This window comes from Phaethon aethereus (genome assembly GCF_964289735.1).
Source record: "Phaethon aethereus genome assembly, chromosome: Z".
NCBI classification, from domain to species: domain Eukaryota; kingdom Metazoa; phylum Chordata; class Aves; order Phaethontiformes; family Phaethontidae; genus Phaethon; species Phaethon aethereus.
The window spans coordinates 12,039,960-12,092,830 of NC_138577.1; the positions used below are offsets into that span (position 1 = coordinate 12,039,960).

Genomic DNA, 52,871 nt, shown 5'->3' on the forward strand with positions numbered 1-52,871 from the left:
TTCCAGTGTGAAAACTGAGCACGCGAAGAGAAGTGGTGGCTGCAGGACCTTCCCTCTGCTATCTACCTGCCTTCCCCTCCTTGGCAGGCCCCTTCCCCCAAGTCACTGTCTCTGCACAGGCAAGATGACAACTTTGCCAGCCACTGAAGCCACCCAGCTGCACAGTGGGGACAGTTGTCAGGCAAGTAGCAGCAAGACCCCCGGTTGGTGTTTCTCCAGAGGAGCACTTCAGGACTCTTGCTTCTTGGGCTCCTGCAGCAGACTCCTCCTGCTGCCAACAGGCGCCCAGCAAGAGCTCTGACCTCCACCGCTGAGAAATACCATCACAACAAGCAGGGAACAGTTGGCTCCGGTCCTTTTGTGCAGTGCTGAGGCAGGGGGCTGGGGACAATCCCTGACTGCTGTTGGCAGGCACTCATTGCTGGTGGCTGGTGTAACCTTCCTGGCACCCAGGGGGCCAGGGAGACAATCATAGCCTCGGCCGACAAGCAGGTCAGGTTCCCCACATCTCCGACGCTACCTGAGCTGAAGCTGGCTGAACCAGGTGCTGACAGCACAGTCCACACGCATCACCAGGGAGATCCCCAGCAGGAGGCAGATGCTGCTCACCACGAAGCCCAGCGACTCAAAGAGGAACCTGCAGGCACAACGGACGCAGTAAGAATATCACAGCCAGCATGCCTGCAAAAGACAAGCTGCTGCCCCCACTCCCAGCAGACTGGTTTTCCTGACAGTGAGTGTCTGGCAGCACCTCAGATCCTAAAACCTGAACAACATTCATTCCCCAGCAGTTGCTGCCTGCAACCTGGAAGCCAAGCACGCCTCTGGTTTAGAGGCCATTCAGGACAACACCCAGGTAAGATTTTTAATCTCTCAGAGGCCAAGGCCACTCCACACTCCTACTAGCCCAAGGGTTTGCTAGTTTACCATTTCTGGTCTGGTACCCCTACCTTTAGCTCTCTGCCCTGAATATTCTTGACTTCCAGGTGGGCTCTTGGAAATCAAGATAAGGAAAAATTTCTATGCTCTAGCTCAATTTCAGCTTCTGAACTTGAAGCAGAAGTTAGTTAAGGACATTCCTACAGCCTCTATCAGGTAAGAAGTCATACAAGATCAATCACACGGTCTTTTCCACCATTACTGCCTACAAACTCTAGACAAGGTATCAGGGATATAAGTCCTAAGCCAGCATCAGATCAACTCCTGGGACTTACTTTGGGGCAAAGACCTTCCAGACCATGAGGTGCCTCCTGAGGATCATAGCTGCACAAACACAGGCCAGAAGCTGTGGGGGAAGAGTTAAAACAAGAGAGGAAAAACAAGTTACAAGCGACTCTGGAGTGACCTCCTGGGCACCAGGTTTACATCTGAAGGAGGTACTAAACTGCACACACCTGAGACGTTGGTACAGCACACCAGAAATAAGCATCCCAAAGAGGATTCCCTTCCATCGTGCCCTCAAGTCAGGAAACACAAAAAGCTTGGGGTACATGCAGGCCCTCCTGAGAGCAGGCTGGGATAGCATAGAGGGCTCAAACTGTGGCTAGCCTGATCTAGTATTTCACCAAGAGGGGCACTCCTGCCCTCCTGCTGCAGGGCCTGCCCCCTCCCTTGCACTGTCTCTGGTCTGACCACACAGGAGAATGATTTGAAGGGCTAAACCCCTGAAAGCTCACTTCCTTCACCAGATTAGATTTCTCATGTTTAACTCCCTACTTCACCACAGCACAGGATCAGATGAAAACCAGAGCTGGTGTAAAACAGCATGGCCAGGAAGAGCAGGAGCAGGATTACAACCCTGTAGTTTCTGAACAGATGTTGCTGTTCTGGGCAGATGGGTATGAAAAGCAGCCTAATCCATACTGCAACTTCTGTGCTGGAGCCCTTCGCAAATCACAGCACAAATGGCATGGTTCAGAAGATCTGTGCAGCTGCAGTTCCACCTGCAACCAGACATATCACCCCTGGGCCTGTCTGTGCCCTGGCTGACTCCCTCCTCTCACCAGGGTGCCCCATGGTTCTCACAGCACACCAGTTTCCTCTTGGACAGCGCTCCCCACAGCCATCCTGCCTCCGTCTGTACCTGTGTCCCAAGGACAAAGAGATACTTCAGCCCCAGCTGCAGCAGAGCAGTGGAGAACTTCTCCGGGGACTCCCGCAGCCTCATCTCCATCATGTGCTCCTCCATCTCCTGCAGCTCCTCCCGGGGCTCCTTCCTGGGCTTCCTCTTCTGCGAGCTGGGCATCTCACACACAAAGGGCCAAAGCAGGAGCAGAGGGACGCCGACTACCTCAAGGACAAAGGCACATGAAGTTACTGGAGCCCAGGAGGTGAAGAGCAGTCTAGGCTCTGCCATCATGCCCTGGATGTGCAGAATGCATATACCCCAGCTCCAGTCTGCTGGTCAGGCACAACTGCATGGAGGCTGCTGGCCACGGGCAGCTCTGTGGCCCCAGAAGGGGACAGTGAGGATGCTGCTGTTCAGCTGGTGCCGGAGCCTTCATCGCCTCGTGCTCAGCCTGCAGGCCTCCAGACAAGGCAAAGCAGTCAGCTATGTCTGCTCAGGCTCAACAGCCCAGGAAGAAATTGATTTACCTGCAAAGAGGATATGGGAGGCAAAGGTGTTGGCGCCCACCAGGAGAGCAGGAAGGAGATTCGTGCTGTGGTCAAGGTGGAAGCCCACAAAGGCTGCGTTCCAGTGGATGGCCGGGAAGATGGGCTGGTGGCCTGTGGAATAGAAGAACTGGGAAGCAGCAAGGAGCCAGGAGATGACTGCGTACCAGGACACCGAAAAAGGCTCTGAGAGATTTTAAAGGGGGGCAGGGAGAGAGAGGAAAAGAGAGAAAGAGAGATCAGCATTGAGGAATGAGACAGATCCATGGACAAAAAAAGAAAAAAAAAAAGCCTGCTGGGTTTTCTTTCAGGTTCCCTTTCCATGCTCCCTGACAGACAGAAACCAGGCAGGCTCCCACCAGGGCATGGCAAGGGGCCAGTTATTCCCTCTGCTGCCTGCCCTGCTACTAGACTCTGTCAGCAGTGGTGGGGTTCAGTGGCTGCTCACATGCTGAGAAGGGATGGGTGCAGAGCTCCCTTCCCTGACACTAGGGGCTCCTCCTCCTCCCATGTTGCATCCCTGCTGCAGGCATCTCTCTTCTATTAGCGGATTTAAGCAGCTCTAAAAACCTAGGAGGATACCCTGAGGATCAGCACACCACCATTCCCCAAGAGCAGAGACTGGACTCTGCTTCTCCCACTGGAAGACAAAGTCACTGCAGATGTGGCCCAGGTCACACATCCAGAGGATGTTCTACTCAGCCCTGACTCACCAGCGTCTCCATCAAGGCCTCTGGCACGTGTGTGGATGTGCAGTAGCACGAAGGCCTCCAGGAAGAGGAGCAGGAAGGCAAGACTCAGCCGCTCACTATGCAGAAGCATCAAGAGGAAGCCCAGCAGGGTGAGTGCTATGACCAGGGCTGCCGAGTACACGCTGCCCAGCCCATATGCTGCAACGGTGGCCCTGCAGCTGCCCCGCTCCAGGCGGCTTTTCTGAGACTCCTGCATCCTCCTGTAGATCTGAGGGATGACGTGGAGGAAGTCGACTTCAGAGCTGGGAACCCCCAAGTAGGGCGTGACGATGGATCCTGCCGACTCCCGTGTGTCCTTTGCAAACACCGTCATGGGATTGCACAGCAGGAGCAGCAGCCCCACGGACGCTAGTCCATAGACAGCCCACGGAAAGGCAACAACTGCCACCTGCACCAGCTCCTGCAGCTTGCCAAGAGAGTCGTCAGCACTGGAGGCAACGGCCCAATAGCAGGCAATGCAGAGGACCACCAGTGGGAAACCCCAGCGCACAAATAGCACGAGGGGGTCTGAGCTGTTCAGGTTGCCATAGTGTCGCAGCCAGCTCCGCACTGCATACACCAGCCCGGCCAGCAAGGCCACGCACAGGAGGTAGAAGAGGTTCTTGGCCCGTGTGTTTCTCAGGCTGGCAAGGGGGGAGAGGAAAAGAGAGGGCCGGCACTGAGGGATTTCTTCACGGCACTGGTGGAAGAAACCGGAGAGGCGCACACAGAGCAGGAGCATGGCCACGAGGCACAGCAAGTACCAGATCTCTCTCCGGTAAGAAGAAAAGCCAAGGAGCTGCGGCTTGGGGCCTTCAGGCACAGTCAGGCGACCGTCCCAGTGGAGCTTCCCTACTAACACCACCACCAGCGAGGCCAGCAGGAATGGGGCCACCCGGGCCTCAGCCACCACAAAGCTATCAGAGAACATAGCTCCGCAGCGGAAGAGCAGAATGCTCATGGGGAAGGCCAGCCCCAGCCATTCTCGCAGCCTCTGCCTCAGGCCAGCGCTGGCCAAGGGTGGCTGACTGCCCACTAAACGGGCTCGCTTAGGATGCTGGCCCCACCAGTGCCAGAAAAAAACCAGCTGAGAAGCAGCAGCTGTGCATGACACCACCAGGAGGAGATCCAGCCCCTCCTGGGTGAATGCATGGGCCAGTCCAAGCAGAACAGCCACCACAAGGCCCCAGAACAGTGGGTACAGGAGGCAGCTGCGATAGAAAGAGTCCGATGTTGTGGCCAGGTCTGAAGCCATGTAGCAGAGCAAGCAGGAAGCAGCAATAAGGGTGCAGCCCCCCACCATACGCAGCGGGTGAAAGCGGGCCCAGGACTGGGTGCACACAGCCCGTGCCTCCCGCAGGTAGAGCTGGAAGCGACTGATGAGGCTTCTCAGCCTGGACTCCAGCTCCGGAGGCACCGGTGTTGCTCCCTGCACCTGGGCCAAGAGCTGAGCATGCTCCTCCACAGCACCAGAGAAGAGCTCCTGCAGGCGCTGGAGTTGCTCTGCTGGCAGGTCCTGAGCCACCAGTGAGTAGGAGTGCAGGAAGCGGTCCACCTGCAGGAGAGGGGACATAGGGTCAGACAGCAGCACTGGGACCACTGGGAAAAGGATTCACTGCCTCATACAGCCCCTTCAGAATGGAAACAGCCCCAATCTGCCAATGCCTGCCAGAACAGACCTGTCCCCAGCTGCATCGCCCACGGCTGGTCACCCAAATCCAGGATATGACCTGCAGGGAACACAATCCCTCTGCCAAAGTCACATCACTCTGAAGTGACGTATCCATCCTGACAGCCAAACTGACTCCTCTCAGTTCTTCACCTGCAGGTGCGCCTCTGGTAACATTGTGCATCACTAAGGGCTTTTATACAAACAGTCTTTGGTAACAATAAGGCAAATATCCCCCAGAAGTTTGACTCATTACTAGCTATTAAATTGCACCCAATGTTGACTTTTACATAGTTTGTCTCAGGATAGACATCCAATTACAGCACTTATAGTGGATCAAATCAAACTGCTCCCTCTTCTTCAACACAGGCACATTAACCCACTGTACCATAGGCTAAGGAGAGCTCATTCTGCTTCCTACAGCAATAGGACAGGAACAGAGGCAGCTATGATCCTGAAGTTGTAAAAAGTCTTGCAAGGGCATTACCATACTAACATCCAGCTGCTCAGCAGCATATAGCTGCTCAAGCCCTGAAACACACCAATATCTTCACATGCCTTCCAGTCGTCTCAGATCATTGGCAGAATCAGTCAGCCTCTACTTATGAATGGCAAACATACGCAGCAGCTCTTTTGCAGGCCTGCACAACCACCCTGGTATGCAAAAGCTTCTTCAACACCAACATGATCGAGCCAGAAACCTCCTCAGATGAATGAGGACAAACATTTAAACAGGCAGGACTGGATAACACTAATTCCTAACAGATGATGATCGATATCGTCAGTAACTAGTGGACAGTAACATACACTATCATCTTTAAATGACGAAGCACTCTGCTGCTCTATAAATACACAGCAGAGGGGCTGAACATTTCCGTCTTCCCATCAGCAATCATATCCTCTCCAGCTCCTCACTGACTTGCACCAGCGGTGTTCAACTGGCACACCGAGGGGCTGGCCGGGGGCTGGGAGTTATTCTTGTGCTCCTAGCAATCCAGAGGTCCCTCAAAGGCAGACCACCACGTAGCTGAGACACATGCCTTGCAACATGCATGGTAAATCTGTTTCTGTAGCATGCCCAGAGCCACAATGGACGGTGCTCATGTCCTCCACAGAGGTGCTGGCTTTCCCTGGCACATGGCCTGCTCCATTGCCTGGGCTTCTTTATTACCTGGTATAGTCACTCTCATAGGCCGCACCTCTCATACTGTGTTCAATTTTGGGACCCTCACTACAAGAAGGACATTGAGGTGCTGGAGTGAGTACAGAGAAGGGCAATGAAGCTGGTGAGGGGTCTGGAGAACAAGGCTTACAAGGAGCAGCTGAGTGAACTGGGGTTTAGTCTGGAGAAAAGGAGGCTGAGGGGAGACCTTATCGCTCTCTACAACTACCTGAAAGGGGGTCGTAGCAAGGGGGGTGTTGGTCTCTTCTCCTAGGTAACTAGCGATAGGACAAGAGGAAATGGCCTAAAGTTATGCCATTTAGGTTTAGATTGGCTATTAGGAAAAATTTATTTACTGAAAGAGTGGTCAAGCATTGGAACAGGCTGCTCAGGGAGGTGGTGGAGTCATCATCACTGGAGGTGTTGAAAAAACGTGTAGATGTGGCACTTCGGGACATGGTTTAGTGTGCATGGTGGAGCTGGGTTGATGGTTGGACTTGACGATCTTAGAGGTCTTTTCCAACCTTAATGAATCTGTGATTCAAATTCTGTCATTCAGCTCTTGGGATTCTATATTTTGTTCCGCTTGGTGTAAACTGTTCCTTCTCTATCCCACCATACTGTCACCTGCTACATGGTGTTTCTTTTATTTAGTCCTTTGTTACTGTTTTCCTTCTGCCGCTGATCTAGAATAGCTTTTTAGCTAACAGCTTTGTATCCAAAACTGAAGCAGCATTAAGGCACCCATTTGTAGTCTCGAATCTCCATTCATGAGACTTGCCCATAGTTGTATTCAGCCTTGAGGAACCAGCCTCTGCACCAGCCTCCCCAGCTACCAAATCTGCCTCTGATCATCTGGGACCAACCCTCATCCTGAAGCAAATGCCACCTTCCCAGCCAGTATTTTCCACACCACAGCACTCACCACCAAGCACTCAACAGGTCTCCCATTTCTCTTGTGGGAAAATAGTGCTGCCTTTTACTGGAGCAAACACTACAAGGAGGTAACTCTTCAAAATAAATTCCCCATGAAGATAACACCATGTCATCGCCCAATCCCCACCAAACAGAAGAGGTTTGTGCTTAAAAAGCCATTCTTTCTCCTCTCTAGTTCAATGGGGAAGCCTACCACAGGCTGTACCTGCTTGGCATTGATGTGATAGACCGAGAGCTGCTGCAAGGCTGCAGACACAGTGTCGCCATCCCCGGAGAACAGCTCAGCCATGACCTCCCCGATGTTACTGTAGGGGATGGGCACACCCAGCAGCAGGGCCACAGTGGGCACCAGGTTCACTTGGGGAATGGCCTCAGGCTCCTGGGGAGATAGGGGAGAAATTGGAAATTCAGAAAGAACACAGCAATGCGGCTTTTCACTCAGTTTAGAGGACAACAGGGAAGACATCCCTGTTCAGAGGAGAATCTAGGGAAGCCAGGAGTAGGAAAACACAGGGGAAGGCAGAGGCACAGCTCTGCCCTTCCCAAGTGCCCTGCAGAGGGTAGGATGCCTGTTGGGAGCTGCAGATTCTTGGGTATGGCCCTGGGGCTCACCTCTAGCTCCCCTGGTCCCACTCAAACACCCCTCACAGCTAGAGGGGCCTGAACATGGGTCAGTCACCTGCATCCTGTGTCAGCCTTTCTGCTGTTCCCTCAGGAAAGGTGACAGACTCCCTATCCCTCTCAACCTAAACAATCCCAATTGAGTCATTACTCTCTATAACACCAGGATGCAGTTTTCACCCCAGATGCCACCTCAGGTGCTGACAGTTAAGAATCAGCTTCTTCTCACCTCTGGAGGGCCAGTGCCAAATAGGGCTGTTTTGCTGTACACAAACAGTGCTGCATTCACTTCCTTCTCACTGTCGCCGCCATGGTCTCCAGTGTCTGTCATGCCATGGTCCCCAGCCACCAGAAGAAGGGTGTCATTCCCCAGGTGATCCACCAAGGACCTGTCACCAGGATAAGAAAAGTCAGGTCCTACCTGGGCAGGGGCCCAAATAGCCCAGGTGGAAGATGACATGTCCCCTTCCTGTACCATGGAGGTGAAGCCCACAAAAGGATATGAGCAAAGTGCTGACACAAGAGCTGTAACAACTGAGCCAGGTACCAGGGTAGTGGATGCTCTAAAACCAAACTGAAAATTCAGAGCCCTGAGACAGAGTGGACTGATCTTGCTTGGGTCCCTAGTGAACAGTAGCTGGTCTCTCAGTGCCTTCAGGGATCTTGACAAAATGCAATTCAGAAAACAGGTTCCCAAGAGGAACAAGTTTTAGGCTGCTTCTATTTGGGTCTTGTATACTGCACCATGTTGTGTGAGCAATCTCCTACTTTTAAGGAAAAGAAGAAGAGATTTGTCCTGCAGTAGGTATTGCACTCTCAGATGCAGCAGGACAAGCTACCCACTCCTTCTAGCAGCAAAAATTAAAGCAGTCCCAAGTCAAAAGCCACAGAATTTTGCGCTGAGGTAAGGCTGCATGATCAGGATTTCTGGATCCCATTCTGCCCTCTGACAAAAAGATGCAACTCAGGGACCTGTGCAGTAAATGCAGCATTCCCTCGCCAGAGTTCTCCAAGTAGTTCTCAAACATTAACCAAACCTCACTCAGTGTGACAATGTCCATTTTAAAGACGGAAAGAGTGAAGCTCAGCTGTACTCCAGCTGCACCATCACCTGATGGTTTGTTTGAGAACCAAAGCTCCAAGACCTGAAAAGAGCCTTACCTCTGAAACCAAACCTCTTCCGAATATGTGTCTACACAACTGAAACTGCCCCATAGCTGGGGTTTCAGCTGCTGCTGGCCAAAGCCGTTCTCTGTGTTAAACAGGCACAGTAACCACCCCCTGTTGCCCTCTGCATCTGTAAGTTCCCTGGCAAAACCACACCAGGATGGCTGAGGGAGCAGGCCAGCTGGCAATCCCACCACCACCGCACTAATCACCTGAGCATCTCATTCATCTGGGTGAGCTTCTTTGCCATTTCAGGATGGTCAGGTCCGTGTTTGTGCCCACAGTGGTCCACGCCGAGGAAGTGAGCAATCAGCATGTCCCATTCACCACTGTCAACTGCAGAACAAGAGCAGCATTATCACATACTAGCCTGGGCTTCAGGCACAGGCTCTACACCTGGATCCTTCTGCCAGAGCTTTCTGGCTGCCTCTGGAAAACGCTGTTTCTTCCCATCCTGCCATTGTCACTCCCAGCTCTCAAGTAGGTTGATGCAGGTTTTAAGAGAGGCACACTCTTGGTCTGCAGGTGCCTGGGTGCAATGCCACAGGGAGCTCAACACCTGGCAAGCACCCCAGTATCCATGGTTTTTGTTCACCACCCCACAGAAAGGGAATGGCCTGATGTCACACATGACACCTTGAACTACCCTTAACTCAAACTGCCGCAAACTAAGCTAAACCAAGGGGATGCTCAGGAAAAGGAGAAGCCAGAACTCCAATCTTCCCCTGGAGATATTTCAGGTCAGGCTCATCAATCTGCCGCTATGCAGCCCACCCAGGACAGGGGCCTGGCACAGCAATGCTGTCTGTAGCTTGAAAGTTATCCCCACCTCTCCCCTCTGCTTCAGGGCCTTGACACATGAAAACCAGCGTATTTGGAGTTAAATGATGAACTACAGCTCTTCAACAAGACACAAGGACTTGCCTATGAAAGGCCACTGTACCCTTGATTCACTTAGATTCATATACAAATAAAGCAAAGAGCATTCCCCTTGGTCCCAGGGCCTCAGGGGGGAGTCTGAAATCACATTAAAATTCACAAACCAATCTCATACTTCACCTTCTTCCCACAACTAGGAGCACTGATGCTCTGCTGCAAGCAGCGCTGTGCCCCAGCCTCTTGGCAGGTAGCTGCACTGTTGTGTACTTCTCAGAGCACTGTGTCCCTGCGCAGGCAGCCAGGTGTCAAAATTAAGCTGTTCCTCCTGCTCTTTCCTGCCAGTGTTTTCTAGGACAGATATAGAAGTCTAACCTCATCCCATCAAGCTGCACTCTCTTCCAAAGAGAGAAAAGGTATTTACAGAAACAGTTTACAGGCCCAAAAGCTGGCTTATCTGTGGAAATCCAGCTAGAGCACTGTAATCCCGGGGCAGCAGCGTGTGACTGCCTAGTGCCACTTTGTAACAGAAAAAACTCTTCACTCCTACCCCAAACTTGCAGTAGGGTCCCCACATAATGAAGAGAGTTATCCAGGCACTAGGGAAAGAGCTGCTTACCAGTTGGATAGAGATGCTGCAGGATCCCATCGTCCACAGTGTGAAGATCCTTCACGTTAAAAGAAGGGAAGAAATACGAGCGGAAGAACTTCTTTGGGAAGAGTCCTTCCCATGTGTCATCACCCATGAAGACCACTCTCCTTCCTGAGTCAGAAAGAAATGAAATAATCACAGAATCACTAAGGTTGGAAGGGACCTTCAAGATCATCAAGTCCAACCATTAATCCAGTACCATCATGTTCCCTAAACCATGTCCTGAAGCGCCACATCCACTTGTTTTTTGAACACTTCCAGAGGTGGCGACTCCACCACCTCCCTGGGCAGCCTGTTCCAATGCTTGACCACCCTCTCAGTGAAGAAATTTTTCCTAATATCCAATCTAAACCTCCCCTGGCGCAACTTGAGGCCATTTCCTCTTGTCCTATCGCTGGTTACTTGGGAGAAGAGACCAGCGCCCTCGTCACCACAACCCCCTTTCAGGTAGTTGTAGAGAACGATAAGGTCTCCTCTCAGCCTCCTCTTCTCCAGACTTCCCCAGTTCCCTCAGCCGCTCCTCCTAAGACTTGTGCTCCAGGCCCCTCACCAGCTTCGTTGCCCTTCTCTGGACACGCTCCAGCACCTCAGCATCATTCTTGTAGTGAGGGGCCCAAAACTGAACACAGGATTCAAGGTAACAAGAGCAGGGAGCCCACCTGAGTCATGCTGTTACCCACACTGGTGCAAAGAGCCTGGGCAGATCCAGGTCAGGGCCTGGAGCACTGGCTGCTCTTCAATCCACACTCAAAACCGACCTAAAATTAAAATGACCATCTGGCTGTAAATGAGTTTGAATATAGGGAGTGACCACTCCTGTTTTTAAGCCTACAAGTGCCCTCACCCCCCACAATCCACCTGCACAACCTCTCGACTCATTGTTGACCTCTGACATGTCACCCCAGCAGAAAGACCCATGGGTCAGACAGGCCAGGAAGCAGACAGGTACCCCCCATACTACCACAGCAGTTAGGAAGGTGCAGCATGAAGCAGACAAACCCTCACCCAAGGCCTGCAACCCCACTGTAAAACACAAGGCAGTAGATGGCTGCTGACAAGGGCCTAAGTAGTAGCCGTGAGTCCTGAGCCCTGACTTTAAACACAATGGTGGTGGGTTTTCTTATGTGAAAAGAGAAGACAAAAGCACTGATGTTTCCCACAGCCCTCACTCTGCTTGCCCTGCCTGCCACAAGCCAGCCCTCCATGTTTCCACAGAGCCTCTCCAGCCTGGGAGTGGGAACCATTTCCTCTGAGGCTGTGGCTCTGGTGTAGGGTCTACCAGTGTTTTTCACCTCATATAATTTACTGTGTGTGCCCACCTTGCTTGCACACTGGGGAGCAGATAACCCAGTCATGTTGCCTCATCCCTCGCACTGGTATTTGTGACACTCTGAGCCCTGAAAGGAAATCTCTCTGGATAACACAGGATTGTGCCCTGTCCCCTTCTCTCTACTCCATCATCCCACCCTAACAAAACCTGTGCAGCTGCACTAAGCATAACCCAGCAGCACCAAAGTACACAGAAAACATGATGAGGTCACTGCCTAAGAGCTGCAGGCAGCTGCCCAGGCAGGCTTGCTGCCTGAGTGACAGCCCCACAGCAGACCTGGCACCAGCTCCTCCCTCGTTGTGCGTCTCACCTGAATGCAAACGTGACATGAACACAAACACACCAAGACTGACTGCCCTTGGCTTTGTACAGCCATTCCTGGTGGTCACCTTGTGGCAGTCACCATCAGTACAGCCACTTTCACCTGCTTTCTCATTATCTTTGAAGATGATAAAGCCATGGTCCCAGCTACTTCTTACTCCCAGTACCTCTTGCATGACAGCTCTGCCTGAGACAACTGTCACCTGAGTAGGGCAAAAGAATTAGCTGACAGGGTGGAGGTGTTGTAAGCAGTTCCCTTCCCAGCGAGAGAGGAATACAGATCCTATGCGAGTGCTGGCCAGTGGTTTACACTTGTGCTGTCCCAGCAGGACATCACCCCTGCCCACCTACCGTTCTGCACCAGCTGTGCCAGCAGGTTGTCCTCCTGAATCGCATATGTAGCAAAGTTGCTGCCCACGTCAATGAAAGTGGGCAGCGAGCCAGTGGTGAGGCCCTTGATGCGCTGCATGGTGGCGGTGGGGGGATCGGCTCGGAAGGGGTAGAGGCGAGCATGCTGGGGCTGGGAGGTGGCGAGGTGGTGCAGGAAACTCAGCTTGTTCTCATAGGGTAGTGGGCTGGCCTTGGCTGGGTTAAAGTCAGCAAACTCGAAACGGAGGGCATCGATAATGACAAGCACAGCCTTGGAAAAGCGCTGGGGTGCCCAGCAGGAGCCGGGCGGGAGGCTCTGCCTCTCCAAAGGTGGTGGCACGAGTGGGTCCGAGCACGAGCTGCTGCTGGCAAGCTCAATCCGGGTGAGTAGGAAGCCACTCATGAAGACCCCAATACCAGTAAAGAAGAGAAAGCAAACCCAGGCCAGGAAGAGCAGCACTGGCCACCGCTGCATCCTAGGGGGAACGACAGGCAAGCTCAGCGCCCTGCGGCTCTGCCACCCGCCGCCAGCACCCACACCTGGCCGCTGCCCTGGCCCGCCCCGCTCCCCAGCCGCTGCCCAGATTTGACTCGACCGGTCCCAGCCCGCGCCCCGGTACCCGTCGCCCGCACAGCACCTTCTCGGGCCCCCTCGCGCTGCGCCCCACTCCCCGCTCGGCCCCCCAGCGCTGCCCAGCCCTCCCCCCGCCCCGCCACCCCGCTACCCCCAGCCGCCACGCAGTGCCCCGGCTCCCGGGCCGCCCCCTCCAGCCGCCCTTGTATCCCCCACTTTCCCCCACCCCCTGTGGCCCACCCTCACGCCTCCTGCGCCCCCGGCGCGCCCCCCTCGGCCCAGCCGCACCCCCTCCCGCCTTACCTGCGGCCGCCGCGGCCCGCCGCCAGCCGCCCTTGCCCCCCTCCCCCCGCCCCGGAAGCGGCGCACGTCGCGCCTGCCGCCCAAGAGCGGCGGCGCGGGGAGCGGCGACGGGCGACAGCGCCGCCGGCGGCCGGGAGGCGCTACGCGCTCCGCGGCTCAGAGGACGCCGAGCATCATTCCCCTCCCCGCGCCAGCCCGAAGGCAATCTTGCTTTAATTAACTAATTAATTAAATCTCCAGAGGCGTTCCTCTCCCTGCGGTCCGCGCTACGAGAAGTACACTAGAGACAACCCGCCGTTCTAGGGGCAGGCTAGCAGGAGAGCGAGAGGACAACCACAGGAGCTCATGTCCCTGGCAAGGGGGACTGTAGGCAAGAGGTCCCCCAGCTCCTCTCGCCATCACTGCCTGTCAGTGGGAGCTCCCGGCAGGAGCCTGCTTAGGAGGGATGGTCCCCCCTACAGCGGCAGACTGCAGGGTCACAGGTCGTGCTCTCAAGGGCAGGGGGATGAGCTGCAGGAGCACTGGTACCATTTATTACATGATTTAAACCCAAATACAAAATAAGGACTAAGGGAAGAAGAAGGGTATTGGACTGGGGAGGGCGGCAGGACAGGACTGCCGGCAGCCCAGCAGGCCCCAAGATCCTTCCAGCCATGCTAGCTGGAGCTGGCCTGTTCTGCCTTCAGCACCTCCACGGCAGGAGGCTGGGGGTCCTCGCACGCTGCAGGCATCTCCTCCTGGGTCTTCTCAGTTGGTGACTTCGTCAGCGTGGTGTAGATGCCCAGGGCCTGGAGGCAACAAGAGAGCCATGGGGGAGGAGAGGGCCAGGCCCCGCCTGGCTGCCGCCTGGCTGCCACCTTCACCTCCCCAGGGCAAGAGACGGGGTCCCTCTGACCACACTGACCTGCGCGACCATGTTGGTGATGTCGCCAGTGTTGGCGGGCAGCAGGATGGTGTTGGAGTCTTTGGCAAGCTTGGAGAAGGCGCTCACGTACTGCTCTGCTACAGAGAGAGAGGCAGCGGCACTGCCATGCTGAGGAGAGAGGGATGAGGCTCAGCAGCGAGTCACGTACCGCCCAGAGCCCACCCATGCCCCTTTCCTCAGCCTGCCCTGGCTGGTCACAGCCCCCAAGACAGCAAAATTCCTCGCCTGCTGCTGGTGAAGATGCCAGAGAGCGTCCAATAGAGAGCCCGGTGCCACCCCGGCCCTCGTTTCACCTTCCCCAGTGACAGTGCTAGTGCCAGAGCGCTGGCTGCCCCACAGAGCCGTCGCTCACCTGCTGTGCCAGAGCAGCTGCCAGGAGCTGAATAGCCTCTGCCTTGGCCCTGGCCTTGACCAGCATGGCGTTGGCTTCTCCTGCAATGAACCACAGCAGAATATGCATCAGAACTGCGACAAAGTGCTTGCAAGGGGCAAATCAAGACAATTTCATGCAGACAAAGCCTCCTCTCCTCCAACAGCAGCACATCGGCAATAGTCCTGCCACACACCTCCTGCTGCCCCGGGCTGTGGGGCAGCAACACAAGCTGGAGCTTAGCCTGAGGGCCCCAGCAGTGGAAGGATCAGCATGTCTGAGGAAGCCTGGCCTACAGACAGTGATGCTCCCCACAGAGCATCACCACTCAGTGCAGAGGGCTACAGATCTCCCAGGCCCCACATGTTCTAGCCCAAGGCACTACCAGCAGCTTTGTTGATTTGCTCAGCCTTCTCAGCTTCTGACGCCAGGATCTGGGCCTGCTTCTGCCCCTCAGCCACATTGATAGCTGATTCCCGCGTCCCCTCCGACTCCAGCACTGTCGCCCGCTTCCGTCGCTCGGCTTCCACCTGCAAACAGAGGTCAGACACCAGACTGCCATGGCTGAGCTGGGTAAAGCCCATCCGTGGGGCAAACATAGCATGGAGACACTCCTGCATCCCACGTGGGCAAGCACAGTTTAGCAGAGGGTGAGAACACAGCTATAAAACACTGAGCGATCCCCGGCAAGGGCTGGTTCTGCTCCTCACGCTGCACAGCCCTCCCCAGCCCAGTCCACACCTAACAGGATGGCCACTTCCCCCTCCTCCCCTTCTAGTCAAGATCTGGTGCCTGGCTCTTCTCAAGGGGAGACCTTAGGAGCTCTGGGATTCAATTCCTACAGAACCCAGTAAGGATTTTAAAGGGAGCTGACAGTGGCCACCACTGCCAAAATAAGGACAGGAATTACTTATTTAACAGCTGTATGTTCGCAGCCAAAGTGCCAATGGGCTTCCCTCACCACAGGAGGGCCCAGTACTGCCCGCTCCAGACAGAGAAGAACCGTGCAGCATGGAAGGGGAGACTTCCCTCTCCTTCTACACCACCCATACAGGGAAACAAACCTGCATCTGCATAGATTCCTTCACGCGTGGGGGCACGTGGATGTCCTTGATCTCGTAGCGCAGGCACCGGATGCCCCAGCAGTCCGAGGCCTGGTTGATGGCATCCACAATATTGGCGTTGAGGGACTCCCGCTCCTGGGGTGCGCAAAAGAAATGGCAGACAGCAAAGAAGAGGCACTTAGCAGGAGACAGGGGTCAGGAGGGAAACATATCCTCCCTCACTGGCCACAGTCGGCCAGAAAAACCCATCTCCACAGGGGTAAGGCAGGGCCAAATGCTTCCGTGGTCTCTTGAAGCGGTCACCTTCTCCTATGAAGGGCAGTGCCCCAAACTGAAATTGCTGGGATACAAAACATTTGCCATACACCTGAGTATGCAGGTGTACACCAGGAATGCAGGTAGCTCCTGTTTCTACCCAGCAAATGCAGCATGAGGGTTACAGCCCCCCATGAACCGGGCCAGCCAGGACACTCATCACTGGGCCTGGGCAAAGAGTCACTGACTCAAGAGAAATGCAGCTGGACCAGCCAGGTCTGGGCCCATGTCGTCCATCACCCTTTCTCACTAATCCAGGGCAGGGGAAAAAATAGCTCCTTTAAAAAAAAACCCACCAAAAAAACAAACAAGACCCATCTCCAAGGATTCACTAATAGGTCAAATGAAACTGAAACCCTCTAAGCAGAGGGTGTTTTGCTGTTAAGCATATCAGCCTGGCCCTGCAGACTGTCCCAGAGTTTTGAGAGATGCTGGCAGCTCCATGATCAACCTCCCCAGCTCACCCGGAAGACTCTGTCAAGGGAGAGTTTGCCAAGTTCAGATCTCATGGTGGTCTGGGCCAGCTGGGTCACTGCATACTCAGGATCTTCCACCCCATAGCTGGCCTGGAGAGCAGAAGCAAAAAACAGAATTGATGGCAGTGCCAAGAGGGACCCTGAAGGAAGCAGGATGGGTAAATACAGCGCTAAGACAAGAAACCTGCCACAGACACCCCCACTAAAGAACAGCAGGGTCTAGAGCCAAGATCTGCCTTCCCTTCCTCCTCTAGCTCCCTTGGGAGGGATTGAGGCACTCAGCCCCGCTGCCCTGCAGGGTGCAGCAAGCCAGGCAGAGGCTGAAGTGGGAGTGGCAGGGAGAAGGGGGCCAGCAGAGGCAGGCAAGTGGTACCCAAGGGGCTGCCAAGGTAGCCAGTGGAGAGGCGCGGCACACATAGACCATGTGGGCGCAGCCACAGACACTCGGAGGCTGCAAGTGTGACTCAGGCTGAGGGTCACCACAGCAGGGACAGTACCTTGTAGGGGTCCATAACCCGCAGATATAGCACACCATCAATCTGCAGGGTGACGTTATCTGCCAGGAGAGAACAACACGTCCTGTTTACTGAAGCACCAAAGACAAAATATGGCAATCCCCTCTACACCGACAGAGCTAGCAGAGCTGGGCAGGGTCATCCCTGTTACCGAAGAGATTTGATTAACTGTGCTCTTCTCTCCAAATAGTTTCGTTTAGCATTAGTGGCTTAGCATTAGCAGCTACAGTAGCTGAAGCCTTAGGCTGCAAGAGCTGACCAAGTGTAAACTTTTTGATAAAACTAATGTTGCTAACAAAGAACTTGCTGAATTCAGCAGATAGCAGTGAAATGAAGAAGATAAGGACCAAGGAAACAATTCCAAGAGAATGAAGTAACTTCAGAAGATCAGCCCGGCAACAGTAAAAATCAGTAAGAAATCAAGAGACCACAGACCAGAATTAAGCAACTGGACTTGGGATTTGGCTTGGGGATCAAGTGATGGGTTATATGGGTGTAACTGAGAGTCATGAATTGGGGTAGGGGCCCCTCTCCAGAGGCACCCAGGTCAAGCTGTAACCCTAGAACTAATAAAAGACTAATCTGAAACCTCCACTCAGATTTTGCATTCTCAAAAGGATCCTGGGGTTGGACCATGTTATGGTGGCCAGCATGTGTAAATCTGTTAACAATCCCTTTCCTCCCTGTGTGGCACAGAAAAAGGATTGGCTGAAACAGATCTCCGTATCTAAAAGGCTTTGTAAAACTGACCTTCATGTTCCCCACAAAACACTATATTTTGACGTTTTAATATACAAGAAGTCTGAGGTCTCCAGCTCAAAACATTCCATACTGCAGTTATCTTCATAAATGAAGATTTAAGCGGGGCGGGGGGAACAAAACAAAAAGCTTAATACTTGAATTTTAATAGAGCTATCCATTAATTTGATCTGAAATATTTTTTACAGAAACACAAAGGAGATTTTTCATGGTTCAAGACAGGAAGACATCTGAAAAATTGACTCCTGCCCAGGTGCACACAACCCAGCAAGAAGGGGCAGCTTCAGCCCTAAGAGAGCAGATGGGACTTCCTGGGGTGTCCCCACTCACAGCACCAGGAGTATGGCCAAGCCTGAGACCCCAGGGACAGGGCTGAGTGCAGGAGCATGGGACATTTCCACTCCTCCCCACTCTGTCCCTTGCTCACCCCAAATGCAGCAGAAGGAAAGAGGCAGAATGCAGAAACTGTTCCTTACCTAGGGTGACAGCTGACTGCTCTGGGACATTAATGACAATTTCTTTGAGACTCTGTACATAACGAATCCGATCCAGCAGAGGGATGAGGAAGTTCAAACCCTGGGAAAAGGGCAGGATTAGATGGCTGAGCCCTCTGATCTGGGGTTTTCCCCCCAGGAAGCTCAGCCAGACTACAGAGATCTGTGCAAACGAAGTTCAAGTATGCTACAGATGCTGCACGCAGAGGAAACATGTTTTACACACAGGGGGAAATACAGGCTTCTCAGTGCTTTTAACACTCCACCAAGGGAACAGGCAGTCAAAAATCTGGAAGAATAAGCACACCATCTCTGAATCCTCATGCAAAGGTCGCGCCTCGCTACAGCTTTAGGAACCTGATGAATCCAGAAGGGGAGAAAAGTGGTTCCTTACAGGCTCAAGTATTCGGTGGAACTTGCCCATCCTCTCCACCACCCAAGCCTCCTGCTGCGGCACAAAGAGCACCCCAATATTCACAGGCAGGCTAGAGTTCAAGCGGTGCTGTGCCGGGGACAGCCTCGCTGAATGCTTCAGCTGCTGGGAGTGCTGGAGAAAGGAAAAGGAACAGGGTGGAGACCAGCTGCTGGCATTCTGGAGCCCAGCACCACCCCTGCTCTCCCACCTGGGATTGCTGCTTGCAGCCCTGATACACAAGGGCAAGAAGCAACACTGAGACCCCAACGCAAGCCCATGCCATGAGAGACATTGGTTGTCCCCACAGGGATGAGAGCTGGCACCCACAGGCAGCGCTAGTGTCAGGGCCTTCCCCACAGGTGTAGTGGGGCTCACCCCCATGCTGGAGCTTCCTCTGTGTCTCCCCTTTCCTCATATCCCCACTAGCAGCAGGGGCATGGCGGGAATAAAGCCTCCACAACACCATAAGGGAAAAGAAGGTGTGGGGTGGGATCTCCTCTGCCCCACTTGGCCCCCTATAACCTGGTCAGACCCATTCTCCTACTCCTCTCCCTCACCTCAGTCCCAGGCCACCCTGCTTTGACAGCCTGTCCCTCCCCAGCTGTGGCTGTCTTCTCGGCCCCCCAAGGACTTGTTCCCCTGTTTCTAGGCACTCCTTCAGCCTCCTCCCCACAGCCTTACTCCCACAGCTCTCCTCACTACCTCTCATGCCCGGCTCCCCCCCTCCTCCCACCTCCTCACTACTCCTCTCCCCCACAACCCAACTATCAGGCCTCCACAGCCCCCCACATCCATTTCTCCCACACAGCCCGCTCCCAGCGCCAGCCCCCTTAGCTCCCTCACCGCTCCCCACACCCGGTCTCCCCCAGTCCCGCAACACCACCCACCCACTACCACACCTCAGGCGCCATACCCGTTTGCCGCCAGACCTCTTCTGCACTCCCCCACCCCTGTCCCTGCCCAGTTCCCCCCAGCCGAGCCCCCACGACCCCAGAACGACCCCAGAACTTCCCCAGAGCCCCGACACCAGAACCTCAGCCCCGCTGCCCCCGCCCCACCTGCAGCAGGCCGAGGCCAGGCCCGGCCCGGCGGCCCACCCGCGCCAGCATCGCTCCGCCGCCCGCCCCGCTCGGAGCCGCCGCCTCTCCCCCACCGCCCCGGAAGGCCTCTCCGGAGACACCGCCCCTTCCGGGTGCATCATCCGAGGCGATCCGTCCCGCTGCGGCGGCCGCTACCCGTCGTTCCGCCCGCCCTTGGGAACAGTGAAGGCCGGGTATGGTCTCCAAACGGGTGTTTATTAAATTAGAAACACGAAAAGTACCGGTACGGCTCCCCCGCCCCCACTAGGATGCGACGAGGGGGGCCTGTGGAAATCTCACTGTCTTGGGGGGAAGTGGAACCCCAGGGCACGGTGCCGTGGGATGGGAGGACCCAGGTGCTGTGGGGGGAGTAGGCCCCCGCTGTGTGGGGGTGAGCAGGGCCGGGGCCTCTCGGCCACCTGCGGATAGAGGAGAACAGGCCCTAGCCGGCGCTGGTGTGGCAGAGTTCTGGCCTAGCCTGTCCCTGGTGGAGTGACCTGAAGAGGAGGTGGGCTTTTGGTAAAACGATGGCTGTCCCAGGGAGCCTCCGTCCCCGGGGTCGTGCCTGCTGCAGCGAGGCCGCAGCCCCACAGAGGCTGGCATGTGATGGCGTGGGGCCCTGTCCCTCTCATCCTTCCCCTTACAGTGGGGCTGGGGCTCCCGAGAGCCTGAACTGGCATCAAGAGCCCAGCAGAGACATTGTTTGCAGAGCAATGCAGATGAGGTACAGGCAAGCTCGTTTTTCCCTTGCCCCCATACCCTCTCACCTTTCTGACCCACCCTGGGCACGGCCACAGCTCCCAAGGCTGCAGCAGGAACGGACACTGCTCCAGATCGCCCCCAAACTCCCCTGTGAATGTCCAGCCTGACTCTCATTTGGTGTCTTCTGCTGCTTCCCCTTGTCCCAGGGACTAAGCTGGGGCTCCTGCCCACCCTCCAGCACCTGATCACACTGCTGGCAGGACCCTGCCACCTCTTGGATAGGATTCACCCCACACATGCAGACAGCGCAAGGCTCTGATTTTTGGGCAATCTCCACCACTTGGTAGGAGGGCAAGTCTAGGCTGGCCCAAGCTGCCAGAGCTCATGCCCAGCAAGTCTTGGCCTCTCCCAGGGCTTTTAACACAGCCCCAGTCCAGGAGCTGCACCCTGGCCAAGAGGTGGGTCACCCTGTCTTCCACAGCCTGAGGTGTCCCTGTCCCCAGTCACCCTCACAGTCCCCATAGCCCTACCCCAACCCAGGCAGTGCCACGCTGCCAGGGGCCTCATCCAGCACCAACAAGGTTCGGGGGAAGAATAGCATAGCACCTGTGATCCTCAGCACAAACCTCTGTGCTCCCAGCAGTAATAAATACAAATAAATACAAACTCTTCTGCACTTTCTGCTCCCAACCCCGGGACCAGGATGGGCAGCCTCACCTGGACACCCCAGCCCAATTCTTCACTCCCCCCCTGCAGCTCCAGCCATGTCTCCAACTGAGGAGCAGTTGCCAGCAGAAGGCTTGGGCATGGCCCTGGAGTGCCCAGGGCTCCTCCTCAGCCACTGCCCCGCCTGGTGAAACTCCTACGGTCATCCCAGCCCTGCTGCAGGGCACAGGCATGGTGTCTGTGCTGCTCAGGAGGATGGGGGTGTGCAGGGAGGGTGATACTTCAAACTGGTGCTTGCTTTGCTGGCCCTTTACTCATCTCTCCCCGAAAGTGCTGGGCTGGAGGCTCCCCAGTGGCTGTGGGCAGATGGAGAAGGTCAGGCCCGGGGCGAGTAGCGGGGGTTTTTCGGCATCTCCGTGAAGGATTTCAGTTCATAGGGGATCCCCGAGTCAACCTCGATTGACTTGCGAGAAAAAAGCAGACGGATGTCATTGTGAAGGTATATCTTCCCCGACTTGGAGCTGTGAAACCTGAGTGGAGACAAGAGCAGGGTGGAGGGACCTCAGGCTCCCAGGCAAGAGCAGGACAGCCTCGGCAGGGGGCATGACCCCCTTGCCTACTTTAGCCCCTGGTCAAGGTGGCCATTCTCAGGTTGCCTTCAGAGGGAGGGAGACCACTGCCCGTGGGCAGGACGGCAGGTCCAACCTCCCCAGAGGAACAGCCAGCCCTTGCTCCTCCCCACGGCGAGGGGGTCAGGCTGCCATCCCCCCCGCTCTGGCCTGAAGGTTTGGGGAGGCAGGGACACATGGAAGAGGAGCCCAGGGGTGACCGTGGGCCCGGCATCCAGCCCTCCTGGTGTGCCCTACCTTAGGTGCATCAGATAGCAGAGGACCCTGCGGGGTGGGCCGGTGCCCGGGCAGTTGCTGGGAGCCACGGTGGCCCCATCCTCCCTCCCCACAGGCATCAGGAAAATGCGATGGCGGAGGAAGGTCATGTGGTTGGCTGGCATGTCCTGGAAGTCGTAGGTCACCAAGAACATCTTCACCACAGTCTTGTTGGGGTTAAATAAGGTCTGGGGGCAGAGGGGTAGGGGGTGAGACTGGGAAGGGCACAGAAATGGATCTGTAGGGCAGGGCTGGGGCATCTAGAGACAGCACCAGTGGGCCCAAGGGTCCAGAAAGCCCCACACCAGCCCCAGAGGTCTTGGCCTGAGGCCACAGGTCAGACCTTTCCACCCACCTCCACTGCTGTGCTCCATCCCATCCCCATTGCACATACACGGTCTCCTGTCAAGACTTCATCCCTGCCCACCAACCTCTTCTGTACATCTCCTGTCACCTTGTCTCCCTGCTAGCACCCTGGGGACCCCCTGCTCCCCTCCACTGTGCTGTCTTGGTGGCCATGTACCCCTCTGCACAAGCTTTCTGACTGCTGCCCTGCCAAACAATGTAATGGAACATATCCACCCTGGGAGGCAACTGGAGCCCACCTGGCCCCCTCCCCATGGCACTACTGGAGGCCAGGGAACAACTCACCACTTGGATGGTTCCAGCTTTGGGGACACTGTAACCCTTCTTTCCCAAGGCCTCCAAGTCAATCACTCCCTGGGGCAAAACAAACAGCATGTGAGAGAGGGAAAAAGCCCATGGAGAGCCCAGCTGGGACCCGGCACGGGGCCGAGAGCCCCTCTTGCTGGGAGCACCTGGCACAAGGTGGCAAGAAGATCCTCAGCTCCATCCCTCTCCAGACTGGGGGGATGAACAAGCAGCAACACAGAGGTGACAGCAAAGCAACAGCCACCAGACAGCTGGGCAGCATCCTGCCTGTTTATACACCTGCAAATGTTCCTGCTTCTTTCCCTCTTGCTTTTTGGGTTAAATACAGGGCCCTGGTACAGCTAGTTGTCTACTCAAGCAGGTGGTTGCTTGAGCCATGCTCTCCAGAGAGGGCAGCCCCCAGGATGGTTATTGCCCGGGTACAGACCCTACTCACCTCCCCCACGGTCCCAGCCCTCCCTTGTCCACATACCAGGAAAGGTGAGGGTGCACTATGTTCAGAGATGTCGAAATAGGTGACGTCAACGGGCAGGGTGGCATGCTGGGGGCAGTAGGAGCCACTGGCACCAATCTCTGCTGTGAACCCTTCGATCCTCCCTGATGGTGCAAAACGCCCTTTCAGGATGGACTCCTGAGAGAGGAGGGAAGTGTTAGGGACCTTCAAACACTGGTCCTGCCCCTTGCCTTGAAGCTGCAGGTGAGATCACCCCCATCTCCACTACCACCACATGTCTGCTTGCCCTCACGTTGTCTCCTGGCTTTCTAGAGGCCATCCACGAGGAGCCCTGGCTGCTCACTCTGAGACAAACCCATCCTGAATTGGTGGGCTGAAACCAGCCATCTAACAGAGAGAAGCAGGAAAAGCGCCATGGCTCAGCCACTCAGCTCTGCAGCAGCCATCTCAGCAGGGTCCAGGGTCCTGGAGCATCACCCAAGGATCTGCTTGGCTGAGCCATCCTGCTTGTGGATGGTAGCTATGTGATGTGGCCACTGCACGCCAGGCCCTTTGCGACAATCAGTCCAGCTCAACGCTGGCGATCCCAACAAGTTCAGCCTCTCAGACCCATCTCCAGCCCAGCCTGGAGCCCCCAGGACCCACCTCCCTCCCCGGCAGGTGGGTGCTGTTACCTCAAAGTTGCCCAGCAGGGCATGGCTGACAGTGGTGGTGGCCCAGGGTGCTGCAGAGGACCTGGTACCCCTCTGGACACTGCTCCGGAGATGTTGCCTTTGAGACAGAAGAGAAGATGGGTGTTGAACTAGAGAGTAAGCAGCCCTGGGCTGCCCTCTCCAGGTCCCCCTGTCCCTTTCTTTGGTGGTGGTTGAACCCACTTTCCTACCCGCCAGGGGCAGAAGAAACATCCTTCCACTCCACAGCCTGGGGTCTTGTGGAGGGGAGATGCCTGGGGCAGGGAAGAGGATTAGACCCAGCCTGACCATCTCATGGGGCAGTGTGGTGCTGGGGTGGCTAGGCACTCCAAGCCCCCATGTCCATCCCACAGGGCTGCCGGGACACTCACAATTTGAGGCGCAGCCTGCTCTTCAGTGTCCTCCCAATTGCAGTGCAATCTGCAGAGCTCTAGAGGAGACACGAAATCAAGAACCATGTTAGGGCAGCAACCAGGGACTGCTCACCCCTGGGAGATACCATCACCCCTTGCCTTGCCCCACAAGGGTCCCAGCAGATCAGACAGGCTCCCATCCATGGGGAGCCATCAGTGGCCTCTGAAGGGGTGGCCGGCAGGGCAGCGCAAGGGCTGGGGTGTCTGGTGGGGACCTGGGGCTGCCCAAACCCCAAAGTGGCTCTGCTGGGGATGAGGGCGTTGGTACCCAAGCTGAGGGTGCAGCACACGACTCCCACCTTGCAAAGCAGGTCTCAGGTCCAGCCCAGTGGTGAGACACTCCCAGACAAAGTCATGCACCAACATCCCCTTGCACCTCCCAGGGAACAGTAACACCTATGATGAAGCTCCCCTACCAGCCCGGGAGAAGTCCTGTCCCCTGGTGACTCATACAAAGTCCTCGGTAGTGCTGCCAGGCAGAGGGGCGTGCTGCCCACCCCTGCCCACAGCCAGCCTCCTACAGCTGTAGGGTGGTGGGTTAAAGCCAGAGCCACACTGCAGCCTCCTTTTAAAGATGTCCCCTTTTCAGGGGTTTTCCCTTCTGGAAGCCACACAAAGGGCAGCACAACACAAAGGGATGATGGAGCTGGCTGGCATGACCAGGCGGGAAAACCCAGGGAAGCTACTGGAGGGCTTCACTCTGCAAGGGCAATGCTGGGGGCAGCTGGGCTGAGGCACAGTCACCAAAACTGGATGAAGGAGGGATGGAGCTGTGCCCCATCAACAGCATCTCCCAGCACCAAGCAGCAAGCAGCCAGGGTAGCTCTGTTGTCAGTCCCTACACCATGGGATGCCCCAGGGAAAGACAGGAGTGTGCTGGCTCTGGCATGCATCTGCTGCAGCCTCATCTGGCAGGACACAGTGAAGGCAGGGAGCTGGGTAGGAGGGGTGGGTAAGCAGCAAGGAATCAGGCAGCTTTTGAGTTGCCAAGGTAGTTGCAAACCTCTGGAGCCTGCCCCATTTCTAAGAGCTTGTGGCACCATGGGGACACACCATGGGAACCCCGGAACTGCAGAAAAGCCAGTGGCATCTCTGCACACAGTGCTGGGGCTCCCACTTCGTGGACAGAGCATGTCCAGTCCCACTCCCTGCCACTGAACCCCTGCCCTGATGGATACCATGGCCCAGGACACAAGCCATCCCCCACCTCTGCTTTCCTCCTTGTCAGCCAGGCAGGGGCCAGCTGCTCTTCCCAAGCCTGACAGTAAGTCTAGTTTAACGAGAAGCTGTCAGACACTGACTGTGGCCTCACGCCACCCATCCAACTCTCACTGTCATAAGGAGGTCATGTCCTGTCCGACAATGGCTCTTCAGGCCACAGAGCTGGTTTCAAGCAGAGGATCCAGTGCCTACAAGGCATTAATTGCTGGTGACAACCTGCAGACTGTGTGTTCCAGGGCTGGCTGTCAGCTGCTGCTCTGCTCACACCAGTGCTGCGGCACTGGGATGGGACAGGGCACTGTGCCACAACAGACCACATTGCCCATGAGGACAGGCCTGAGTTCTGGTTATTCCCAGGCCATTCCCTGCCTCCCCCATGAGTGATGCTCACCTTGGCCATGGGAAGCAGATGGTTCCAGAATGGGGCCCCCTTGGCATCAGTGCTGCGGCAGGCCGTGGGCACGGGATGGCACAGCAGGACCCTCTTCTTCTTTGCCGGCAGGGACAGGCTCTCGTCCTCAGAGCAGGAGTCAGCCACAACCTTGCCAGCATGCAGCAGCTTCCTTTTAGCTAGGCAGCTGCTGCTGCTGAGCTTTCTGCTCCCACAGGGTGTCTTCTCCAGGGAGCTCAGGTTGCTGGGCTCGGGGCTGAGTGCTGTCTGTGGACTTGGGGGCTCCTTGCACTCTTTGGCCACTGCTGGCCATTCCTCTTCTCCACTAGCCGTGCTGCTGTGAGCTGGGCTGCTCCCTGGCTTTTCTCTCTTCCCACCAGAGTCCAGCTGGGGTGTTTGTGCAATATTGTGCAAATCAAAGTGAAGTAAGTTGCGGCCACTTGCCTGATCCCCATTCTCTCCGTAGTCTGTAAGCTGATCCCCTGATGAGACAGGGCAATCGTCTCTTGTGTGCAAAGTACTGCAAGCAATGCGCTGGGGCCAGGAGGAGGAGGAGACATCCTGCAGCCTGTCCTCTCTGCTGGCCCTGGGGCTGTGGCTAGCGCTGCCCTCACACCGGTGCTCCACCACCCGCAGCCCGCTGTGGGAGAAGTGCTGGGCAGAGCCGCACAGGGATAGCTCCTCCACCAGCAGGCCATCCTCAAAGGTATCGTCATCGTCCAGGGAAGCCTGCCCTGGGTCCCCATCATGCTTGCCGTCCACCCGCCTGCCACCCCAGTGAGTTCGTTTCGGATCTCGTACCCCCTCCAGAGCTCGTTGCTCTGGGTAACCCCTCTTGACGGCTGACCGGTTGCCTGCCCGCTCCTCCATGCTCTCAGAGGAGTTGGAGAGATGGGAGAAGATGGAGACCTGGTAAACCTTCTGGCGCTTGATCTCTGTCTCATTATAGCCCACAAGAATGCCACGGTGGGTGCAGCGCTGTGGGGAAGGTTCCAAGGGTGCCTCTGTCCTGGGCTGGGACAGGCTGGGGTCTGTGCCGTGCTCTGGGGGCGGGGACGTCTCTGTGTGGATGTGCCGCATGGTTCCTTACTTGCCTGGACTCCAAGTGGAGCCGGAGTCACAACAGCCCATGCAGCAGCAGGAGGGGGACCGTAAAGTGCCACAGGTCAAGGTGTGAGGGCAAGGGGTGGGAGCTGGACTCCACCTTGCTCAGGATGTCTGTGTGAGTTCTCTGCTACAGGATGCACTGCAGCACAGCATCTGGAAAGAGATAGCAGGAGGATGGAGATCAGCCCAGGATCCCTGTCCTCCTCCAGGCTTTTGGCTGCAAGGGACCTGCCAGACATGGGCAGCTCCCCGTACAGTGTCACTTGGACTTCCCTCTCCAGGGACAGGAAGAGGAACCAGGCTGGTGTGGCTCTCCAGGGAACCCTGTGGCGTCACCCACCTGCAGGATCAGCACTTCCTTCCCAACCTGGGTATGGAGAGGAGTCTCCCAGCTGGGCTGGAGGCTACCGGGGAAAAGTCCAGGCAAGTAGAGAGAAGGGAGCCTGCCCTCTGCCCGGGACTTGATGTACTTGCACTGTTCTGGAGCACAGGAGTCAGGCAGGTCAGACCAGTCCCAGGGGCTCAGGCCTGTAATCACCCCTTTGGGGAAAAGCAACAAGATCTTCCAGAGCTCACCAAGAAGACCTGTCCCAGCCGCATGCACTGAATGAGGCAGGGCTGGGGCACTACGCTGCCAGACCCACGATGGCAATGGGAACCTGGCGAGGCAGCCTGGGGAAACCTGACCTAATGTCACAGCTCTGCTGGCTTGGACCAGAGATCTCCACCACTTCAATCAGCAGCTGGGTGGCACCAAGGGCTGCAGAACCCACCATGGGCTCCTGTACCATCCACCCACACCTGCCTACCCCAAGGGCCTGACCTCCATGCTGCATGGCACCTCACTTTTCATTTTCAGCCCAGTTTGAGAGCTGTGAAAATCCTGGCCATGAGATTTTCTGGCATGATAAATAGTGAAAGGGCTGAAAGAGCTGAGGAGATGCAGGAAGTTACTGGCAGACAGAGGACCTCCAGAGCCTGACAAACTGCTTGTGCCTGGAAGCTCTGCCTGTCCCCACAGTTCTGCCTGCTCTTGTGGAGCAAAAGTCTTAGGGGCAGGTGAGCAATAGGGTAACTGGTTCTCCAGGTGGGTCAAGGCTATCTGGAGAGCAAGGCTGCACATGGTATTTTCACCCCTGCCATGATGGGGATGGCAAAGTGGCAGACTAGGGTGGTTGAGCCCAGGATTTTGTTTAAAAGGAGTGACGAAAGGTATAACCATGCACCAGGACATGCTGGGGGCCGACCAGCTGGAAAGAAGCTTTGCAGAAAAGGCCCTGGTGGACACTAAGCTGAGCATGAGCCAGCAATATGCCCTTAACACAAAAAAGGACAGCAGTATCCTGGGCTGCATTAGGCACAGTACTGCCAGCAGGTCAAGGGAGGTGATCCTTCCTCTCTGCTCAGCACTGGTGAGGCCACACCTGAGAGATTGCAGCAAAGGGCCACTGAGCCTCTCCTCCCTTGAGGAGCAAGACTGGCAGACTGCTAACAACAGATGAGGAGAAGGCTGAGGTACTGAATGACTTCTTTGCCTCAGTCTTCACTGGCAGTCTCTATTCCCACACCTTTCGAGGGGATGGCCTGCAAGATGGGGACTGGAGGAGCAAAGTTCCTCCCACTGTAAGAGAAGATCAGATTCATGACCACCTGAGGAACCTGAATATGCACAAGTCTATGGGACCTGATGAGATGCATCCCAGAGTCCTGAGGGATGTCATGGTTTAGCTGATGGAGCTGTCAAGCCACTTCCATGATATATGAAAAGTCCTGGCAGGCAGATGAAGACCCTGGAGACTGGAATAAGGGAAACATTGCACTCCTTTTTAAAAAGTGTCAAAAGGAGGACCCCGGGAACTACCGACCTGTCAGCCTCACCTCTGTGCCTGGGAAGACCATGGAGCAGATCCTCCTAGAAGCTATGCTAAGGCACATGGAGGACAGGGAAGTGATCTGAGACAGCCAACATGGCTTTACCAAGGGCAAGTCCTGCCTGACCAACCTTCTATGACGGAGTGACCACATCAGTGGACAAGGGAAGAGCTACTGATGTTGTCTATCTGGACTTCTGTAAGGGCTTTGACACAGTCCCCCACAACATCCTTCTCTCAAAATTGGAGAGAGATGGATTTGATGGGGGGACTGTTTGGTGGATGAGGAACAGGTTGGACAGTCACATCCTGAGGGTAGTGGCCACCAGCTCAATGTCCAGATGGAGATTTGTGACGAGTGGTGTCCCTCAGGGGTCCATATTGGGACCAGCACCGTTTAATATCTTCATCAGTGATGTAGACAGAGGGATCGAGTGTACCCTCAGCAAGTTTGCAGATGACACCAAGCTGAGTGGTGTGGCTGACATGCCTGAGGGACGGGGTGCCATCCAGAGGGACCTGGACAAGCTCAAGGAATGGGCCCGTGTGAACCTCATGAGGTTCAAAAAGGCCAAGTGCAACCCCTGGTATCAATCCAGGTGGGGGATGAAGGGATGGAGAGCAGCCCTGATGAGAAGGACTTGGGGGTACTGGGTGATGAAAAGCTGGACATGACTGGCAATGGGCGCTCACAGCCCAGAAGGCCAACCGTATCCTGGGCTGCATCCAAAGCAGCGTGGCCAGCAGGTCAAGGGAAGGGTTCTTCCCCTCTTCTCCGCTCTGGCAAGACCTCACCTGGAGTCCTGCATCCAGCTCTGGAGCCTTCAGCACAGGAAGGACACGGACCTGTTGGAGCAGGTCCAGAGGAGGCCACAACAATGATCAGAGGGATGGAACAGCTCTGGTGTGAGGACAGGCTGAGAGAGTTGGAGTTGTTCAGCCTGGAGAAGAGAAGGCTCTAGGGAGACCTTCTTGCAGCCTGCCAGTATTTAAAGAGGGCTTACAGGAAAGATGGGGACAGACCTCTTAGTAGGGCCTGTTGTGATAGGACAAGGAGTAATAGTTTTAAACTAAAAAAGGATAGATTTAGACCATATCTAAGGAAGAAATTTTTCACAGTGAGGGTGGTGAAACCCTGGCCCAGGTTGCCCAGAGAGGGGGTAGATGCTACATCCCTGTCAACATTCAAGGTCAGGTTCGATGGGACTCTGAGCAACCTGCTCTAGCTGGGGATGTCCCTGCTGATTGTAGCGGGATTGGATTAGATGACCTTAAAATGTTCCTTCCAACCCAAAGATTCTCTGATTCTATGATCTCTCCTATGAGGAAAAGCTGGGAGAGCTGGGATTGTTCAGCCTGGAAGAGAGAAGGCTCAGAGCAATCTTATCAATGATGGAGGGTGCAAATAAGATGGAGCCAGGCTCTTTCCAGTGATGTCCAGTGACAGTACAAGAGGCAATGGGCACAAACTGGAACACAGAAGGTTCCATCTGAACATCAGGAAACACTTTTTTTACTGTGAGTGTGACCGAGCACTGGAACAGGTTACGTAGAGAGGTGGTGGAGTCTTCATCCTTGGAGATAAACAAAAGCTGTCTCACATGGCCCTGGGCAATGGCTCCAGGTGTCCTGGCTTTAGCAGAGGGTTTGGGCCAGATGACCTCCAGAGGTCCCTGCCAACCTCAACTCTCCTTTGTAACCTGCCACACTGCAGCTTGTCCTGGCTGCTCCCCTCCACTCACCCCTCAGCAGCAGAACACCGTCTTGCTCTGGATTAGCTTCCCTGTCCCACAGTGGACAGTCGTTGGCACAACTAGCTGAAGACACCTGCCAGCCAGGAACTCCCCAGAAGCGGCGTGGCTGCCGTGGAATGGCTCCCACCATCACTGTGTGCCTCAATCTCTGCACCGTCCTCTCCAGCTCTTCAGTTCCTACAGCGGCTCTGAAGGGAAGAAAAGAAGGAGATGCAGGTCTGGAGTGATTCAGATGCTTTCCAGGAAAAGGGCAGGAGGGTACTGCCTGTCTGCAGGGTCACACAGAAGAGAAGGCAGCATTGATGCTCAGCCTCTCCCAACCTCCCAAACCCAAAGGCCACATACATCTTGGCCTTCTCAGGCAGTGCTATCACCTTGATTTCTGTTTAAACCACAAATATTTTAAGCTAAGTTGTGAACTCTTATACCTGGCTTGTATTCTACATCCCTTTTGCATGTGTTCCTATATGAAAACCTGTTCATATGAACAGATCTCTCTTTCTTTCTGGTGAAAATTTAATCTCTTGCTTTCCAAGACACTGCGGATCACCAGCAACTTCTGGGTCTCCAGCTGGTCACTGGTCCCATGTCCACCTCCTTCCCTTTTCAGCCACAGCACAGAACACTTTCTGGCCCTACAGACAAGAGCTTGCAATTGTTTTCTTCCGATAAGAGATGCCTGGCAGTGAAGGCAGAAACCAGGAACCTGACAGCCCTGAGCCATGATGGCCTCCCACCAGCTTCTCCCAGCGCACAGACAGCAGTCCTTTCATGTGCACAGCACTCACCTGCTCAGATGCGCTCTTGATGCATGATGGAGATTTGCAGATGCAACACAGCTCCCCTGCAGTCACAATCCACCAGCACTGCAGCTTTGATGCCTGGAAGAGAGCAAGAAGGAGAGTCAGCTCGGGCAGCAGCTCCTGGTGCAAGACCTTCAGAGTGGAGAAGAGCCCTCAGGCACCTCCACCCTCAGCCCTCTGTGACGGGGGAAGCCCATGAACTTTGATGGCCCAGGAACCTCCAGGTGAAGAAGGAAATGCTCCCCATCCCTGGGGACCATGCTCTCCCCACCTCCCTCCCAAGCAGCCCTCAACCAGTGGCTCACTGCAGCAGCCATCTGTAGGAAAGTCACCATCTGTCCCACTGGGCATCCCAAACCAGCAGCGAACACTGCTCTGAAGGCTGGAAATGGCAGGGCCAGGCAGATGAACAAAATCCTCGAAGGGATGCTCAGAGGTACTGAACACCCAAGCACACCCCCCTTCTGGCACCCTGGTCCAGCAAGTTCTGAATCCCATCATCTTGCTGGTGGGCAGCCAGCTTCAGCAGGTCACTCACTGTGCTCGCTGCCTGACCTCGCCTGCCTCAGGAAACAGGCTGTTCTTTCATTACATTTCCAATAAGATTAGTAATTAACAGGCAGTCAGGGACAGTCCCCAAGAGTCAACCAGCCCAAAAGCCACCACCAGCAGTGCTGGGGAAGGGCACTGCCAGCAACCAGCCAGAACAGAGATAGAATACACCAGCTCCCAAGGAGCACTTGCAGCAGGGCAAATCAACACCGTAGCATAACAAACCTCTGGTCCAAAATCTCAACAAAAGCTCTTTGTAAAGATCAACTTCTCCTGGCACCCCACATGAGGCCTGCAACAATGCAGGTAGAAAAGCAAGTGAATGCCCGCAGCTGTGGGCGGATGTTGAGGTGTGAACACACTGTGCTCTGCCTGCGTAGAAGGTTGCTGCTTCCTTCCTCCATCGCTGAGGGAGATTTGTACCACAACTTGTGTGGCACAGTCAACTACTGGGAAGCAATACAGCAACCAGCAGCAAGAGTCAGGATGGTGCAGTGGAAAAAAGCCACATTCTTCCTGCACGTGTCCATGCGGTTTCACCTGCACCCTTTCCTTCTTCCCATGTCCCACAGCCCTTCCCAAATCCTGGTGCAGACAGTTTGAGCCCTTTGCTCCCCAGCGGCAACTGCCTTTCAGGAGAACGGGTCTGTCAGGAGGCTGACATGCTGACACCTCAAATCCATCCCAGCTGAGACCTCAACACCAGTCACCAGGTGATGCCAGCACTAGCCAGTAGTGCACGTGCCTAGCAGAAGGGGCTGCACCATGTTTATCCAGCCCAGATACCGTTGCTTGAAGCATCATGCTGGGAAATGCCAGGATTCCCCAGGCCACTCCAAAAGTGTCTCCAAGTACACCTTGGTACCTCCTTGTACATCCCCCTGGGGGATTGTCCATCAGCCTGGGATGGGGAGCAGCTGGAGCACAGCATTGCTCTTCACCCTCCTCAAGATGCAAGGCGCCATGTCCAGGGGAGGTTCCCATCCACCTTCCCCTAGCCTTGGGGTTTCTCTTTACTGTGTTTCGCTCTGCCTCTCAGGGCAGCTCCTCCCTGCTGAGAGCTCAGCCAGCTCACACCAAGGCTCAGCCTTTTACAGCACCCAGCAGGAGCCCACTGCGCCACTATAGAGCAAGAAAGCACCACAGGCACCAGGGACTCCTGCACCCTAAGCAAAGACAGGGAGACAGCACCTGGTCACCTCTCCCTTCTTCTCCCCTTGAGCCAAGCATCTCCAGACCCCTACTTCTGGCCACCTGGATGGGACAGAGCCAGGTCCAGGTCCTCACCAGCTCAGCTGAGCAACAGCATAAGTACCATCCCCTGGATGCAGCACATGGAGCTCCATGTGCCCAGGCCAAGGGTTTTGCCCCTCCTAAGCCCAAGTGATGGTGATTTTGTCAGTGTTTCAGCCTGTGCTGGTGCTCTGACTCTGATAGGACTTAAGAGCTTTGCCTGATGGGGGAAGCCCAGCCAGAGCTCCTCCTGCTCTCTGCCCTGCTCCTGCCAAGCTCCCAGGCCCCCTCAATCCTCAGAGGACAGGAGGGGCCTTGTGCTTTTGCCAAGGTCTCCAAGCACCTGGCTCTGGAGCTATGCCAGGAACAGTTTTCCTCACTTCCTCCAGCCTAGTGAGGCCTGGGGAAGGGCACTACGCTTCAACAGCCACGAAACACCCGCTGCCAAAAGACCTGCAGGGAGGGAGTGTCTCCCAGGCAGAGACACTGTGTTCCCCAGGGACACCAAGCCACCAGACCCTGATGTGAAACGACACAGCCAGGCTTTGGGGGGGTCAGGGACCTGCTGGTTTCATTCCTATTAGCACATCCAGGGGAACCCAGGATTAACAGACCGTGGTCCCAGTCTGGTGGCAACAGACCAGGAGGGCGGGTGAGGAAGGGTCCCTGGCTAGGCGATGCAGCAGCTGTACCGCATGCTGGGCTGCAACCTGCAAAAGGATCTTAGCAGGCTTACAGTTTTAGCCAGCTTCAGCAGGTACTGGTACAGCTTTCTGTACCCGCCAGAAAGGAAGCAGGATGGGTGCAGAGCAGCTCTGCCAGCCAGCGGGGCATCTGTCATAGGGCAGGACCAGCAGAGGCCTCGGAAAGGAGAGCCTGGCAAGGCTGGCAGCACAACACTGGTGCAAAGAGGAGAGCAAGAGCTGTGCCCAAAGGGGCCATGCTGACCCAGTGGGGATCCATGTGGCTTCCCAGAGCAGACTACCAGCGAGTCAAGAGGACACATGGCCGGTGGACAAGACACTTTGGTCTGGGTATTGCTGCCTGGGGCAGAGAGCCATGCCCAGGGCTGCCAGGGCTGCGAAGGATCCTTGCACCATTTAGACCACAGAAAACCCTAAACCAACCCCAAACTGGCTTTTGCTGCTTTCCTCCCTCCTGCTCTCTCTCCTGGGAAGTGCTAAAGAGACCTTTGCAGCCTCACTGGCAGTGAAGCAGGAACCCTGCAGCCAAGAAAGAGAGGGGTTTTCATTAAAAGATATAATGAATAATCATCCTCAGTACAAGCAGAGCACAAGGCAAGAGAAGAGGCAACAGAAAATGCTGGAAACAGACTGCCTGGAGTGTAAGTCACAGCTCCATTGGCTCTATCTGAACCCAAGGAGAAGGAGTGAACTCTAACCAGTGGGAGTTCAAACCCAGGCACATGCCAAGATCAGAGCTTGAGAAGTGCCAGCAGGCAGAAAGTTTCCATCACAACCCTGAAGGACAGCAGCACCAGCAGCAATGCTGCCACCAGAGAAGGGTTTCTCCACAACTTGACAGATCAGGCATATCACCATCAGGAGAGACACAGACATGTGAGGCTGGGGACCACCTCCAGCACCGTCCATAGGAGAGGGGGCAATCCTGGAGAGAAGATGATTAGAGATTTGCTAGAGGAGCAAACTGTGCCTGGAGGGAAAGACAACCAGCATGAACGTGGCTCTGGCTCTCCCCTGGGATTCAGGCTGGGGAGGAAGGGGCTCACACTTGGTGGAAACAAGGGAGAGAGGGAAGGAGGGAGGGTGGGGGGGAAGCATCCTTGCCCCACTGCAAGGGCAAGTTCTGCTCTCAGAGTTCCTCAGGAGGCCTCCTGCCATGCCAGATTTATGCAGCTGCAGAGTCTTGCTCAGCGCTGGCCCCTGTGCTGATAACAGGGGAGGAAGCTCGAGCCCAGAGAGGAAGGATGGGGCAAGAGGCAGCGCCCATGTTAGGAGTGTGATCTCCTAGAAATCACCAGAGACAGCTTCTACAGCGGCAGACCCGACACCTCCCTCTGCCCTGCAGCACCCGTGTTCGTGAGGTTCTGCTGCTGCCCTTCCTCCCATCCTGTGGGAGGGGACACTGACCAGTGCAGAAGCCCCTGGGAACAGAGCAGCCCTCCCTGCAGGGTGCCTTGCTGGGGCTCCAGGCTGCAGGCAGGCTCCTGAGCTGCTGAGGTCTGCCCAGCGACGTGCAGTGCCTCCCCAGCCCCAGGCACAGGTGCTGCAGGGACGGAGCCCTTCCACTCAGCTGTCCCAGGATAACACAATGAAACGTCTCCCGGGAGCTTGGGGATCAGAGGTCCTGGCCCAGAGCCTTACCCCTGCTCCCTCTGATACCCCACGTCTTGGCACAGAGCACCTCTGCACACCTTACCTGGGTGCCTCGCGTGCAGGCAGCGGCGCTGACAATAGCCTGCAGCTGGGGAGGGGGGCTTGCAGGGTCTGCAGGCAGATCCTACTACGCAACGGCCACCTGTGTACAGCTTTCCCCCATGTCCAACCCCCCCACCAGCCTCCCCTCCATGCACGGCTGCCCCTCTCCCCAGGAGAGCGCAGCCAAAGAATGAAAAGCAGCTTAAAATCCGGCAGGACAATCGGGCAGCTCTCCAGAGCCGGCAGCACCCCCTGCCCACCCAGCACCAGCAGGCTCAAACCTCAGCGATACAGCCCACGGCCGCCCAGCTCCAGCGTTCGACCGGGAGCCCAGGAAAACTGCAGTAGGCAGAGCAGGGAAATCCCATGCAGCAGCCGCTCACGGGGAGGACAGCCCAGGTTGAGGACAGACCTTTGTCTCTGCCTGTCTGTCTCGCTCGCTTGCTGCCGGAGGAGGAAGAGGGGGGCGGTGGGGGACAGTGAGCAAAGATAACACCCCTAGGAGGGATGTCATAGCCACGTTAATCACTTGGAATTCCAGCCAGCGCAGACCCGGGCGCCGCAAATATGGGCAGCAAATGGAGATGCTCAAAGCTCTGAAATAATTGGATCCTTTCACAAGAGCCAAGCCCAGAATCCAGCACAGGAATTCAGTCCCCGCTGGAAGTCGAGAGATCAAATGCACAGAGAGGCAGGCACAGCACAAGCAATCCTCAGCCACCACCGTATCCGGCTCCGCAGCCCCTGGTGCTGCTCTAATCTCAGGTGCCTTCTCAGCAGGAGCGAGGGTACGGGAAGACCGCAGCGGAGAGCCCAAGCCCTCAGAAGAGCCGAGCCGAGGACTGGCCCCTTCCCATCCAACTTACTCCACTTGTGGCAAGGTGCAGAAACGATGTGCCAATGCGATAGAGGGTTTCGCGGAGGAAACCAGCGGCCTCGAAGCCCTGCTCGACCAGAGGAACAGCCCAGGGAAAGGAGACCTCCGAAGCTGCCAGCCAACCTCCACAGCCCTGCGAGGGAGATGCCCGGCCCGGCAGGCTTGCCAGCCCGCATCACGTTCCCAGTGAGTCGCACACACAGCACATGTAGGCTCCTGCTCGGCGCCTCAACGGCAATGAAAAGGCACGGAGGCTTCTGCCAGAAAACAAAGAGGCAGCGGCGGAGCTGGGGGTGGGGAAAACTCTCCGCTGCCCAAGAGGATCCCTGCAGAGGCAGCAGGATGCTGCTGGGCTCCACGACAGCTACTCACCCCCGAGAGACCGAGGTGGCACCCTCTCATCCAATGCGGGGAGTCTGGAGGGTGGGCCAGCCCGCGCTCCCCTCCCCGAGGCAGCACCGGGTGGGAAGTGCTGGAGGACGCAAGCCAGGCCCAGGACAACAGCTGGCCACGAGGGGAAAATTCCTCCGGGCTGGCTCCGCTTCATAAAAAGCTGCGTCTTTTCACCTCAGGGGAGCTGCTGTGCACCACCGCTCCTGGGGGAAGGCACAGCCGGCACCACGCCTGCGAGCTTTGCCACCAGGGCAATCCATGGAGCCCAAGGGCATTGACCTTGCAGTGGCACGGCGGCCTCAGCAGTCACCCCAGGGCAACAAAGAAAGCGCCTGCAGCAAAAGCAAGCCCCTTGCCACCCAGGCACAGGGATATGTCAGCCAGTTCCCTTCCAGTCCTCCTGTCCCTCTCTGGGGGCGGTGGCCCAAGGGACGGGGAACTTGGCCACTGGATGACCACACAAACCGGCTGCTCCACTCCAGAACTCGGTGCCAACTGCAACCGATGGAAAATTTTCCACTGTTGGTGATTAAAGTCATGTGCCTGTGCAGCTGGTCACAGGATGTCTGCAAGAAGCCAAATGGGTCCTGGCAGAGGGGCAGGGACCACTTCTGCTCTGCACTTGCACGATGCCTGGAGTCTCCGGCCGTGACCAGGGCAGCGACGCACTGCCATGTTTCAAGTTCAATAAGGACATTTGTCTAAGGGAGGCATGCCTCAGGTCCAAGCAGGACTAGACCCTCACCATACTAAATGATGCACAAATGTTAGCATTAATAGTCCTTTTTATCTGATGTCCCAAAGGGAGCAATGATGCCCTGCAGTTGGTGCCTGCATCAGAAGCCCTGTGAACCCTACCCTGACCTGTTTAACTCAACCCCAGTGAAGGCAATCGGTTACTGATAACTCCCAACCCATCAGCTCCCTCTCCTGGGCCATGCACCATGGGAAACATGATCTAGCTGTGAGGTGTGAAGAGCAGAGCCCGCTCCCCGTCACTATGAGCGAGGTACAGAAACATGAACCTCTGACAGGGAGCCTCAGGGTGGGCTGATGCTTTGCGAGCGGCGAAAAGACAGCATAGCAACCAGTGGGTGATGGGACCCCTTTTGCTCCCACCTCTGCTACCTCTTCTCTTCTCACTCCGGCCAGTACCACATACAACCCCATCTTCCCTCCTTTCCAAGCCAGCTCTTTCTGTACCCTGATGCCCTGTCACCATCCACACTGCTCGATCCCAGACGCACAATCCTTCACCTTCCCCACATCCTTCACATGGCAGCTGGGCTCTGCATCCCCTAAAGCATGCCCTTCTTTGCTCCGACCCCAACCCTGTCCACCACCACCACCAGACCCTGCTCTGTTTACATGCACCCCCATGCACATCCCCAATGTCCCCAAAAGTCTTTACCTTTGCTCTGCTGCCTCCTGATCCCTGCAGCGCATACCGTAACTTACCCCAGTCCCCCTCAATCCCCAGCTGCCACCCACCTCCAGCCCTGCCAGCCCACGCTGCCTTGCACACACCCCACATGAGACCCACTGACAAGTCCCCAACACCGATCTGGAAAGCCACAGCAACATCACCTTTCCCTACCTCCACTGAACGGTCACCAGGGCACCAGTGAGCAGCAGAGAAGGTCCCAGGGATGCTGCATTACCCCATCAGCTCCAGACACAGGCATCAAAGCTACCTGTGGGAAGAGGGAGCAGGCAAAGTGCCTGTGGTGGGGAGGGCAGCAAGGATTGTGCATGCAGCATTTACCCCTTGGGAACACCCCGGCCCCACCGCAACCCCTCTTGCGATACACTTCCTTTTACTGTAAGAGCCCTCCAAGGGAGGTGCTTGGGCACAGGCACTCAGGCCTCCGGCTCGGCATGACTAAGCTGCAACCTGCAGATAAGGCTGCAGCAGCTGTGGGGACATTCAGCATCTTTTCCACTCCCTGTGCTAGAGATCTACGTAGCACGGGGGGAGGAGATACCACACACACGCGCACACACACACACAGGGCTGTGCACACCCACCCAACTCTGCGATTTAGAAAGTCTCAAGTCTAGTGCAGGCCAGAGCAGTGAGAGAGGCTGGGCAGGGATTCCAGCTGTAAGGGTGAGGCTTTGTACGTCTTCGATTGTAAAGAGCTGCACAGATCCAGGGCCACTGCAGGGAGGGAGGATTTCCACCATGAATTCAATGTCCTGTGCCTTGTTGGCAAAAAGGGAAGTCTCTCCTTCCCATGAGAGTGCAGGTGAGAAAGAAGCACCCTGCTGGCATTAGGAAAAGGGTGTCACAGCTGTCACCTAAACACTCACACTGTTGCCCATAATGGATGCAAACACACAAGTGCACAAGCCCCTTTGAAGAGAAATGGGGGGGTTGGAAGAACTGGCATGTCCGACTGCAGGCATATCCATATGCAGGGGAGTGGGAGACACAGCCCAGCTCCTATTTCATCCCGTGAAACTAGCAAACCTCCTGGTCCCCACACCATGAGCCACTTGCTGGGTCCCACCGTCAGCAAAGCCCTCTGCCCAGTGCATCTGCCACCTCCTCCACAGGGGCTGGGCTCCTGCAGGGCTGTCAGGGCTCCAAGCAACGCACACAGCCTGGGATGCCCTCGGGATGGAAAGGGGAATCCACCTGGCACCAGGATGTTGCATGGAGATGGAGGAAGCCCAGGCTCAACTGGTGCTTCACGTCAGGAGGAGACTGGAGGGGACGTGCCTGTGGGGCTATCTGGCAGGTGCAGCCTGCAGGGACTACACAGCACTGGGGCACTAGCATATCAGCACCTTATGTCTTCATAGAAGTGATAGTGAACAGGGATGGGCTTGAGACGCAGCTGCATTCCCAGACAACCCTCATGTGCAGGACATGAGCCCTCATGTCAGCCCCTGCAAGACACGAAACACCCCCACGCAAACTCTGCTTGCTGCCGCTTCTGCAGCCTGTGTTTTGCTGCACACAAATGTCCCCCGAGACCTGAACCTCCTAACGATACGAAGCCCACGAGAGACCAGAGAGCATTCCACAGACTACCACGAAACAGTTCATCCCCAGCCACGTGGTGATTTACCTGTGCAGCTGGGAATGGACAGAGCGCCCGGAGAGGTATTGAGTAACGAGTGGACTGCCGAGGAAGGAAGAGCGCACAGGGCTCTGAGCAAGTCAGCCGTTCAGCATCAACAAGCTCAATGGAAGAGTTGAGGAGCAACTCGAGAAGGGATCTGGGGGGTAACACAGGCTCATGAGAATATTCATGAGAATATCCTAGACCTTGAAAACCCACATAAAAGTATCTGGGGAGCCCGGACATCCTCCCAGCCTCTGCCAGATGGAGATGTGGACGTAGCTACCGCTGCAGGTCAGCTCTGCCCAGGCACCATGTCTACACACTACTACCCTTTGCTCTGGTTTGTTGCTCTTGCAGATGGGATGGGGCAAACATGAAAAACTCTTTGAGCACTTACACACCAGACACAGGCTTCTGCAGCATCAGGCACCAGGGTCAAAGCTTGGGAGACACATGAAATCACAGAGCGAAGTTGTTTCTGAAGACAAGGCTGATAAGGCTGCCAGCAGCCAGCCCTGCAGAAGGACAGGATCAGGAAAAGAGCAGCCATGAGAATAAAAGGCTGGCAAAGAAACAGAAAATACTGAGAGAAGTAATTCTTTCCAGCCAGTCCTTTGGGCTCATATCGGCCTCCATCTGCTCCCTATCTGCTCAGGATGGTCAGGCAGCTGGAGCCTTTAAAAAGGCTACTGGTGACTTCCCTTACAATCACCACTGTCTCCGGGACAGGCACCATGGGGAAGATAAACCTGGAGCCCTTCCAGCCAGAGGGCTGGGGGCCAGCGTCCTCTCCAGCTTCCAGACAATGCCAGCACACCCCTACAGATCACAGCTCTGCACTGCCAGCAGAGCAGGGCGGATGGTTTATCATCCTGTGCTTTATTGTGGACCAGTTTTTTGCACTCCTGCAAGGAGGGAATACCGTGGACTTCTGGAGAGATGGCTAAGATAAGTGGGGGCAAAACAATGAGCTGGGCAGTACTGCTACGGCAATGCTTCCATCCCCTGGCACTGCTAATACCATATGGACAAGATGAACCAAGCCAGGAGAAGCGGATGGACAGAACAACCCCCTCATCCCGCCATTTGCCTACAAGCCAGTCAGTCCAACAGGCCATGAGCTGCCACATTGCCAAACATCCCAAGAACTGCAGAACTGAGGAACAATGACAGTGGGAAGGTACCTCAAGGGGTTTCAGTCCAATCCTACTGACAGCAGGGCCAAGCTCGAGCAGTTGCTCAGAGCTTGCCTCTGCCAAGGGCTGAAGGTCTCCAAATGTGGAGACTGGTCCCCCCTCTCCAGGCCCTGCTCCAGAGTCTAATTGCCCTTGTGGGGAAATATTTTTCCTAATATTTAATTGGAATTTCCCTTGTGTGCCATTGCTTCTCATCCAGTCTCTGAGCATTTCCTAGGAGAGCCCAGCCTCAGCTTCTCTCCAAACTTGCAGCTCCCAGCAGTGGTGAGAGTCCCCTTCGCTGCCTTCCCTTTCCCAGGCTGCACAGATCCACTGCTGCACCCAGTGCACTGCAGTACACCACCAGAGCAAGGCCAGAGCTCCAGGGCATCTCTGGAGAGTTCTAGAGCCTGTTAGTCTCCATCCTGCCCAGCCAAGGGTGCCACCAGGCAGGACAAGATGTACCACAGCCAGCCCCGAGCAGCAGACACCTTGGGGATATTGAAAAAAAAGAGATTCACCTCAACACTGAGACCAGTGGGGGTTGTTTTCATTCAAGTATTTGCTTGCACTGGTTGGAAGCGATACCAAGTACTGACATCAGTTCCTGCTGCAACACACCTAGACCTGGGAGTCTCAGGTACCTGCTCCATGAAATTTGGCCCTAAATACAGAGAGCTTTGGCTTCACCACTGTGACACTGATACCAGGCCTACCTTCATCGTGCCCATGGGGAACCTGCCCTCAGGAGTGATAAGCAGGACCATCAGGAGTCAAATTCAGCAGAGACCAGTTGGGCTACATGGAAACTCAAAAGCCCAGAGCCTGGGTTGAAGGGAAGCATCCCCTGGATGAGGGAAGCAGCTATCCACAACCTCCCAACACCTTCCTGGGTCTGCAGCAGAGTCCAGATCACACAAGGGATGTCAAAGCCAAAGCCATGACCCCAGATCTGCAGCACATCATCCCTGTCCAAGCTCTTGCGCAATCCAGAGCTATCTGTTTATCACTCTCTGCCCCAGCAGGGATCATTCATTTTTCCACCCTCCCCCTGCTCTCTCAGAGCAGACAGGAAGGTCACAGGGCAGGATCTGACCAGAACAGAGACCTGCTCAGCTTGCCCAGGACTGGCTGGACACCCAGTGCCTGCATGAGGACAAGGATCCATGTGCCAGAGGCTGGGATACCTGATCACCACACTGCTCCCTTGCAGTAATCGTCTTTGGTTCCTCCTGGGGAAGCCTCAGCACTGAGGATGCCCCAGGCCCCTCTGGGACAGCAACATACCCGTGACTGGAGGAGATGCGAGCAGAGAACAGGTTCGGCACATGGATGAGCTTGATCTTGGCCCGTTCACAAGCCATGGGCACTGCCTCCACCTGCTAAGCCCTGAAGCTTTCCCAGCTCTCCTCTGGCACCCTGACCCCATTGCCTGGGGGACCTGGCACGGGCTGCCAGGCTCTTTGGCTCCCTTAAAGCTCAGCCCTGGGAGAGCACCTTCCCTCTGCTTCCCGCTGACACAACCCCCTGTGATTCACACCCTGCTCTTGCATGACTCACCCATTTCTGCCACAGCCTTGTGCATACACGCGTGTGTGTGTGTGAGTGTGTTTGTGCAACCCAGCCACAGCTGTCGGGGCAAACTCTGCATGGCCGCAAACCGGGCAGGGAGCCTGGCCGGGCTGTGCCAGAGGCCTCACTTCCCGCAGCACTCAGCAGCAGGAGGGGTAGAGATGATACCACTGGCTCAAGTCCACAGCGGGGAGATGGGGCAGAAAGGCAGGCCAGGAGTCCTGCCGTGTGCCAGCGCTGCCGAGATAAGGAGCAATGCTGGGGGAGGGCTTCCTCTGTGCTCCGAGGCTGCCTTACAGGCAAACCTATTCGCTTTATCAGCCCTCCGGCAGCCTGAACCCCACTGCCGGCTCTGGCAGGGTTACCTGGTGCTGCTGCAGCTCAGATCCAGAAGCAAGCTGTCTGCCAGCTAACGTGCCTTTGGGTACAGTCAAACAGGCCCCCTCCAGGCTGTGCCTCTTCCCAGTTTGACTCTCCAGGGTGGAGAGCTTCCTGGGAGTGAGAAAGGGATTTCTTCTAAGCATGGCTATGGTCACTCGGCGTCAGCTGGTGCCACTGCCCATGCAGCACCCACAGGCTTGCCCAGTGCCTGAATCTGGACAGTACAAGGCACACACATGATGTATACATGTCTTCTGCAGGCTGCCTCTCTGACTAGCAATTCCCCTAATGCTAGGGGCTGAGGCTCAAACAGGCTTTGCCCCACATCCTTTTCCTTCACCCTTCTCCGAGCATCACCCCTTCCGAGGGCTCTGCCGTTAACCTCAGCCTCCTTCTCAGAGGGGACCAGAGCAGACAGAGGTGACAAGAGAAAGACTGCACACCGCAGCTGTGCCGGAGCCCAGCGAGAGCTGCTGCACACACCTCGCAGCTGGCGAGCAGCTCTGCGTACCAGAGCACATCCATCTGTGTCAAGGAGCGCATGAAAGCGCCGGCGCACGTGGAAGATGCTGGTCTGTGCAGCATACCCTGTCACAGACCTGTGCCTCTGCCTGTCATAGCTGCAGGATCCATTTCCCATTGACTACAGGAGATTACTGGGCTCAGATGCAGGCTCTTCTCTTGCCCTTTCCTCTCCACACCCTATGGGTCAGAGTCACACTGACAAGGAGCTCTGGTCCCTTCCACCCAGGAGCGCTTGGCCAGCTGCAGCATTTTGCCTACAGCCACCTGCAGGTTGCTCAGGACAAGCATTGATGGTGCTGCAATAAGACAAGTCAGTCAAGCATCACATCTCCAGCAGGGTTACACAGTCCATCTGGGTCAGGAGGCCCTGACACCTGGGAATTAAGGCCAGACTAAACCATCCTTTGGGCAGGGAGGCAGGGACAATGTTTTGGGCTGGGATGTCACATATTTAATAGGGACAAAGAATGATTTTATGCCAAAGCTCAGAACTGTATGTCAGAGCTGCTGGTTCTCCGTGGTTTTTTACACTGCTGATCCTCGCCGTGTACACACAGAGCCTTTCTCCCTCCTCAGGGCAAAGAAAGCCATGACATGAGTCACACAGGGTCCCCAGGCACCAGCCACTTCCCCTTCACCACCCCCCTGCCCCCGTATCAGGATGCTCCAGTCCCCAGGGATCCCTTCTAGGGAGGCAGGGTGGGAGATCCACAGCGCTCACGTGTCTCATCAGTGAAGTCAAAGGCAGAGCCAACACCATGGTCACAGTGTCACCGAGGTCACAGCACTGGGCAAGCACCTGCACGAAACTCAGCAGCCGCCAGCAAGACAGGCCTAGCAATTTAAATACATGTGCTTAAATCAGCCTGTCACCACTGAAAAGATGGGCTTCTCTACAAGCTCTGGGAGCCCCTGAGAGAGCACTGATAACCTACATGGACTCTTAGACAAGGCTGGCTCCCTGCCATAGCACCCAGGCAAAGGGGAAGCCAAGGGATGTGCCCTACATCCAGTTAGAGCAGCTGAGGACTGCTCCAATTTGAGCCAGACTGTAATGATTTCCTGCCAGCCCCCCATTTGTGACTAACAGAGGCGTAACACCGCATCTGCAACACCGCTTTCCAGCCAGGCTGGGCGGGGGGGAAGAGCAGAGAGGAGACAGCCAAGCTGGTCTTCCCTGTGATGTCTCTCCCACACCAAGGGGATTCCTTGCAACTGCCTTGTGTTCCCCTTCTGCAACCCAGGCGGCTAGAAACAGAGGCACAGCATCCCTCCAAAGTACAGTGACGAGACCTTCCTGCCTTCAAGTGGCACGTTTCAGGTCAGCAAGCTGGGAACTGTCAGCAGAGGGGTCCCAGTTTTATTCACCCGCCTTTAAATCAGTGGCATGCTTCTGCAGCACAGGTGATGCCAGAGAGAAGGGTGAGAAGACAGGATTTTGGGCAGCGACAGGTGCAGAAGTTCAGACTTTCTCAACATGGATACTAAGCAGCAAGAAGTGCATAAAGTTGATGCTTCTGCTGAGACAGTTCTTGGTTACAGGGACAGAAACACAGGGCACGACTCTGAGAACAGGCCACCTACCAAGACGAACAGACGATGTTATGGTTTCTGACAGCCCCGAACCAAGCCTTCCACTTCTGGGTTCTGCTTCTCACAGCAGCTCTATGCTCCCTACAGTTTTCCCTTTGTGGTGCTTGAAAAAGTAGAGCAGCCTCTAGGCTGCTGAGATGGTGGCTGCAGTGACTCTCATGGAGTATTCCCTGGGACCGGCTTTCATCTCCTAGACAGAGTCCAATGAAGCATCAGCTCTTTGTTCAAAAAAAATCACATCCAAGCTCATCTGATCCAACATAAAGACCAGATGTGGAATTTCTTTAAATGAAAGCTTAGATGGGGGAGCACGCCTGTGCCAGGGGATGGAGCTGAACGGCCAAGTGCCTGCTAACCCAGCCTAAAAGTTTTAAGGACTAAGCAGCCTCCTCTGGTCAGTAACACAAATGCAAGTTTGCTAAAATCGGAAAACTCACTGTGTGGTTCGCAGCTGGTGCTCACCCTTCCTGCTAGCTGGAAACCCCTATTGTCTCGGCAGCCCTGATCAGCCCCCCGCCCTCAACAAGGGGATGCTCTTCTTGACTCAGCACATCCTGCAGCCCTCCATACACATCCTGGGTGGGCTTGCAGGCTGGTTCACGCCATCAAAGCTTGACATGGAAACTAGCTGTGTCCTCTTTCCACCTTGCTGTGGGAAGGGTCACTGGTTTCTGCCATCCATCCTTTCCCTAGCTGGACTTTTTCCGGACTCTCTGGTGCTGTGCCCCATGGGGCACACTGAGCAGATGACATTGAGCGTAAGGGCTAGGAAAGCAGCTAGAATTGGGCTTTCCTGCTTGACTACACATGAAAAATCCAGTTCTAGTTTGGGCAGGCATTGAAAATCCAACCTCCCTCTTCTGTCAAAGCAAAATGTGCCTACAGACAGCCAGGACTGTCTCCTCTTCTGCATTTTGGAGATATCCTCCCTTGCAGGCACTGCCTTTTACCCTCTGCCTTCATTGGCTCAGGGCAAGTTAGAGAAGTCCAAGTGCTGGCTACACCAGAGATGCTGCAAATTCAGGTGCCATGTGTGGGGGCAGCTGCAAATGCAATATTAGGGGGGGAAAACCAAAACCAAACCACCCAAAAATCCCAGGGCAGAAGGCCTGCACAAAGCCTACAGTCCTGGCCTCCTGGCTCCCAGCCTCGTGTTCAACACTCATTCATCTCAGGATACAGTTCCAGTTTTCACGCTGGTGTTAAAGCTTCCCGTGAATTTGCTCTGACCAACTTTCACAATTTCTTTTCTCTCTGTCCCACCTCCAGCAGGGACCTCAACCACTGCTGCCTCCCAGCAAAAGGGTCTCCATGACCTTTGTAATTCAACACACTGGGAAACACCCAATCCATTCCCTCTATTCCTAGCCCAACACAGACCTTAAAAGCTCTCTTTGTTCCTGCCACAAACCCTATCCCCACAATCATGGCTTAACCCTTAGAGTGCTGCCTCAAATAAAGACTGCTTCAAAGAAGTAAGGCGGGTTGCAGCATCCATGGGAGGCTGGACCTACCCTCTGCCTACAAAAGATCTGACAATCTGCTGGTGGCTTGCAGGATGCATTGGATACACACAACGGGGTGAGGGGAGAAGATGCCTCTGACCATCCTTGTCACCAGTACAAACTACTACCAAGATGTGTATGTGGGGACCCTGTGCCCCACACTGCTGCAGCAACATGGACATGGGTTGGGTTCTCAACTCTTTACAAGCTCCTGGTTTTGCTCTGCCTGCCCTCAGTTCAGCCAGTTTATTACAAAGCATGCTCCCTGCAGACAGATTTGGGGCCACAAGGAAGGAACAGGGGTAAGGAAGGAAGCAGGTGGGACTAAGGACTCCCTTTACCACTCCTGCAAAGACTCCTTTGCTCCTGCCCCCAGGTACAGCTATGCCCAGGTGCAAAGCAGAAACAGTGAGGGATGCCATGCCATTACTTCCACAGCCTGCACGTATGCAAGAGCACAGTGACAGCAGTCCTGATCCTTCCCTTGTCTGACATAAGCTCGGACCCACACCCCGAGCCCATAAATCACACGTTGGAGGAAGCAGTGCCATGGGACTGTCCATAATCATACGCCCTGCACATGGGAATGCAGAGGGGATGGAAAGTGCAGCCTGCTCTCCCTGCCCTAGCATGATCCGTGGCACAGGAGAACGCAGTTATGCAGTAATGGCTGCTTTGCAGCACCCAAAAATGCCAGCTCTGCAGCTGGGATGGAAGAGTTTCCCTGCAGCACCCCAAGCCACCAGCTCCACAGTAGACAGAGCAGGCTTGCACTGCTGCACCCCAAAACACCACCTCTGCAGACAGTATGGGGTAGGGCCACCTTGCAGCAGCCCAAAATGCCATTTCCTACCAGCTGCTGTAACTTCCCTTCTGCCTCTTTCCGGTCCTGCTCCACCCCTCCCAGCTCCCCAGCCCACAGGGAAACTGAGTCATGGCGTGCCGTCCCTGCCCCAAGGAAGGACAGCAGGTGGGCAGCCCCCAGCACCGGGCACAGTGCGGGGAGTAGGGCAAGCATGGTACTGACACCTCTGAAAACCCCATCAATGGGGAGAGATAAAGGTACCCACAAGTCCGACACTAAGCAGCTATCTGAATTACAAGCCTCCTCTGCTCCCACCTCTGTTGAAGCAGAAGTTGGCCCCACTCTGCTGCTAGCCAAGTTGACTGCACTCAGCTCTGCTGGGCTACGTCTGGCCTGACGGACTGACCCACGTACTCTCTGGCACCAGAGAGGATAGGGACATGCAGGGCTCTGCACCAGATACATGTTACTTAGAACAGCCCAGAAAAGAAAGGTAATGCTACATAGGAACATCAAAACCCCAACAACAAAAACTAATGACCCAGATAGAGCATTATAAACCAGAAGAGTGCCCTGGCTCCCGAAAGGCTGGTAGAGGAATGGCTGCTTCCTTGAGAGCAGGTTGTTGCATTCTTTACTTTAAAAGATTCACGTATTTGAGTAAAGACTTGGATTCTCTGGTCCAGCTCTAGGAGCTGGTAAGTTGCTGACCTCAGCCTCTCTGTTTTCACTACACACCTCCAAAAACCCTTCTGAGGCCCTCCTTACCAGTTAAGCTTCCCAGGACCAGGTCCACTGCAGTGTTTATGCACCATCACCAGCATCCCTTAAAATCCCTATGCCTTGGTGCAGTAGCAAATCACCACCCATCTATCTACCCTGTAGGCACAGAAGCTAAAGATAAAGATTTGTTCATTCAGGCTCCAGGTCAGACATCTCACTAACGATATTAAAGTTACAGTTTCTTTAATGCATTTCGCAAGATCACAATGAAGTAAAGAGTCCAGTGTTGTCCAGTGTTGTCCAGTTCTGGCCCAGGCTGGGCCATTGCATGGGAAAGCAGAGCTCAGGCTGCAGAAAATGCACAGCTATTATGCACTGCTCATCCACAGATCTCCTGGCTTTTTTCCCCAAGGCTCATCTCTCTTGGTTGCCCCACTCCACTTTCCTGGAGACTCTCTGAAAACAAACCCTTTCACCCCTTCCTGGGGAAGCATGTTCAGGTGGTATTTGCTGTTGCTGTCATGCAAAGCACAACGTTATTGCCAGTACCCATGCCCCAGCTTTATCTCCCAGGATAACACAATAATAGATTAAACACATTATCCCTGATCACTTTATGGCACAATCTTTTCATTTCTCTGTTAACACACATCTGAGACGTATCGAGTTTCGGGCAGGCTCACTCTAAAGGAAATTCCCTGCTCTTTCCTTACAAGGATTTGCACAAGCAATACCTTGTCTTTTCAGTAGGGGGGGAAAAAAAAAAAAAGCCCAGACAAGACCAACACCACCACCAAAGAAAAACAACCCAATGCAAAAAATACTCAAAAAACCCCCACTTGGAGGTTCACTTAAGGGCAGAATTTGACTTTTCTTTCCAGAGCACCACTGTGGTCAGAGCTTTCCCAGGCTTTGGAGTGCAGCATTCTCTCTACGGCTCACACTGGTGCAGCTCCATCAGCAACATTTGGAGCCCTGTAGTGAGGAAGCTTTCAAGGGTGAGATGCCTTTTCCTTCTGTCCTGGTTTCAGCTCGGACAGAGTTAACTTCTTCCTAGTAGCTGGTATAGTGCTGTGTTTTGGATTAAAATGAGAATAATGTTGATAACACACTGATGTTTCAGTTCAGGCTAAGTAGTGCTTACATTGGTCAAGGACTTTTCAGCTTATCATGTCCTGCCAGTGAGAAGCTGGGAGGGGGCACAGCCAGGACTGCTGACCCAAACTGGCCAAGGGGTATTTCATGTGGGGTTAAACCATGACACCTCCCCAAAAGTGATCAGCACATGAACACAGGCATTTCCTGGTAAACTGTTCCTCCTTGCTTCCAGCCTCTGCTACAGGGGTGGCCTCTGATATCAGCCTTCCTCCGGAAACACCACTGTGTTTTGCTCGGTTACTCTAACAGTATGATATTGTAGAGAAACAGAATTAAACAGAGCTGTAATCTGTAATAAAGCATTCCTACTGAGCTGCCAAGGAGATATCTTTCTCCTGCTCAGCAGAAAGAGAGGAACTCTAAGTCTGTTTCCTCAACAAATCTAAGCCATGAAGCAGCCGTTTGCTTACAGGGAACAGGCACAGCAGCAAGAGGAGTGCTTTCAGGGTGGCAGATTGATGCCATTAATTTTTGTGTTCTCTCTATCCAGATTTATCACATGGCCAGTACAGATCATTGCAAACACTTTAAGAACCCAGACTGTCAGCCCAGGGGGGAGGTCAGCAGACCAGACCCAGACAAAAAGCCTGAGAATATTCTAGTTCCTCAAAAACTGCTCATATTTTTAGCTGTTGCTGCTCCTAGAAGATGAATTGAAAGCAAAGCTCAGACCTGCTACTTGATGCCGTAACTGGTTTTTGCTGGCAGCCACAGCAGAGAGGACCTTGAGAACTACCCTCTTTTTCCATCGCTGGCCCAGCTATGCTAATCTCATCAGTACTGCAAACACTGGTATAGAAAGGACTCAAGTGACTGTGCTAACCTGTCTGCGCTATGCCCTTTCTGCACCACTACAGCACTGCTGACTGTCAGTAAGAAAACTCCAGTGCACAGAGTCCAGGCATTTTCCCCAGGTCTGAGTTGAGCAAAGAGTTGGCTTTTGCAAGCTATTCTTTATGCATCTTGCAGACAGGGCAACTGGGCTCAACTATCTTCTCACAGTTTAGGGATTGCAGGGAGAAAGATTCACCAAGTCAAAGTTTCCTCTTTGTCCCAGTGATGCACCACCTCTCTGCTGAAATCCTGAGCACTCTTTCTGCAGCAGCATTAAGGTTCCTCTTGATGTCCAAAAGGACACTGACTTTTTTTTTTTTTAGAGTGACACTGCTTAGGATGGTCCCCATTTAACTACTAGCAGGTACGCATGTCCTAGACTTGCCTAAGGCGATGGCAGCAGCAAAGTGCAGCAGCACATAACCCACAGTACTTCTGAACTTCAACACCACAGCTCAGCCATGAGGAAATCTCTCTTGGCTGCCTCTCCTTAAATGCTCATTCCAGCACTGCCTGTCTTAACTCCTCCCCAAATTGGGAGCAGAGTATGAGACCCCACTGCCTTTGGGCTTTTCTGATCCTTTGTGCTGTGCTTAAAAATGTGTAGTATGAACAAGCAAGAGAGAAAAAGAGGGAGCAGCACTTCAAAGATGACACAGTCATAACTCATCAGGTCACAGCGCCCAGGAGCTTGAGTCTTAGGCAAGGATCTCTGCATGCAAGTTGCTGTACAAATGCCCTAGAAACTGGCAATTCACACCCCAACACACAGGCATAATCCAGAACCTTATCTGCTGGACTCTGTATCCACTCTGTGGTATTTCATAGCATATCCTGGGGCCTAGGTCCAGAGGAAAGATCAGAAACAACAGGCTGTGAAACTGGGATCAAAGGGAACTACGGTTTGGCTCAATGGATTCTGACCATGCTCTGTGATCATCCGCACCTGCAATATATTGTAACGCAAATTCTTGTGCCAAGCACTGAAGGTCACATACATGAAGAGCAGTGCTTGAGCTGCTGATCTGAAATAGTCTTCAGTGTCAGGTACCAGTGTCCCAGCTTCCTCCATGGGAAGGAAGCTCCAGCTGCCAGTGCAGAGCAAGCTGTTCCCCTCTGAAAAGGGAAGGAACCTGCTGGAAGCAGGAGGGAGGAAGCACATTGCTGTCTGCCACAGGCAGCTTTCCCAGAGGCTCCATGTTCCAGCTTCCACCTCCTTGCTTGCTCTCCCTGGGAACACCAGGGTCTGGAGTCCAGGGGACATTTTCCAAACAAGTCTAGCCTATTTGGGAGTTAAGATAACTGGAAATGTAGCACTGGAAAGCATTGGGCAGACTATACAGATCTTATAATCACCCTAAATTGGAGTTGGACGCTATGGCAGATTGGAAATGGTGACATGGTTTTCAGGGGAATTTCTGAGGCTTTGTACCCTGGTTCAGAGCCGGATGGAGGGGTCACAGCTCAGACAAGGATCGTGACATTTGTGAGAGCAGGGTCATTTGGGCAGCTTACAGACAGGCATCTTTTGCCCTCCAGTTTTGCCTGAACATCCTAGTTCCAGAAGAACTCTGGCGACAGGCACTTACAGCAGTGTGTGCCACCCCATCGCAGCCCCACGTATCTGACCTCAGAGCATCCTCCAAAGGTGGGGCAAGCTCCTTCCCCTCTCTTTTTGGGGCTGGGTGCAGAGCTGAGGGCAGGGCGTTGAAGCTCACTGCGAGCACTGATCTTTGAGAGGTATAATGAGTGAGGTTTACAGCTCACACAGCAGGTTTACATCTTGTATGTTGAGATGGCCAAGATGTGTTTGCTGCCAGCCAGTCCCAGGTTCACATCCAGGGCTTTAGGCACATCATGGATGACAGGTTAGATCTCAGTCATGCTTACATTATGGCCAGGCTGGAGCCAGCTCCCTGACCCATTCTCTCCACACAGCAAGCAGCACAATGTTCCATGCTTTCTTCAGCAACAGAAGCCAGCCCTCTACCAGCATCTGGCAAAAGGGGTCTGCCCAAAGGTAGCTTCCAAAATGTTTAACCTCTCCTTTACCTGTCCCAGAGGATGGTCTCAGACTGTATCAGAGGGTTCACTAGAGCGTCTGCTCTCCATCAGAGTACAGACACCCCAGAGCAAGGCAAACTGGTGGTGTGAGGTGGACAGCACGGTACAGGCCCAGGCAACCTGGGAAGATGAAGGCATGGCTGGAGCCACTTACACTGATAACGGAGGGTGAGCAAGGACAGCAGAATGACTTGCTTTCCTCTGTGGTACAGTGAGAGGGCTCAAGAGACTGGTTCTTTTCTGGCTGTGCCTGATCTGCAACTCAAGGCTTCAAAAAGTACAGGTCTGCAAAACAGGGCCTGCCTGTCCGTTCCCCAGCGATGGGCAAGAGAGGGGAGAAGATGTACAAAACACACCCAGCCAAGCACCCTGAGGCTGCTGCCCAAGGAGAATGGCTCTGGATGCCAGACTGTCATGCAGGAGCCCAGCGGTGCAAAGCCCATGGCATAGCTGGGACAGGGCTACATCAAGTGCTGCAGCAGGCTTCATGTTTGCCCCAGATGCTCCTCTACCTTGTGCTGCGGAAAGCGCGGCGCAGCGATGCTGCCAGCAGTGAATTGCCATAGCAATCCCCCCAGGCATGCCCCCCTGCCTCCCTCCTTTGTCTCTGCTCCCCCAAGCCTTGCCGTCCCCTCCACACTG

The 52,871-nt window shown here is 55.0% G+C and overlaps 3 protein-coding genes across 3 annotated transcripts; all 3 read right to left on the bottom strand.

Annotated features, from left to right (window-relative positions):
- Positions 1–516: 516 nt before the first annotated feature.
- Positions 517–12,925, bottom strand: PIGO (phosphatidylinositol glycan anchor biosynthesis class O; the record flags this gene model as incomplete). The annotated part of the gene is made up of 10 exons (XM_082012868.1): positions 12,430–12,925; positions 10,395–10,538; positions 9,112–9,235; positions 7,962–8,121; positions 7,317–7,490; positions 3,327–4,899; positions 2,596–2,799; positions 2,084–2,286; positions 1,215–1,285; positions 517–637 (listed from the first exon to the last, which is right to left on the bottom strand). Exons 1-10 carry the CDS (start codon positions 12,920–12,922, stop codon positions 517–519), a joined length of 3,267 nt encoding a protein of 1,088 aa, XP_081868994.1. The 5' UTR covers positions 12,923–12,925.
- Positions 12,926–13,980: 1,055 nt separating this feature from the next.
- STOML2 (stomatin like 2) lies at positions 13,981–19,766 on the bottom strand (the record flags this gene model as incomplete). Its single annotated transcript, XM_082012923.1, has 10 exons — positions 13,981–14,112; positions 14,229–14,357; positions 14,602–14,681; positions 15,005–15,149; positions 15,684–15,818; positions 16,463–16,564; positions 16,972–17,030; positions 18,225–18,324; positions 18,637–18,789; positions 19,716–19,766. The coding sequence occupies 10 exons, from the start codon at positions 19,764–19,766 to the stop codon at positions 13,981–13,983; spliced, it is 1,086 nt and encodes a 361-aa protein (XP_081869049.1).
- Positions 19,767–21,480: 1,714 nt separating this feature from the next.
- On the bottom strand, positions 21,481–26,911 carry ATOSB (atos homolog B; the record flags this gene model as incomplete). The annotated part of the gene is made up of 7 exons (XM_082013119.1): positions 21,481–21,634; positions 21,971–22,176; positions 22,640–22,708; positions 23,133–23,291; positions 23,789–23,885; positions 24,178–24,236; positions 25,832–26,911. 7 exons carry the CDS (start codon positions 26,909–26,911, stop codon positions 21,481–21,483), a joined length of 1,824 nt encoding a protein of 607 aa, XP_081869245.1.
- Between the last annotated feature and the right edge of the window lie 25,960 nt (positions 26,912–52,871).